The sequence below is a fragment of the Tursiops truncatus genome, chromosome 21 (assembly GCF_011762595.2).
Source record: "Tursiops truncatus isolate mTurTru1 chromosome 21, mTurTru1.mat.Y, whole genome shotgun sequence".
Taxonomy (NCBI): Eukaryota; Metazoa; Chordata; class Mammalia; order Artiodactyla; family Delphinidae; genus Tursiops; species Tursiops truncatus.
Genome location: NC_047054.1, coordinates 2,948,934 through 3,021,022, shown reverse-complemented (window position 1 = coordinate 3,021,022; position 72,089 = coordinate 2,948,934). Strand labels below are relative to the sequence as shown.

General features: G+C 35.1%; 1 long non-coding RNA gene across 1 annotated transcript; it reads left to right on the top strand.

The window, feature by feature from the left end:
• The first annotated feature begins 21,352 nt into the window (after positions 1-21,352).
• On the top strand, positions 21,353-35,956 carry LOC141277481 (uncharacterized). Its single transcript, XR_012328935.1, has 3 exons — positions 21,353-21,496; positions 32,589-32,691; positions 35,819-35,956. It is a non-coding gene; the product is annotated as an uncharacterized lncRNA (long non-coding RNA).
• The last annotated feature ends 36,133 nt before the right edge of the window (positions 35,957-72,089 follow it).

Below are 72,089 nucleotides of genomic sequence, written 5' to 3'. Positions count from 1 at the left end.
GCCTTATGTATTGAGGTGCTCCTATGCTGGGTGCATAAATATTTATATTTGTTATATCGTCTGCTTGGATTGATCCCTTGATCATTATGTAATGTCCTTCTTTGTCTCTTGTAATAGTCTTTATTTTAAAGTCTATTTTGTCTGATACGAGAATTTCTACTCCAGCTTTCTTTTGATTTCCATTTACATGGAATATCTTTTTCCATCCCCTCACTTTCAGTCTGTATATGTCCCTAGGTCTGAAGTGGGTCTCTTATAGTCAGCATATATACGGGTCTTGTTTTGTATCCATTCATCCAGTCTGTGTGTTTTTGTTGGAGCATTACACCATTTATGTTTAAGGTAGTATCGATATGTATGTTCCTATTGCCATTTTATTAATTGTTTTGGGTTTGTTACTGTGGGTCATTTCCTTCTCTTGTGTTTCCGGCCTAGAGAAGTTCCTTTAGCATATATTGTAAAACTGGTTTGGTGGTGCTGAATTCTCTTAGCTTTTGCTTGTCTGTAAAGGTTTTAATTTCTCCATTGAATCTGAATGAGATCCTTTCTGGGTCGAGTAATCTTGGGTGTAGGTTTTTCCCTTTCATCACTCTGAGTATGTCCTGCCATTCCCTTCTGGCTTGCAGAGTTTCTGCTGAACGATCAACTCTTATCCTTATGGGGATTCCCTTATATGTTATTTGTTGCTTTTCCCTTGTTGCTTTTAATAGTTTTTCTTTTTATGTAATTTTTGATACTTTGATTAATATGTGTCTTGGCGTGTTTCTCCTTGAATTTATCCTGCATGGGACTCTCTGTGCTTCCTGGTCTTGATTGACTATTTCCTTTCCATGTTAGGGAAGTTTTCAACTATAATCTCTTCAAATATTTTCTCAGACCCTTTTTTTTCTTCTTCTGGGATCCCTATAATTCGAAGGTTGGTGTGCGTCATGTTGTCCCAGAGGTGTCTGAGACTGTCTTCAATTCTTTTTATTCTTTTTTTTTATTCTTCTCTGCAGTAGTTATTTCCACTATTTTATCTTCCAGGTCACTTATCCTTTATTCTGCCTCAGTTATTCTGCTATGGTTTCCATCTAGAGAATTTTAATTTTATTTATTGTGTTGTTCATTGTTTGTTTGTTTTTAGTTCTTCTAGGTCCTTCTTAAAGGTTTCTTGTATTTTCTGCATTCTATTTCCAAGATTTTGGATCATCTTTAGTATCATTACTCTGAATTCTTTTTCAGGTAGACTGCCTATTTCCTCTTCATTTGTTTGGTCTGCTGGGTTTTTACCTTTCTCCTTCATCTGCTGCATATTTCTCTGTCTTCTCATTGTGTTTAACTTATGGTGTTTGGGGTCTCCTTCTTGCAGGCTGCAGGTTCGTAGTTTCCTTTGTTTTTGGTGTCTGCCCCCAGTGGGTAAGGTTGGTTCAGTGGCTTGTGTAGGCTTCCTGGTGGAGGGGACTGGTGCCTGTGTTCTGGTGGATGTGGCTGGATCTTCTCTTTCTGGTAGGCAGAGCCGCATCCACTGGTATGCTTTGGGGTGACTGTGACTTAGTATGATTTTAGGCAGCTTCTCTGCTAATGGGTGGGGTTGTGTTCCTGTCTTACTAGTTGTTTGGCATGGCGCCTCCAGCTCTGGAGCTTTCTGGCTGTTGGGTTGAGTGGGGTCTTAGCATTGAGATAGATATCTCTGGGAGAACTCTCGCAGATTGATATTTCGTAGGGCTGGGAAGTCTCTGGTGGTCCAATGTCCTGAACTCGGCTCTCCCATCTCAGAGGCTCAGGCCTGACCCCAGGCCAGAGCACCAAGACCCTGGCAGCCACACAGCTCAGAAGAAAAGGGAGAAAAAAAAGAAAGAAAAAAAATTAAAACAATAAAGAAATTTTAAAAATTATTAACAAAAAGAATAATAATAAAGAAAAGAGCAACCAAACCAATAAACAAATCCACCAGTGATAACAAGCGCTAAAAACTAAACTAAGATAAACATAATTATCAGAAACAAATCAGTCGCAGACAGCAAACCCCACGTCTACGTTTCCTCCTAAAGTCTACCACCTTAATTTTGGGACAATTCATTTTCTATTCAGGTATTCCACAGATGCAGGGTATATCAAGTTGATTGTGGGGTTTTCATCCGCTGCTCCCAAGGCTGCATGGAAAGATTTCCCTTTCTCTTCTTTGTTCGCACAGCTCCTGGGGTTCAGCTTTGGATTTGGCCCTGCCTCTGTGTTTAAGCCACCTTCCGGTGTCTGTTCCCCATGCAGACAGGAGATGAAAACAGCAGCTGATTAGGGTGTCTGGCCCACTCAGGCCAAGGGGAGGGAAGGGTACGGTAGTCATAATTGGAATGCGGGGTGAACCTGCAGCGACAGAGGCTGCGTGATGTTGCACCAGCCTGAGGCATGCTGTGTATTCTCCCGGGGAAGTTGTCCCTGGATCACGGGACCCTGGCAGTGGCGGGCTGCACAGGCTCCCCGGAAGGGAGGTGTGGATAGTGACCTGTGCTCGCACACAGGCTTCTTGGTGGCTGCAGCAGCAGCAGCCTTAGCATTTCATGCCCGTCTCTGGTGTCCGCACTGATAGCCGCAGCTCATGCCCGTCTCTGAACATCATTTAGGCCGTGTTCTGGATACCCTCTCCTTGAGCACCCTGAAACAATGGTCTCTTGCCTCTTTGGGAGGTCCGGGCTTTTCCCCAGACTCCCTCCCGGCTAGCTGTGGCGCACTACCCCACTTCAGGCTGTGTTCACGTAGCCAACCCCAGTTCTCTCCCTGGGATCTGACCGCCGAAGCCTGAGCCTCAGCTCCCAGCCCCTCCCACCCCGGCGGTTGAGCAGACAAGCCTCTCGGGCTGGTGAGTGCTGGTCGGCACCAATCCTCTGTGCGGGGATCTCTCCGCTTTGCCCTCTGCACCCCTATTACTGTGCTCTCCTCTGTGGCTCCGAAGCTTCCCCCCCCAACCCCCCGTCTGCCAGTGAAGGGGCTTCCTAGTGCATGGAAACTTTTCCTCCTTCACGGCTCCCTCCCAGAGGTGCAGGTCCCGTCCCTATTCTTTTGTCTCTGTTTATTCTTTTTTCTTTTGCCCTACCGAGTTACGTGGGGGGGTTTCTTGCCTATTGGGAAGTCTGAGGTCTTCTGCCAGCGTTCAGTAGGTGTTCTGTAGGAGTTGTTCCACGTGTAGATGTATTTTGGTGTATTTGTGGGGAGGAAGGTGATCTCCGTGTCTTACTCCTCCGCCATCTTGAAGGTCCCCCTCTAGACCTCCACTGTTGATTGATGCAGTAGGTGGCGTAAGGCCCCAAAGTCTAAAAGCAGTATGTACTATTAATCTGCTTATACATTTAAACGTAAAAGTATGTTGTCCACATGTACAATTCAATTTATGATTATGCTTTTAAAAGCATCATTTGTCATTTGTATTTAATAATTGGTCAAATTGTATTGGAGTAAAAATATTTTTCATGTGTTCATTTATACAGAAAATGTGAATTTGGCAATTATCATGAGATTTAAAATTGCAAAGTGGAAAAATATAGTTCCTAGACCTCAAGTAATGTAAAATTTAATTAAGATGAAAAGCCATACACTAGTGAAATACCACATCACTGAGCCAGACAGGATGTATTAAATGGCCTTGGACAACGAAAACTTTTCTGCTTATTTTTTCTCATCTGTGAAATGAATTTGACTGCGCTTTTCAAGCTGCAAAAGCAGTTGCCAAATTAGTGCTCTTGACATGAGTACTGTGCACCAATAAGGATGGAAGAGAAGTGATTGTTAGCTAAATGTCTGTAAAAAGCTTAGAGTCTTCTACTTAATGTGTTTTTCATTAACTATAAATTATTACTGGTCAACTAGGTAAAGGGATTACCCACCCTAAAATTAATGTATAGACTATATAGAATTAAAGATCTGATGATATCACACTACCCTATTCTGGCCAAGGCACACTTGAATACTGTAACGTCTGTGTTTCATTTAAGAAAAGATAAAATCTTTAATAGTGAAGATGCTCAAAATACTTCAAATAAGAAATGGGCCAAAGAAAATATTTTTTCATGCATTCACTCAAGAAGCATTTAGTTTTGGGTTGCACGGCTGCCCGTATGTATCTGAAAGAGAGGCAGTAAAACATCTTTTTAGCACAGAACACAGTTTTGGTGAGGAAGAATGAAAGGGAAGATGTTTGATAGACAGTGAGCTGTCTGTACCACAGAACTCCACACTTCTTTTGAGGAACTTTCATTAGTTCCATTGGGGGGAAAGGTCAGTCAGTCTGCACCAAACACCACTGGTACGTGAGGAGGAACGAGACCCAATCTAGGCCGTTCTCTCTCTCCCATAAACTTGAATCTTAATGCAGCAGCTACACCTGATTAACCTGCACTGGGGGTCCTGAAGAGCTGGCCTGGATCCTGCTGTAGTTACCAGCTTCTTGATGTCTGCTTCTTCAGTGCCTCCATCGACTCTGGAAGAAACTCCATATCCTTCCAGGATAGTCCTTCTTTTTCTTTTAAATTGAAGTATAGTTGATTTACAGTGTTGTGTTAGCTTCGGGTATAGAGCAAAATGATTCAGTTATACATAAATGTATATTCTTTTTCAAATTATTTTCCATTATAGGTTATTACAAGATATCAAATATAGTTCCCTGTGCTATACAGTGTTTGTTTATCTATTTAATATATAGTAGTGTACATATGTTAATCCCAAACTCCTAATTTATCCCTCTCCCTTCCCTTTCCCATTTGGTAACCATAAGTTTGTGTTCCATGTCTGTGTTCTATGTCTATTTCTGTTTTATAAATACGTTCATTTTCTTAGATTCCACATATAAGTGAAATCATATGATATTCGTCTTTGACTTACTTCACTTACTATGATAATCTCTGTGTCCATCCATTTTGCTGCAAATGACATTACTTCATTCTTTTTCACGAATAATATTCAATTATATATATATATATCTATCTCACATTTTCTTTATTCATCTGTTGAAAGAAAATATTTAAGAATGGGCATAACTTAATTTTTCAATCAGCTGAAGGCTGCCATTGAGAAGTGTGAGTAAACGAAAACTACCTAACCACAAAGAATTTTTTAAAAAGATGAATAAGAGAGGATGTATACCTCATTTTTCAGTCTGATATATCATGGAACTGTCCCATCAGATATTGCTTTTTAAAATGTCCTTATAATCAAGTAATTTTAGAAAACATGTTATATCAGACACTTGGAAATTTCCAACATATTATTAAAGAATCTAGGCAGTCTTGCTAAAATGAAAATTGTTTAATATGTTTAACCCAGAATTTTCCAAGTTTATGAGGCCATGGAATGTTTTTACACTTAGAGAACAACTATGAGCATCCTTTGGAATTAGTATCTCCCAAAATACTTTGTGAAGCACTTGGAAGCATTAAGCAAGTTTCAGGTAAATCTTTATTTCTCACAGTTGGGCCTAGCCAAATGTGCATCAGGAAATTAAATGGCTGCTTTTGTCTCCGTATTTGCTTATCTGGAATCAGAATACCAGATGTTAGGTACTCTCACTTCCTAAAGAAGTGTGCCAGATTGCTGCACAAGTCAGTACCAGATGGACCAAAGTCCATCACCCACCGCCCATTTTTCAATATGTAGAAAAATCAAGAAAATGGGAAGAATAAGAATGAATGATTATTTCTTTAGAAAGTGTTATAAGAGTTCTGGGCATTTTCTCCCTGCAGCCCCTGGTGTAGAGGAATGCTCTTTGTCAGACTAGCATTTCATAAAACTGGTGGAACTTGACATATGTCCCCTTAAGTTCAGAAGACACAGAAAGTGTGCCTGGCTCTCCTGAAAAGGGTGTAAAAGTGAGACTCTGGAGCTTACCTGAGGACAGAAGAAGAAAGTAGGACTCGAGTGGAGGTGGCCCACACTTCTAAGGTTTGGAGGCTGAAGTTAGTAGGTATCTTACATCATCCAGAACTGATCCTGTAAAAAGACATATGCACAAGCCAAGCAGTCTAAAACTCCCAGAATAAAGTGGCTCTGCAGGGCCCCTAAGCGGACATCACCTGCACCAGGAATGGTGGCAATGGAAGGTGCCCATAGATGAGTTTGCCAAATTTCACAAGTTAAAGGCAGAGTCCTTCGCAAGACTGCCCTCACCTCAGACACCAGCTACAAACTCAGGGGTCCTGGGCCACTTTCCCTTCTGACCAGCAGGCCACAAATGTGGGGCTCCCATGTCCACCCTCAGTTTCAGTAATTTACCAGAATGATTCACGGAACTCAGAAAAGCAGTACGTGATTACAGTTTTATTAGAGCAAAAGGATACAAATTGGAATCAGCCAGAGAGAAAGACTCATAAAGGGAGGTGTGGGAGGGTTCTAGGAACCTTCTGTCAGCTTCAGGAATGTGTGAGCTTCCCAGCCTGAACGTTTGACAATACTCAAAAGAGTACTGCCAGTCAGGGAAGTGCACTCAAGCTTCAGTGTCAAGAACTTTACTGAGGCTTCATTGCATAGGACTGATTGATTGAGTCATGTGGGCCCTGTCATTGAACTCAATCTCCAACCTTTGTCCCCTCCCGAGAGGTCAGGCTGGTATCACTTGACTCATAGCCCCAACCCTCTAATCACATGAGTGGTCTTTCTGGCATGGCCAGAGGGGCTCACCATGGATCACCTCATCAGCATAAATTATCAATTGTGGTTTGAGGGGCCCACTGTGAAAAACAGAGACATTCTAATCACTTGGGCTTAGATTCCAGAGGTTTAGAGTTTACCTTCTAGGAACGTGGAACAAATGCCAGCCAAATACTTTATTACACGAGGGTGCACCTCTGAAGAATCGAGAAAACATCCCATAAAAGAAGGAGCCAGTATTTGGATATCAACCAATCAGGGAATTTCAACATCAGACGATAAGGGCAGCATTCAAATGATACATTTTGATGCCCTTGCCCCAAATTGTGCTGCCCGACCCTGGATAGAGGAAGTAGGATTGACGTGGAAGAAGAAAAGAGGAAGAAATTGGAACCACTGCTTTTTTCCACTGCTGATTTCTGAACATTGATTTGTCAGGGAGCTCTGAGGAAGTAGAGACTTTTTAATTGGAACAGTGATGCATATTTCATTTACACTGGGCTAGATTGTTAATTTCTGAAAATGTGATTGAGAGTGACTGGAAAGCTTTGCCTTCTGCCGCATGTTTTCTCCAACACCAGAGACAAGAAATCCAATATAGTAGGCTTGAAAAAGGATGGTGGGAAGAAAAACAAAATTATTTCACAATTTTGCCTTTCATGGTCCATCTAGTTTGAGAAAGTATCCATAAATGTATTTCAGTCCCTTGGGAAATGTAATTTAATTCTCCCAGTCTGTGCTCAAACTTGCAGTTGCATGTCTGCATGAACTTGGTGGGAACAGTTGTAAGGCACCAGGATTGGCTCAATTTGTACTAGATTTTATAGATTCCCTCTAATGCTGAGCTTCTATCCTCAAGTCTAGATGTGAGGGTATCACTGTGATCTCCAGTGTGAGGGGATCCACAGAAGTAGTAACAAGCTCCCTTCACTCTTCTAACCCTAGGCATTGGAGTTTATACTGCCTTTCTACTGAATTTTTTAATTATATGGCTATGATTAACAGCAAACATATATCACCTACCATGTCGGTATATTCCAAATCTCTTTTAAAATATTCATTTAATTCTCACAATAAGCCTATAAGTTGGGTCATTTTATTGTCAGCATTTTACTGTAGAAGAAACTGAGACACAGAAGGGTTAAGTAAATTTTGCAAAGTCACACAGCCAGTAAGTCTTAAAACCAAGCTATTTATTCAAGTATACTCTCTCCAGAGCCTGTACAACTAACCACTGTTATGCTGAATCTCATATAATCAAAATTACGAGTGTAAGACATCTAAAGTCCAGTCTTCCAAATTCCTCAGTATATATGGTTAAAGCACAAAATCAAATAGCAAGTTAATGAAGATGGTGCAGTGTAGCATCCCCAATCTTACTGACTGATTTTACAATGCTCTTAACTATGTGACCATTTCACAAACTTTTGTTTTGTTTTGCTTTAGTTCAAGGGAGCTTTTCTTCACCTGTAGTCTTGTGTGGAATCCACTGTGTAAAACTGATAAAAGTGCCACTAGGCTATTTATCACTAAAGTAGGAAACCAGAGCCTTGCCTGATCCCCACCACAGGTTCTTGTATGGTTGACCTCTCTCTGCCTTTTTGTGCTTCTCTTTTTAGCATTATCTTTTCAACCTGAGCATTTTTAACACTATGTACCTCCAATTCTCACCCTATCCATGTTATTTTTTAACCTTGTTTTGGGGACAGGTACTACTACTCTTCCTCTGCTCACACTTTAAATATGGAGATACAGTAAAGTTTTAGGTGACAGCACTGCATGGATGAGAAATTGAGCAAAGGAGGTGGTATTTGAAAAGAGACTTGTAAGATGAGTAGTAATTTAACAACAAAGAGGAAATGGATGATGGATTACCTCAGGAGAAGGAGGGTGCTTAGTAGGGGTTAATTCAGGTCATGCTGTTGCTGAAGTGACAAGATGAAAGAACACCTATTGTTAGAATTAAATAACATATACCTTTCGTATTAATTGAAATAGTATTTTTACTTTCTTCACTGTCTTTAAAGAGCTATAGCATTCCCAGTGGGACTTAAAGTCATTTTTTAATGAGATTATCACTGAACCTAATTAGCCTATCATTAAGAAAACTAAAGAGATTCAAGAATGTATATCATTTATACTTGGAGCAGAGAGAGAAGCTAGGGAGATATGCTTTACCATTCATCTGTGGGAGTTGGTACAGTATAACTACTAGAACAAACGGCACAGGACTTACACATAGTCCGGTGTCGCTTGACTCTTCTATGCATGTTTGAAGTGGAAGCAATTCAGAACTTAATCTGTGGAGACAGATGTGGAGGATGATGGTCAGCATTTTCTTTCCCTCTGATCTCTGCTTTTTTTTTTTTTTGAATTTTATTTTATTTTTTATACAACAGGTTCTTATTAGTTATCTATTTTATACATATTAGTGTATATATGTCAATCCCAATCTTCCAGTTCATCCCACCCCCCTGCCGCTTTCCCCCCTCGGTGTCCATACGCTTGTTCTCTACATCTGTGTCCCTATTTCTGCACTGCAAACCGGTTCATCTGTACCATTTTCTAGGTTGCACATATATGCGATAATATACGGTATTTGTTTTTGTCTTTCTGACTTACTTCACTCTGTATGACAGTCTCTAGGTCCATCCACGTCTCTACAAATGACCCAATTTCATTCCTTTTTATGGCTGAGTACTATTCCATTGTATATATGTGCCACATCTTCTTTATCCATTCATCTTTCGATGGCCATTTAGGTTGCTTCCATGATCTGGCTATTGTAAATAGCGCTGCAGTGAACATTGGAGTGCATGTGTCTTTTTGAATTATGCTTTTTTCGGGGTATATGCCCAGGAGTGGGATTGCTGGGTCATCTGATCACTTCTTAAGCTGCTCTTAGGAACAGTCAATAACTATGTCCCAGACACAAAGCTAAGGAAAGAATCCTTTTTAATGACTAGATAATAACTAACCGGTGAATTGCCAATTCACTCAAACTGGGTTAAGCGTGTAAGAAACATGAGGTGATACCATGCATTTAAGGATGAAATAGAGCTATGCATACTGGAGTATAAATATGAATTTTCAATTATTAAGCAAATTTAAGATCATATTGAATATATTTATACATACCCAGTTTAGTTTATATTTCTTGGGTATAGGCATATTCTTATATAGTCACGAAATATTCTATAACAGTGAGGACAATTTTCTATATTAACTGTACGTATGTTTACATGTCTTAGGAATTCTTATCAAACATCTGAATATGGACAGTCTCTCGATATAATGACCTACTCCACTAAAAACCATTGGGGCTGTCGATAATTACAAAGTAATTATACATATGTGGGTGTATACACATTCACACATGAAACAACTCAGATATGTGTGTGAATGTGTCACTAGGCATTTGATGCTTTATGACATTTATAAGAATGCTTCAATTATGTAATAGCTTTCTACAAAATAAATATTATTTAAATTTTATTACTACCAGAAAATCGTCTCTTACATTATATCTTAGACAAAGATGGCTCATGAATTCACTAAAGTACAAAGACATTTTTAAAAAAGTCAACACTCTACTTTGAATAGTGAATTTCAATAATGGCAGTATAAGAAAATGTCAGAAAGATGGCAAAATATATATTTTAGCACTGTATCTCTATGTACAAGGTAAGGCACTCTGATCTTAACTGTCAGTATGGATTTTTTGTTTCAATTTATAAAGACCACATTCACATTTTTGAAGTGAGTTACTATTGCATATCTTCATTTAAAGTCAAGCAAAATTTTGGACATGTTAATCAAAGAGAATACTTATTGTCATATCTCACTTCTGACATTTAAGAAAAATTCTTCATGCAAATGAAGGATGTGACTAAACTTTCAAGAGAGTATATCAAATACTTAACACAGAAGTACAATGAACTCCTCTGTATTGACTGCAGTCCTTCATGTGCCTCCTCTCAAGTGCAAATGAGACTTAAATTTCTTCTCTTTGAAGTCGAGTTACCCTTGTCCATGTGCTGTTTGAAGCATACTGATGTCGATCATGAATCAAAATTAAAGTATTACTTTAAAACATGTCCAGGCACAGGATGTTTATTTCTTATAAAAATATATCCAATCCAGAAGGAATGTTAAATTCATCAAGCTATTTTGTGTAACTTACAATTGCCTTTTTAAAAACTTGAAATATCAGTTCATTTTTCCCTAAGATAATTTCCCTCAAATACTTGACTTTGTTACCGCATCTAATTTTTAATGATTTCCTGCCTATTTTGCTCTACTTTACAGTCTATTTACAATACAAATTGTACTTCATCAAATAGGAACCTTAATTGGATGTAATAGGGATGGAGGTGTTCTTAGTCCTATTTTATGAATCTTCAAGACAGGAGATAATAGCAAGTAAGCACTAAAACCTGCAGGGTCATATGCCCTCCTTTCCATGGCAGTGACACTGGCCGGGAGACTGGCAGTCAGGGCTTTCAACCACTCACTCTCACCAGAGTTTACATTGCTAGAGGGGCCACTCTAAATGTTAGAGCCTTTTATGTGTCTAAGGGCCCCTTGGCAGTCATGTGCAGCAGAAAATAGTACCTGTTTAATCAAAGAGTGATTTCCCAAAACCCAGATAAATAAGTACAACCAGAATGCTAAGCAAGATTAGAGTGACAGAGAGAGAGTAGGGCCTGCTTTACTCTGGTTTAGTAAATATCCGTTTAGCTTTTACTAAGGCCCATCACAGTACTGTGCTGTTAACTCAAAAGTGAACAGAACATGGCATTTACTCTTGGAGATCTCCTCAGAGTCTCTTCCTTTTATGTCCAAGATTTATCTTTGATCATCTCATTTATTCCCTCTTACCTTCAAATTTAATCATCCTGTAATGAACTAGAGAGCATCATACAAGTTCAAAGAATAAAATGCTGTTGCTTAGTTCTACAGAGTCATATCATGAACTTGTTACCTAATTCTGATATATTTATCTCCTATTAGGGTCCAATAAACAGAACAATGAAACATCACCTCTTGTTTTACATCTTACCTTAATTTCTACCGAATGCTTTTTTGGATCACAGTTATTTTGGCATCGCAATAACCCTGGCTATTACTGTTTATCCAGTATAAGCCCCTGAAAAGCTTCATATGACACAACCATGTAGGAAACTTCATTACATTTCTGTGAAATGTCATACACATATTGTTGCAGGTCAGTTGCCCCGGGAAACAGACTCTGAGATGGAGATTTGTGTGCTGGAAGTTTAATAGGGAGTGATCTTAGGATGAACTCCCAGGCAAAGAACAGAAAGCAGGATTACTAGGGAGATACTCGGTTGCTGGACGGTGACGACAAATCCCTCAGTTGATCACTTAGGTAGTTCTGGAGCTAGGATGGCTTATAAAATTGTCCCTGGTTACAGCCTGGTAGCTGGATCTCTACACTTCACAACATCCTGTAACAGGACGCAGATGACCACAGAAAAAGGGATATCATCTTCAGCCAGGAAATCCCTTCATCAGTGAACGGTCACCAGAAGAGGCAACGCCGTGGTACAATCGTCAATGGTCCCAGCATCCAGAGGGATGCATGCTTTGATTCTGGAAGGTTGAGGGGAGTGGTATTACAGTAGAACGCCATAGCATCCCTGTGTATCGGGATTGAACAATATTCTTTTTCTCGAATTTTTGGAATTAAGAGGTCAGGACACAATTGTTCACTGAAAATCCAAATGCTTCCCCTTTTGACATCACAGAAATCCTGGGGCCCTGATAGCACCAAGACATGTAATTCATCCAAATAGTACCTTCTGTTTCTTTCTTTTTTCCCCTATCCTCAATTCTTTGTCTGTAATATTATTTGTTCACTTTGCTTAAAGCAAAGTGAGAAGCAACTAGAGAAATGTTCAGTTAGTCTTATGTCTTCTGTTAAAGGAAGGGAAGTGTTTCCGCAAGTCAAAGTGGAGGTAACCGGGCAGACCATGAGTAGCCACTGAAGTCTAGGCAGCAGTGTGATGCAAAAAGAGAACATGCTGGCACCCTTTCTCCATAGACTAGCAGATACAATTCTTTTTTCTTTCCAGTTTATATCCAACTATTGGGGCAGATATACTGGTAAATGGATCAATCTTCTTGGATAAATAAGTTATATTCATTATGACATAGGCAGATGGAATAAAACAGAAAGGAGAATAAATGCTGAAATAATAATTTGAAAACTCAACAATTGGCTTTTAAAATTTTTAATTGACCATATGATAAAATATTGAAAAAGAGTTTGGGAACAAGATAGAAGAAACATAGTGCATTAAATAATTGGATCCTATGGAAATGTTCCTATTCAGTGGAATATCACTGGGTACTCTTCCAGAGAAAGACTTAGGTAGAGCTGTGAACAAAGTCAGATTAGAGACTAGAGCCCAGGACCCTGAATACTGAGTCAGAAGTATAGAATGTAGCATAGGTTCAACCAAAGCATGAAGGATTTGGAAGATCATGGACCAGCAATAAATCGAGATCTCAGAAGAATAAATGGTGCTATTAAGCACAAGGGCATTACAGACTGTGACAACTTGCTTACAATCCAGAAACTCTCCTAGAATCTAAAATATTTAAATGCTGAGCTTTGCCAGTTTTTGTAGGAAAGACCTGACTTCAAACAATGGGGAATGTAGAGGAAAATGTAAGTTGATGTATAAGGAAAGACAGAAAGAAGAAAATGGTTTTTTATAGTGTACCTCTTTACCGGATATTTGCTAAGCACTCTACCTAATTATATCCTTTCATTTGTGTGAGAATGAGATAGATATAATTATGCTCATTCTATATTTGAGGAAACTGGCTTGGTAACTTTAAGTAACTTGCTTAAGTGAACACAGCCAGTGAGTAATAAACCAGATTTCAAATCTTGTACTTACAGAATCTGGGAATATAATTCATGGGGTCCATGAATTACCAGGTGTGGGTTTTCTTTTCTCTCCAGTTTCTTTCCTACTCCTCTGAAAACAAACACATAATATTATAAATGTTTTATTTCACTCCAGACTATAGAATAACTTTTGACACTGTTTACAATCATGTGAGTGGTAGTCATTTTTATAGCAGTATCTGTTAAGTGTCCACTTGAAAAATTTGAAGAAAAATGTACTGACCAGACATTATAACTATGGCATGTCTTTATGTATATATTGGAAAATATAGAAGAAAAGCACCAGAAATCATACTTATTTTTTCCATATTTAGTTGGAACCACAAGCTATGGTACTGTTTGGTGGGGACAGGCATGAAGCTAAAAGCTAACAGAAAAAGTAACTTTTCTGGAAGAAATTGGCCCCATTTGAAGAAGTTGGAATTTTACCCAAAAGGTTTCATGTGAATTATCCTTCAGGGTCACTGGTTGGATGGCAAACCAAAAGAAGTCACTTGATATTGGAGAGAGCATGGCAAATTTATATATCCTGGAAGTGACTTAGCTATTTTGTAATTTAAGTAGGGTAGGAAATGGAAGTAGTATCTCTGCCAAATGATGTCATCACTTCTGAATCACTGGTCTTTCTTCAATATTTTGAAGTAGGTCGTGGTAGATGTCTCAGCTGTGCCACTTCTTCTCAGCAGGTACCTGCACAAAAGTATTGGTACTTCTCAGTAACCCAGTTTCTAAGCCTCCATCTAAGGATATGCTGAATATTAAAGGAGAATTTCTATCATGTGATGCCCTTGTGGAAACAAGAAAGGCAGCCAATAAATTCAAAGTCATGAATCATTTCTTTCTTGAGTAAAACTTTGATTGGAAGGAAAGTCTCCTCACTCTGAGCTCAGATGACAAACTTGTGGCATTGTGTATTACATCTAATGTTGCTACGTGAATGAAGGGAACTGCAGACGGCTTTGTGACTCATTCTTTCTGTGTGAATATCCATTGGCATCATTGCCTCTGCTAGTGAGACCAAAATGTGTTTTTCCTACAGTTGTGAAATCTCAACTTCACAATCGGGGTCATGAGAAAGTCTTGATTAAAGAAATCTCTAAGAAAACTGAAGGACAACATATAATGAATGCTCTTGCCTAGTATGCAGATGGTCAATGTATTTTACAAAATAGAACATGTCTTAAAACTTATCTTTGGGGATAAATATTACTTATTTTGTGAAAAAAAAGATGGTTTAATTTCAGAATAATTCAGGAAGAAGGATTTCTTTTAGCGTTTCTCTGTCTTGGATCTTTTTGGCCACATTTATGAGATCCAGCTTTACATTTTTAAGACCCCGAGGTCACCATTACAGATGCTGTTGAAAGAACTATCTAGTCTTTTCCATGATGCCACTCTGGAAGAGGAGCTACAGAACTCAATTATGCAAACTTTGCAAAGCTGGAAAAAGCACTTCTTCAAGACGGAATTGATAACTACAAAGTCTTGTCAATTTCTCTGTGGACAGAAATCTCCAGATACCTGAAAACAAAAAGCACTTTAAAATATTTCCTTTAGATGACTTTAGAATTGAAACGTAGATTCGTAATACCTTCCTTGCTAATATAGACAGCATTCATAATGCAGCCCCTAACCAAATTGACTTTAGCAATAAGGATATAGGAAAAAGGAAACATTCTGACATTAATTTAGTTCAAAATAGTCATGAAGAATTCTGGCATTTGACACAATTCTACCTTCATCTGAAGAAAAGTAAGTATGAATGTTCCGAGTATATTTGAAGCAACACTCATTTGTGAGTCAGGTTTTGCATTTCCAAGGTCATGAAACATGAAAATATATTAGTTTATGTTCATTGTTATAAGAAGGAGGAGGTCCTTAGTTTCATCAAAATATCCAAGGAAATTGTTACCCGAAGTATTTAACTGTTCAGCATGATGATTTCTCTATTAAAAGTAATAAAGTTTCATGTAATTATAAAAATAATTTGCATTTTAATATCATTTTATGATTCGTAATAATATTCTTGTGAGTTCTGATTTCAGCATTTAAAAAATAAGAAATAAGTAACTGAGGGAGGTTACTTGACTTGTTTAGGGTAACACAACTGGTAAAATGGCAGATCTAGGATTTGAATGAGTGTCTTTTCACTCCAAAGCATGCACTGTGCTGTTCTTTTGAAGGAGTAGTAAAGAAGGGTTCACTTAGCCCTGAGGGAAGGATTAATTCTAACTGGTCCTTTAGAGAACATTTTAAGGGGAGTCAGTGTTTGAACTGGGACTTGAAACAAGAATAGAATTTAATAGGAATGGAAAAGGCATCCACTAACTTGTAAGGACAGACTGAGTCGCCTGATGCAGCTCTTCACATGAGATTTTGAAAAAGTATTATTAGGTTCATCTCCCTTTGGGAAATGAGGAAAGGAAGAGCAGATAGACTGGGGCTGAGGAATTTCCTACAGCATGTTATAATTAACTTAGTTTGGATAAAAGGAGAGATTAGAAGGCATATGGTTAGGTTCTAGACATCTTTGGTTTGTAACGTCCTATAAATCAGAGATAATTTGTAAAAATGAGAAATGTTAAAATTTTGAATGTGATTAAGGTTTGTCAGTTTAATTATGTCGGCTTTAAGTTGATAATTATTAAGCCCTCATTTTCTCTGAATTGTGTCTTTAGAAGTCATGGCTGAGAGGACCCCAATAGCGATTCAGTTGTCCTTGCATGCTGGCAGAACATATGCTCTTTCATTTGCTTTCCTCTGTCGCTGAGATTCAGAGGTTTGTCCTCATTTGGATAAGCCAATCATTTAGGCCTCCTACCTCTTTAGAGTTGTGGGGGTTTTTTGGGTTTTGGGTTTTTTAGGCATAGGTATTTAGTGCAATTTTAACAAAAAAACAACAAAACCACACACAAGAAGAAAAGTGCTACAAACAGGTTGTCACATATCAACCAATATGCTGCTAATGGAAGAACAGGAGGAGAGCAGGAACCTGGGCTGTTAAGGACATGGTCTCACTAAACTAAAGTACTCCTCAAACCACACTGCTTAGTGGTCCTTATTTGGTGAGCTGAAAAATATTCCTTATTGTTTGAGGTAGTTGAATTGGAGTTTTCTATGCCTTACAATGGAAAGCATCCTACCTGATACATATGGCCTTAGTAAAACTAATAATGAGATATAAGCTTTTCCTTCTGAAGAGAATATTAAAGCAGATTGTCATTTATTATCTAGTTAAATCAGAAAGTTTGCAATAGGACCCAAAACATATGACGCATAATAAAATGTATCAACAAATGAAGGAGAAAAGCAAATACTTATGCTAAGAAGGGGGGCTTAGGATGTTAATGAAGGGTTTTCAGTAATGGAATACTCCTCTTGTGTTTTAAGAAGACAATTCTGATGGAATTTCTGTAGAAAAGTAAAAAATTGGAGAAATGTAAGCTATATCAGACATGTTAGATTAAAGATGGCCATAGATTCTCTATGGTCACAGGGTAGACTGCTGGCTGAAGATGGCTGCCCATTTTTGACACTTTCCCCATTGTGAGTATGGGGTCTATTCCCCTCCACCAGAAGCTGAGCTGGCCTATAACTACTTTGACCAAAATAGTGTGGCAGATGCTGTGACGGTGTGGCAGTTCTGAGTCTTTTCTTTAAGAAGGCTGGAGGATTTGCTCCTCCTTGCTCTCTTGGAGGATTTGGAGTTGTCAAGTCAGAAGTCCATTCCGCTAGTGACACCACATGAGGATTCCCTGACATGGCCTTAAAGAGGGAGCATGGACAAGATGAGCCCATTCTTTCAACTGTCCCAAATGTCAGGCATATGAGTAAAGCAATCCTGGACTCTCCAGAATAACTCAATATCTAATCCAATACCACCATGTAATACCAGATGAAGCCACAGGAGCAGAATTTCCCAAATTCCTGATCTACAAAATGGTGAGATAAAATGGTGGTTGTTGGATGACTCTAAATTTTTGGATAATTTTTTTTTGTCTTTTTTTTCTTGTTTGTTAACACATCAATAAATAACTGAAATATATATAGTTGCCAACTTTGAGGTTTTTGTGGTAATTCAGACCCAAATTACAAATGTTCTGAATTAAGGCATTAAGAAGTTAAAATAGGCAATTACTCAAGAGAAAGTGAAAATTGACAGAAATTTGTGATACATTAAATGTGAGAGTCAGGTGTCAGGGATGTCCTAGGTGATCATCTGATGCTATCCTAGAAGGCAGGGTATGTTTTATCAATTGTCTTAACCTATATCTGGAACGGAGTAGAAAGAACACATTTCTAGGAAAGAGGTATACAATAAGTTTCACATTTTCTATCCTGTTTGTGAAAAAAAATTGTAAATTTTAGAGTTTAGAAGATAAAACTGGAAATAACATTTGGAAGTCATAGGTAAGGCAAATTGTTCAAACCATAGGATTAGTTGGTAAGATGAGGGAGTGTAGATTGAAAAGAGGAGGTGCATGTAATTTTAGAGGAAGTTCCATTTCAAGGGAATGTACGAACTTATTATAATCTTTTTTCCTTATTAAGATAAAGTTCTGCCTTTTGTTACCATGACCAGCTCATAATTTATTGCAGGTCTACAATTTTCCTTATAGGGGTTATAAAGGCCAACATTTTTCTAAGGTCTAACAGAGCCTTACAGAAGTCTCTAGACCCTGGAAATTCTGAAATGACTTAAATAACTTTGGTTCCTAGGATGAGTCAAACATATAAGATTAATTATTGAAGAGTTTGTTCAGATGATACCTTCGTAAAACCAGTTGAACTGTTTTATAATAAGAATGAATACAAATATAAATAAGAACAAAACTGGCCATTACTCAACATCTGTTTCCTCTATGTACAAGGATATTACCAAGTTACTGACACCGATGTGTGGAGATAACCATGTTAAATTCTGTTTTAATGCACGTGTAAAGGGATGGTTGGAGAACTTGTTGCTCTAGTTCATTCACATAGAAAGTGTATATTTTATTCTATTTCTATTTTGTTGGGTTCTGTTCAAAATTCCCAGAGAAAAACTTGGTCTTTTTAGGTCAACTTTTTATAGATAAAAGCAGTTTTCTTATTTACCCTGCTGGAAACCAGCTAAAAACAGTGTGGAATTTTGTTGTTTTCTGTGCTTATTTCTCTACCAAAAAGAAAAAAAAAAAACTCGCATCTTTTATATAATAAAAATTCAAGTATGTAACGTGAATTATTTCTAAATTGAACTATACTTGCCTTAGAAACCTGTATCTTTAACTTAGGCTCTGAGTTAAAATATAAAGAGGTGTCAAATCCATAATTTTATATTTTATTCCATTTTCATAATGTGAGGTATTTTCTACAATATTTAAAATTTCCATAAACTTTATCAAAATATAATATAGATTTTAAAATTGGCTGATCCATAGCTTGTTCAAGAATATTTGAATATTTTTCCAAGAATAATTTCAGACAAAAGTTTGATCCTATGATGACTGTTTTTTTGATGGATATAAACCATACCAGTTAGGTAAAGAACTCTCCTATTGAAGTAAGTTATCAGTTCGGGGTGTCCTTGAAGCCTCAGCAATTTGATAGCCATGTCTACGGCTGAGTAAATAAGATTTTACAAATATTTTTGAATATGGTCAAGTCAGTGTGAATGGTGACTCCAACAATAAACACCGTAGGTCCAGAAGGGAAATAATATTGTCATCAGTGGCACCGTCTTATAGCACTAACAAATTGATATTTCTGGGATAAATATCTATGTCACATTTTGTAAGAGTAAAATTACATTTAAAGCTATTATACCAGTTTAAATTTAAGAATTACCTGTTTTTTTCCTGATCACTCATGAATGCCTGTAATTATATTTAAAACTGAGAAGTTTCATCGGAAGTCTTTCTGTATAAGATTTCTGCTATTATTTTTTAATTTTTTTGTCTTCACATACACATGCATGCATACACACATAGTCTAAGGACAAAAGGGTGAGAAGACTCAATAATGTCATTAAAAAATAAATAGATAATAAAATTTTTATATGTATAATAAAATTACATACATATCTAGTTTTACAGAACTTGGATTTTGCTTGAGTCAGCAAAGGGAAATATTTATACATATATTTTGATCAATTCATATATATAGTCATACATATATTTTTTCCCTCAATCATGAACATATATTCATTGTGGATAATCCCCTACAAATGAAATTTTCCATCGTAAAATTTTGGACTATTTACATAAAATAATTTATCTTAAAATAATATGAGATATTTACTTATTTTCTTCCTTCTACCACAAAATTACACTAAAAACAGTTATATACCTACAAAACAGAAAAGAATATAAAAAGTTGAATATGTGATTCAATGTGCAACTTTATATGGCTATCTAGGCCATCTCAAACGCTGGTCTTATCAGCTCTTATTTGGGTTTAGACCAGAAGCTCTCCCCTGTCTTAAACTTGGGCACCATTTGGATTGACTGCTATTAGAGGGCACGACTACACCAAGGGTAAAACAGAAGGGTAGTCGTGATCCGTACATTTCTATGTCAACTCGACTGGGCTAAGAGATGCCCAGATAGCAGGTAAAATATTGTTTCTGAGTTTGTCTGTGAGGTTGGCTCCAGAAGAGATTAGTATCTGAATTAGTAGATGGAGTAAAGAAAATTGCCCCCACCAATGAGGTGGGCATCACCCAATCTGTTGAGGGTCTGACTAGAATAAAAATAATTTGTTCTAACTAGAACAAAAAGGGAGAGGAAGGGCGAATTTGCACTCTCTGCTTGAGCTAAGACATTCACCTCCCGCCCTCTTGGCTCTCACACTTTCAGAATCAGCCTGGGACTTACAGCGTCAGCTCCCCAGTTCTCAGGCCTTCAGACTCAGACTGAATTACACCACTGACTTTCCTGGTTCTACAGCTTAAGGATGGCAGATTGTGGGATTTCTCAGTTTCATAATCATACGAGCCAATCCCTATAGTAAATCTCCTCTTAAGTGCCTTTATATATCCTATTTGTTCTGTTTCTCTGGAGAAATCAGACTAAAACAGTAGTTTCAAAAACTATTCCAAGATTTCAGAGGAGTCGAAGATTACTCTCCAATGATAAATTTGATAGTTCCCAGCACATGCCCTTCAACTACTTGGGAATATTAATATATTAATTAAATATAAACTATATAATATAAACTATATGATGTAGTTTTCCTGGTTTCCCAGTATCAGAGGGGCTTACTGGACAAAGGAGTTTCTGTTCTAAAATGGAGAAAGCACCAAGAAAGCTGGAAGATGTTGATCACCTTAATACAGTATTACACAAGTGTTTAAGAAGAAGTCACAGCTATGAAAAGGGCATGGTTAAAGACGATGTCTGCAAGCTGACCTTCCAGACTTGACTCTGTTTAAGGCCTGAGATAATCAGGTGCTCTCTAAACTACTAAGAGAGCAGTAATCACCGGCCCTCTGGAGTTGAAGAAAATCTTTGGGATTTAGAGTGACAAGAAACATATGGAAGGTGGCTATTGAATGTCATTTGGACTAATACATTAAAGAGAAACAGAGTTCATTATTAATGACCTTGATTAATATTGTTAGTGAGGCGTAGAGATCCTGCAGGGCCAGTGAAAGGTAAGGAATAAAAACTTATGAGAATGATACAATTCTGGTGGGCATTTTCTAATTGTCAGGCATATGCTCAGTGTTTTACATACATTATCCTATTTGATCCTCAGAGCAACCCTATGAGGTAAATACAATATACTTATTTACCGTTACAGATAAGGAAATCTGGTCTCAGAGATTTTAAGTTCCTTGCCTTCCAACACAAAAAGCGGAAAGAGAACGTTAACACAAAGAATCTTTCTCAAGAGTCTACATTTACAACCGTGAGGTGAAAATCCTGGTTCCACTGTTTCCTAATCTTGTAATCTTGGGTAAGTAATTTAACCTCCAGAGCTTCAATTTCTTCTTCTATAAAGGGAAATGAGCATACTAACAAAAAGGGGTTTCATGAGCATTAAGTGCAAGTAGTTCTGAGAATTATATGCAATAAAGGAGGAGGATTATATGCATAAAAAATTTGTGACCCAGAGTCTAGCATATAGTGAACAATTATAAATGTCTTTTATTAATGCATTTTTAACATATATATACATATATATGTATATAGATAGATAGATAGGTTAATAATTTTTCTTTTCCCTTTCTTTTTTTTTTTTTCCTAAAGGATTTTGGCAACTAGACCATCTAATAACAATGCAACTCCAAGGTTTCCGGCAGGAGCTATAAAAGAATCCTAAGTTGCTTACTACCTAGTGACCACTAGGTTCTTTATGATCATACTGACATAGCATAGATCATATTTACAGTCCCTTTGCAAAGTTTCCTATTTCGTGTGAGTTACTAATTCCTTCTATACATATAAAATTATAATTGTTGTCTTTTACAAGATGGCCTGAGAGAAACGGGGCACTTTTAAAAATATGGGCTGTGAAATTGCCCTTGTCCTGGACTTGGGCCTAGAATCATCATTTTTTCAATTAGATAAATTTCAGAGGTAACTGTAGTGATGATGATGTGAAAATATATTTTTTTATCCTGAAAGAATCCTGAGAGTTTGTGGAAGAGGTTATATAATGAAGAAACTGGCAATTCTAAGATAATCCTAAATTTCATTTTTTCAGATCCTATACTTGATTTGCTTGATAGAAGAATAAGCTTAGGTCATAGAACTTAACAGAAATAGAATAAAATTTGTTCTTTAAAAGTTCAATTTATGTAAGCCATCTCCATTTAGGAAAAGGTTTTATTATATGAAAAATACAGAACAGATACAATTTAGTCATACAAACAAAAGCAACATCGGCATTTTTGGGGTATTTTAAATATTTGAATGCATCTGACTTTATAGTAATTCAGATAACTTTTTCCAAATAACTTCTAACTCAGCTGCTTCATAGGACCTGATACTCTGGGCAAATATCCTTGATCACTTTTTAAATGAAAAATAAATCTTAGAGAATAATATTTAAATCAAGGCAACTTGCAGAATTAGGAGCTTTAAAGGAGTAAATCAACATCAGCGTGATCTCGCCTCATTCATGTTTTGCTTGCTGTTCATTATCCAAGCTCTGCCGCCATGGTCGCTATTTATGCTATGAATTATTGTCATACTGTTAAATACAGCTTTGAAAATGACAAGACCAATCTTTTTTATTTGTCATCAACCAATCATCCTGCCTAGAACCAACAAAAGTAAATTATATTTCTGTTAAGCATTTATTGAAAACACTGCATATTATCACTCTGCTTCTTAGAAGAGGGGAACCAAACAAAGTGAATCAAACAGCCAGAATTCCTTTTTCTCAGATACTCTTTAAAATATGTATGAAATGGCCTAAACTTAATATGCCAATAAGAAACAAGAAATGAAGTTTTGATCTTCATCGGCAGAGCTGCCTCTCCCTCAGATATCCTCCTATCAGTTTCTCTTTTACTCCACAACTGAGTTCTTCCTTCAAGTGTATCTAATCTCTGACCACTACTCCCCATCTCTGCTGCTACCACTCTGGGGAGAATCACTGTTGTTTCTATGCAGATTCTTGCAGTAACCCCATAACTCAGTCCCCTCCTTCTGCTTCTGCCAGCCTGACATCTATTCTCAACCTGGCAGGCATGGTGGACACCATTAAAACAAAACCCTTCAGCTCAAAACCCTACAATGACTTCTGAGCTCTCTCAGAGCTCATCAAAAGTCAACCTAAAAGTCTACAAGGTTATGGGATCTCCCCATCCCACTCCCATTGGGGTGGGATAGCCCCACCCCAATACCACTCTGGCCTCATCTCATTAATTCTGCCCCTGGCTTCCTCTGCTCCAATTTCACTGACCTCCTTTCTGTCCCTAGGAAATGCAGTTGCTTTTACTTCAATATTTGGTCTTTCTCCTTCAGAAAACCAGTGTGACTCCCTCGCCTCCTTACACATATGGTTTCCTCTTTTGAAGCCCTCACTACACTCTTTCAGATTTCTTGCATGCGTATGCACACATGCGCACACCATCCCACTGTCTCTAGCCCCTTCATGCCTTATTTTCCCTTGTAGCCCCTTATCACCATCTAGCTTATTATCATTATACTTATTTTCCAAGAACATCTCTCTGTCTCTTACACTGAAATGTAGGCCACTCAAATGCAGGGATTCTTGTCTGTTTTATTCACTACTGAGTGTCCAGCACCTAGACTAGTGCCTGACATGTAAGAGCCACCCCTTACGTGTTGAAATGAATGAATGTGTGGCTGAAAACTTGGGAGGCTCTACCCATGACACTCTAATCAGAGTGACACATGTCCCTTTCTTCCAGGAAGCATACAAACTTAGCTACATCTGGACCCAAACTCCCCTCCTATGTCTGTTATAATTTTTCTCTGTTCAAAAGCAAACCCCTCTACCTTTGCAGTGCCCAGAATGAGTATGTACTTATGTAAATACGAGCTTTAATCTTTTGACTTCTAAACATCTTCCCATTTATTAAAGTCGTGTTAGTATTCCTCCTCCGTATCAAGTTTGGATTACAGGAGCCTATTTTAGCTAACCTTTTGCCTGTTTTAGCTAACCTCTCGGCCTCTCTGTCTTTTCATTACATTCCTTTAGAAAAAAAAAAAAAAAACAACCTAGATTAACCAGTTCTAGAGTAGACTTCCTCCAGGCTTGAATCTGGGCATTATTGGAGAATTTGGATACTCAGTCTTACTGGCAGCTCTGCAACATGACTCAGGTCAATTGTGATCAATTCTGTACTTGATATTTCTATTTGCATGTCTTAAAACACTCAAACATCTAAATGATAGCACAGCAAACATTTAGGGAAGACTTAAGATATTTCTAGTGAAGGTCAGTAAAGGATTCAGAATTAATTAAAAGCAACAATTGAACAGAGTCCAAATCTACCTTAAGGATACCTAGGAAAATAAACTCTAAGGTGTCCCCTGCATGGCATCTTTCAAGGTCTTCTGTAAGAACTTAATTAGTGGTGGAACTGAAATTTCACAGTTGATGCCCTTTAAATATTCAAACAAACAAAACTGGCAAGAAATCTCTAACAAATGCACTTATGATGTAGCTTATGATGCGCCTTAATAAAATGTTAAAACTAAATTTAACTAGTTTATTAGTATCAAATCAGAAAAATCAGAGAATGCATGTTCATTAAATTCCTAGGAACTAACTTATATCTAAAATATTTCTACAGCTGAAGCTGAAGTGTTTCTTCCTTTGTAAGATCTATTATATTTAATAACTCACCAATCTTCCTCAGTGCCAGATCTTAGAGACTTAACCCTCGAACAGAGGCAATCTCATAAAAATTAAAGGCCAAGAGTACATTGCACTCCAATTTTGTGTCACATCCCTCAGGTGCCCAGGGGTTTATTTCTCAAATCCCCTGATCATTTTGCTTTTATTGTTGAATCTCATATGATAAGGGAAAATATATCTAATCAATAAAATCAGTAAAATTTGAGAAAATCCATCACTACTATATAGCAAATGGAAAGAAAAACAAATAACCTTAAACACAAATTTAAAGTTGAATGGAATCTTAGTAATTATATAATACAATCTGATCCATACAATTGAATTATACTAGATATTATCTGATAGAGTAACTAATAGAATAAAAATCTATTGGTCTGCTCCAAACTTAGTCCAATCAATATTTTCCAAACCATGTTAAAATAGCTCAGGCTTTCAGATCTCTGCTACCAAATTAACAATTTGATCAAACCAATAGAGTAAGTTGCCAAAGAGACCAAGCCTTCCATTACCTTTGAACTTTTTTAAATTGTATTTTTGAAACTTCCTAAGGTAGATGATAGAGTAGATTTTTACTAATAATTGTGTATTTTAAAAATATAAAGTAGAATTCATCCAAATAAAGAAGAAAAAGTGTCTAATCTTCTTAGTAAAAATACGGAAAATCATCCTTTTCTCAGTCAATTGAAAAAACCCTCCATTTTATTATACATAAAAAAATTTAAAGACATATTTACATTAAGCATATACCTTTATAGATATAACAGGAAACATTAATTTGTAACTTGACTGTTTTTATTGGTAAGACTATCTAACTTGCACATGTACATGTATTCTTATTATATGTAGCCGTTTCTCCTTACTCTCCTTTCTCTGGCACTAGTCCATTATCTATAAAATATGAGTTTCTTCTACATCTGGTAAATTCTTATCTCTGATCTGACCCAGGTAAGAAATTCACAGGTAGTTCATACCCTAAATACCATAACAAAATTATAATTCTTCCTCAGTCTCCCTTCTCCATCAAGTATGTTCCCTCAAACTACATCAGATATTATCTAATATTAAGACACAAAACCATATATGTATATGATTAGGTGATTCTAAAAACAAAAGATGAAACCTTAACAGAGGATTCAATAATTAGACCTTTAGATAAATTTTTAAATTTTTCCACGAAGTCAGGAATAACTCAATATTGTGTAAAAAGTATAAAGTTAGTTTAAGTACATACTGACTTAATGCCCTATATTGTATAAAAGAATAGGCATTGTATTTTATATCAACAACAAAAAAATTCTTTGGTCTTATCCTAAAACAACTATTTTAGAAAAGTTACGTTTGCATTAAGCTACTTTAAGCTACTTTAAGATTTAATATTGTGGCGTTTCTACCTATAAAAGATTTCCATAGGTTTGAGTGTAAATATCCTACAGAATCATGTTACTCATATTAAATATAATGTTTAAGTGACATCTGTCAGAAGCTCAAAACCAAAACAAAGGCTTAAAATATAATAGCTCTTAACTGTCCTCTGTATGCCTGTTCTGTAAGTTTCCTCATGCTTCCTACAGGTAATCATGGGATGCTTAGTATAATGAATCCCTGATCTCGGGAAGTAAGGAATAACCAGTTGCAGAGTGGTCTCGTGCAAAGCATGAAAACTGGCTACAGCAGAGCACTTAAAACCATCAATTCTGGTAGGGCCCGAATGTGGTGAATTAGCTCACCTGTCAGCCAAGTGCTATGTACTGCAACCACAAGGCTTGGACTCCAGCCTCCAGAATCACCCCATGAGAGGGGCTGTGCTCCCCAGTTACAGGAATGCTGAGGAAGTAGATCAAACATCTGTAACAGAAAGGCTCCCGTCACTCCAGGAAGTGCAATGATGCTCATCCTCCCACGAATGATAAGCTGGCAAAACTGGGCTAGAGACAAGTATTTGCTGTTGAATCCCTGGCTGCAGGTCTACTGCTTCCCCAATCTCATAACTTAAGAAGTCCCTCCTCCCTCTCCCAGACCTGATGTCTGTCCCTGCTGGGTCCCTGTGCACTGAATCAGGATGCGGTAGGTACTAGGAGACCTGCATACCAGTTATGCCCCCTGCTTCTGTGAGTTTATCTTAGTGAACATGCCAGGAGGCCTAATGTGGGAAATAACTTTCATTTTTAGTTATTAAGTGGCAACAGTATGAGGTTCAGAAGATTGTGCATCACTGAGAAATCCTGGGCTTTGATATGTATGAAGTAACTGGATAGACTTTTGGTTGTAACTCTAAGGAAGGGAGGGAAAGTGTTCTAAGTGTGAGAATAAAAGTGGACACAGATTTTTCAGGGCCAGAGGATGGGCTATTATTAGCTGGTCCACCAAATTTTATTTTCACCTTTTCTATTAAGCAGAATAGTAGCCAGGAAGTAGATGCCCATCTAAGACCTCCACATCTTATACCACTATGTAGTTAGGTGTGGCTATGGGACTAATCTTTTCAAGGGGTTATGAGCAAAAGTAATGCATGCTTCTCCCAGGCAAAGGGTTTAAGATTGAAGAGTGGCTGCCCAAGCTATCTTCCCACTTTGCCTCTTGAAAGCATCCAGTAATGAGGTGCTCAAAGATTCATATAAGTGAAGTCTAGGTCACTGAAAGATCACGTAGAGAAGAGCTGCCCCCCTGAACTTTTATGTAAGCAAGTTATGTAAGCAAGAAATAAATGTCTGTGGTGTTGTGCCTTTACATACTGTATTTGTGTTTCAACCTAATTCACCCTAACATATTCAGTACTTTCTTTTTCCCTATACTACATGTTGAATTCATTAATAACCTGTACTCAAAAACCAGAAAGCACTGTGTGGATGTAAGGCTAAGAAAATAAGTGAATCTGAGATCAAGTTAATTGAAAGAAAGTTGGATTGTTTTCTTAAAGGGGCAAATTTTATACTATTTATTGTACTTGCTGGGAGACCAGATGACCCAGATTCGCAGATCTGAGAAGAGCAGCCTTAAATTGGGTAAAGCAGGAAAACACTTGGCATATCCCAAGGATACAGATCATAGGAAAAAAGTTTAAGAGACGGGGTTAGTATTAATGCAAAGAGGAAAGTAATTCTAGAAAGGTAATTCCTATTAACTGATAATCTGATTTTCCGAAACGTTAGCTGGTAACCATGTCTAATGATGAAATAATCTAGCTAATTTCAATATGAGGTGTACTTTAATATGTGAGCCATTATAAGTCACCAGCTCATTAGTTCTCACAAATATGTAGGCTTTGAAGTCTTCAATTAGACTGCAGTCTAGGATAGTTAATATATCTTTTTTTTTCTTTCTTACCCTTTCTTTTTTTTTTTTTTTTGGTAATACTTTCCCTGATTGGGCATTCATGTGAGTATTTGTGTCACATCTGCAACAATTCACACCTCTAAGATCTTGGCACTCCCACCCACATGAATGGTCTGATTTTCTCCCAGGACTCCTCTCTCAGGTTAGTCCTTCTATCAGCCTCCAGCCTCTTGGGAGCAGATCATCTGTATCATCACCATTGGACCCAGCTCTGCAGCTCCTCCACCCCTGAGCATGTAGATTATTCTCAAAAAAACAAGCTACGGTGTCTTTTGATAACTTAAAACAGATGCCCTCATTTCTCTGCTCAAAAATTCCAATGGGTTCCTGTCTCAGATTAAATGCCAGTGCATTCAAAATGTCCTCAAGTGCCTCTACTGCCCCTGAACTGTTTACAGTGTCCATCAGGTAGGCTCTTACCTCTGGGTCTTTGTATTAGCCACTCCCTCTGCCTGATCTATTCCCATCCAGTCCTTACAAATTTATAGGTAGAACATCCAGAGACCCAAGACATATATATCAGAGTAGAAACAACAATCATGCCTGCTCTCCCAGTACAGAAGTCATAGCTCTACCTTTGGACAAGGGAAGTGTAGAGCTTGATTTGCATTTGAAATCAGAAGTTTCAATTGGAATTTACTGAAAAGTTGGAATTTCCTGGAAAAGGACCCTAAAATTGTCAGATCTATGAGTTATATTGTTAAGGGAAAAGGGGTGGGGGGATTTAACAAAACATAGTGAAAAAGTGGGATTAAGAAAAATAGAAACAATTTGTTTTCTCTCTGAGTTGAAACTCCTCAAAAAACCAATGGTTTTATTTCTAGTGTCATAAATGAGGTTGAGTACGATTCTGAGTTTTAGGTTAGTTTAGAAGTGAGATAAAATATAATCTAATTTCTGGATTTCCTCAGATGGACCCAATGGCTGGTTTAAGAGTACTATAAATATTATGTACAGATATTATTCAATGATAATTTAAAGGATGTGTCAAAATCCAAATGCCTCCAGAAAGTAAGCAGATCATTTTTGAATTGGATTTAGTGTAAGAATTAGGGAATATAAGAAGTAAAACTGTTGTTACTAGTAAAACAAATCCTGTCTGAAAGAATCATTGGAGGGCTACCTCTTAGCATGCTTCAATATAGGGAATAGAGAAGTTTGGATATAGAGATATCATTTAGAAGTCTTGATACTTTTCTCAATTACTTAAAAATGTATTTATAGAGATTAAGTAAATAAAATTATATATATACACATACATACATACACATGTAAAAACAAATAGATATGAGAGAAAGAAAGAAAGGGAGGTGGAGAAAATTTACTTCAACACAGAACTAATTAGGAGACACAAACATTTACTAAAAAAATGACTTGTCCATTTAAATTCTATGACCCACTAATAAATGAATAGCAGTTTGTTTCATGATTTGAGAAGTATCTTTTTCTAAAAGAAAATTTTAATACTGGAGCCAGATTTGCCTTCAAATTTGACATAAAATCTCCATATTACAAAAGTATTTGTCTTTAATTATTCATTTATAGCTATAATATAATGTATAGTTATCTGATTGTTGTATACATTTTTTGCTTATAAAATAACCTTGGATTTCATGACTAATGGAAATAAAGTAAAATAAATAACACACTGATACTGGGTACACATAAAGTAATTTGTATTAACTTTCTTACTTAATCCACACTATACTCCATGAGGTTACATATTATTATCACCATTTTACAGAGTAATATCCTTTGATGAAGAAAGTTTATGAAGGTTTGCCAAAGTCACATAGAGAGTAAATGGTAAAGTGGGTGTATGAAACCTAGTTGCCTTACATTTAATCCCATTGTATGTAAATAAAATGTTATGTACTTTAGCTTGCCTTTAGAAAACTTTATACTTCTGAATTTGGAGTTGAATGAACCATTTAAAAACATTTAGTGCAGAATGGATTGTAAAACTGTATTTTGGGAAAAGAAAAGCAAGCTCAATCAAATGAATTGAGCTTACATGTATACTCTAAAAATACACCATTTTATGGACAGAGCACAATATTAGTCATTTTATTTTGCCATTTTAAGTTTATCTAATTTGGGCATTCTACAGTTTATGAGTCACTGTCCAGAGGCAAGAAACAGATGCACACACAAAGCATAATCAAAGAAAGTTCAATTAAGGGAGTGTGTACAAAGTTGGGGCAGGACTGAAGAACTAACCAGGGAGAGTGAAGAACCCAGCAACTATATAAATAGAGAGAAAGCGTTCGTCATCAGTCCTGAGGGGCAAAAAGGAAGAAGCTGTTAGGAGAGCTCAGCACTTACTGCAGCCCTGGGAATGGCCTCCAGACAGCTGTTCTGGCTTTGGTAGAGGAGCACAGGCCTGCCAAACAAAGCTGGAAGAGAGGAAATAGAGGAACGGAGGAAATCAGAGCCCTGCATCTCCTTGCCGCACTCTCTGACCTCCAGTGCCCCCGTTAGCCAAACTCAATGTCTTAGTCAGCTGAAGGCATGGCATACTCATGAGAAATGCATATTTCCTTTCCTATTCAATTAAAGGGCCATTTAACGTCTTTATTTTTTCACCATGACAAAGCACCTCTGTAACAGTAATGAGTAAACTGTTAAGGATTTAATATATATAATTTGTACTTCATTGTTACTATTTCAATCTTGAAAGTATGATTTTCGTTATATTCTTAGAGACAAAAATCTCCAATTTTCAAAATTGAGCAGATTTTGCACATTGGTCATTTGTGGGTAAACCTTTGGCTTTTAAAAAACTGCATTAAATGATTGATTAAACGGAGTACTTAAGCTGGCATCCAGTAGACACAAACTCAACTGTATATACATTTAATGATTTAAAACAAGTTCCTCAAAAATACATATGGAAGAACCATATTTTACCTGATCTGGTTGAAAATCCGATAGAATAATTATTTGTATTGATGATTATTATGTTAGAGTTTGCCAGAGATTTGTAGGGAAAATTATCTTTCATTCTGAACATCTACAACTAAAAATAAGTATATGCCTTAAAACTCATACTTTATTTTTCTTACAGTTTTCAAGTCAAAATATGTAAATAAATGTATTTAAGATATTTCTATACATTTGAAAGTCAGATAAACTTACCTTACAAATTACTGTAGTGTAATTTGTAAATCGTAAGATAAATATTTTTGGCTCTAAAATGCTTGTGAAAGTATTGTAAGCCAACTTAAATAACATGTTTTAAAACTTATTAGAAAAAGAATAACATTTTATATTTCTTAAAAACATAGTTTAAAAACAACCACAATTGTGGAATTCTCTCTTTTTGATTACCTAGAATGTACTATTGTGATGTGGATGAATGTTAGTTTAAAGCTATTTTCTCTCTCTCCAGTTGGAAGTCCAAGGCCTTAAATATATATATATATATATATATATATATATATATATATATATATATGTGGCTGTACTATGCAGTACTGTGTTAGCAATCTCTTCTGAGCACTTGTGAATAAATACCTGGGAGATCTTAACAACACTATCCATGTATATAAATACACACTTAACTTCACACATGATTTTTTCTTAAATGATCTAATAGGACAGTGTTAAAAGTTTAGGAGTTTCTTGAAGAAAAAAAAGAAATCACTTTTGTGATTTTTTCACAATTATGTTGTTTTTGTCCAAAGTTTCCTTAGAGACAAAAGACTGTACAGTGTCTTGAAAATCTTATAAGGCAATAGTCACATCTTTTTTTCTTTTTAATTCCTCTATTTTAGTGGGATCTTACTCCATTCTTACTATTATTGAGTGGATTTTGTTTTTCCTCTGGTTGTTTATATGACTATTAAACAGCTTTACAGAAAATACTTTTTACAAAATAAAATAACTCATTTGTAAATTTACTTGACACTTGATAAATAACTGAAGTTTTGACTGATTTGTCTAGCTATTTAACTAAACTGATTAAATCTGTTTGGTTACATATCAACTTAGTAGATAACTAAATGAAGAAATGGCTATCTGTCTCAGTGACCACACAATTTAAATAAACTAGTTAGATAATTTAATTTTATTTCAATGAAAAATGAGTAAAAGAAAATTGTTTTTGTAATTCAGACCAAAAAAATTAAAAACCAAACTTGTGGGCTGTCATCACATTGATTTAGCATATTTAATAGCTTTAGGATTTATTTTTGATTATTTCTGGGTTTTCTAATATTTACGGAATTAAGAGCTACCTGTCAATAGTAAGTTAATGTATAATTCCTGTACTTTAAATATGAGTATGAAATAATTTTAAATTGTACCAATTACAATGTTTGTCAAGTGTAAATTAACATTAAGACCGTTTCATATATTCCCATTTTTTTTCAAAAAGCAATTATAAGAAGAAAAAAAAAAGAACAGAAGAAAGGTTGGATGACTGTAATGAAGTAATGACAGAGTTGTGTCTTCTAGCTGACTCTTCACATTCTTCAAATGTGAGTGCCACGATTATATAACAAGAAGGAAAAGAAAATGTTTCTTTACAAATAAAACCTTAAAATGAATATCACCTCAATTATAGGAGCATTTTTAACTCAGTTCTTAGAGAATATATAAACCATTGAGGATATATAGTTTTAAGTGGGAGGAAATATGATACTATTAAATATCACATAAATACCTTTTTTACTATATTGCCTTATTTGTAAACCCTTTCTTCATTTTTCATACTCATGGTTCACCTGGGTCAGGAAAAACTACATAATACATAAATTGGACATGCACACAAGAAAAATAAATTGTGCTTTCATTTCTGAATATGAAGAGACAAGTTAAAGTAAAAACATCCTTATTGAAAAATAAAAATAACTTCTACTTAAGAAGTATCTCCTGCCATTGGATCCCTAAGTGTTCTGTATACCCTAATATACACTCATACTACCCTGGAAATATAGAATTGTAGTATAATGACTGTTCATCAGATACATAGAACCCATGTTTCTATATTTTGACATAGATGAGATCAATTCTATTAAAAGTATGTGGAAATAAAAGGAAATTTCTTCAGTTAACCTATGTAAGACTCGTATGGTATAGAGATAGCTAAAGTTTTACACTGATTTTTTTTTAACTTGATATATTCATATTGTTACCTTAGTCTTCCAGTTGATTTTGTTGATAAAGATCAAATGAAATGGAGGTTATATTTGTTTTTTCATTAATTATCATTTCAGTTGTCCATATTTGCAATTTCAAATATTAGGGTGCTCCAGTTTCCTTACAATCCCTGCCCAGGTGGCTAATTGCATCATTTAGTTAATGTACAATGAATTAAAGAGGGGAAAATGTTAGCATAATTATCTTATCACTGTAAAAATTGGTGACATTTTCTTAAAAACAAATTAGGTTTTATGTTAATAAAATAGAAAAGTACATTTTTTTCTTAATCACAGACTATATATTTAACAAGACTAAAACATTTTTTGTGAAACCTAATACTGAGAATTAGTAGACCTTTTAATGGATGCCTTTGGTGGCAACACTCATTTTTTTTTCTAGAAGAGAAGCTGCTCCAAGGAGTCAAAGTTTGGTGGCTGCACATTAAGGAAAAGGCATGGAGAGTCTTAAAGGGAACCAATCCTACCATAAGGAGGAAGGAGAGTCTAGGTTGGAGATTCCTAGAGCATAAACTTGGGGTTCAAGTCTGTAGGACTATTACACTGATCTTAGGGAGAAAATTAATCACAGAAGCCATGGATATCAATCCATCGGAATGCACAAGAACAGTTTTCAATGTATGTAACAGCACCAAAGCAAATGCACCATGAAGAAATTAGGTTCTTCATTTTGCTGTCTTCCTAGAACATGGAAGAACTGAGCTCTTGAGACTAAGAAAACAATTTTTGGACACACAGGAACTGGTGGAGGTGATATTAGTATAACTATTTTTCAGGGTCAGTGGTGCTTAAGTGTTTACTTAGAAAAGTAAATGAGATACAACTGTATTTGAATCCTGTGTTCGTGAAACTCTATATCTATTATAGTCTATTATACAAGGTATTCTGTTACAGTTAGCCCTGATTTAACTCAGCAAATGTTTATTGAACATCTATTATGTATCAGACATTTTAATAATACTCCATAACCTGTAATACATTTCACCAGTCATTTTTCATCGACAAGCCCTGCTTTGTTCAAGTTTAAGCTAATTCATTTCTGAATTGCTTCAACGTGTTTTTTAAGGTCAAAATGACACCTAAATATATTGTCAGTTTCTACTCCCTGTATTATAGACACTTTAAAGTATCCACTTAGCTATGCTCCATTTTTATTGTCCTAATCATGATATTATTCTATCAAACATGGTTTCACCCATTGTTAGAGATGCTTGTATCCTTATAGAAGACATGGTGATTGTGCCCACGTGGCATCAAATCTTTTGGATAAAAAGGAAAATAATTTCAATTATCCAGATGTTGAGTTTATATAATCTTGTGTTGCCAAATAAATTTTTCTTTATTCTGAAAAGCTTTAATTTGAGAGAATGGAGACTTAAATGTCAGACCCCAAATATTTCTTAGCCCCAGTTTAATACACAGGAATTTGTGTTAAGTTGTAAAGAAGTTATTTCAAAGGTGAACTGATGCAGAAAGGCAAAACCTGATACTTCACAACCACAGCCAAAAGAAAATAATCATTCTATTACCATACAAACAAAGGGATTTTCACTTAAACATTCTGTCTTCAAGAATATATTGACAGGTCCTAAATCACCTTTTGTTTACCAACATGTAACAATGCTTTCTTCTTCTTACAAAATAAAAATTAATTAATGAGAGTCACTCCTTATCAAAAATATATTAAAGGACACTTAGCCTGTTTAAAATCTTTTCCTGTTTGCTCTGAAGAAGGATGACCATTGATAAGTAATTCAGGGATCAACTGAATCCATATTGGAACAAAGAGATCCCCTTACGTATATGCATTTAAAAATCTCCTTCTCTCTCTGCTGTGTTCTGGGTGAATTTCTGGAATTATTCTCCAGTTCCCTGCTTCTCTTTGTGTACATCGTAGAGTTTATTGTCTCTATCTAGGTCATTTAACTCACTTTATGAACATTTTTCAATTATTTGCAATTCATTAATTTTTCTTTTTTTTTTAATTTTGGTAAGAACACTTGACAGGAGATCTGCCCTTTTAACAAATCTTTAAGTATAAAATACAGTATTGTTAATTACAGGCACAGTGTTGCACAGCAGATCTATAAACTTATTCATCTTGTATAACTGAAACTTTATACCCGTTGAATTCTAACTCATTATTTTTCATATCCACTTTCCTTGCTTCATTTCTCTTGTCTTTTAAAAATAATTTCTTTTCCTTTTTTATAAATGCTATTTTCACTTACATTTTGAAAATCTTGAGCACGTAGGTTTCACAGTCATTTTTAGATTGCTTAACTCTTCTTTTAGTGAATTTGTCTCTTAATTGTTCATTTTGTTGGCTAATTTTCAAAGGTTTCCTCATAGATTTTGGAATTTTGGTTTGCTTCCTTAAGTGGAGTGAATTTTCTCTCTCTGCCTTTGTAATTTTTGTTTGTTTCTTTCTTTCTTTCCTCCTTAGGACCCCCCTGGGTCCCCAACCCTGGGCCATATTTGCAGTTGTTCTATTAAGTGTGGCAATATTGTGGGCTCAGGAGCTAAGTCAGCTGGCTGGTATTGATGAAGCCTCTAGTCAACTTCCTCCTACATTCCCAGACAAGCGGATTCACAGAAGCCCTGGTTCCAGGTAGGAATCAGGAGGAGAACTTTTCCGCCTCCTTTCGAGGGCAGAGGGATTAATAAGTCTCTAATTCAGGCAGTGCCTCTGGCTCCAGTTCTACATGTCATATTGGCTGATTTAGGTTCTCATAGCCCTTCAGAAGATGAAACCCCAGGCCACCTTTCCTTGCTTCGATTCCCAGAACAAGCCTGCAGATCTAGTTTCATTTATTTTGTTTGCTTGCTTCTGTTCCGTTTCTTGTTCATATACATTTTTATTTTTTGACTGTACATTTTTATTCTATTCATTATTGCTATGTATTTGAAGCAGAGAAAGAACTCAAAGCGTGAACTTGCAATGCCATATAGATTAGGAGTTTCCTTAGCATAGAAATTTTATACAAAAAGGTACCAGTACTAGCTTTGCCTTTGCTCTTTACATAGAAATCATAATAATTACTTAAACAGCTTTTCACAGTGTTTCAGACCCTGCATCTTTATTTCGAAGAGCCTCACCATTTGGAAAGAATGAACATTAAGTTTGTTTCTTACTGCTCATACCTTTTTCTACCACTAAATATTTGTTTTTTTTTATGCAAAAAGAGTGGGATGGTAAAGCCTAGTTATTAGAGAATGACATTCAGGAAAAAATCCAGTAGTTATTAACCTGTTAACCTATTACTTGTTATAGTTCTATTCTAAACATAAAATTCCTGCCAAGGTTTCATAAGTTCTGTATTAGATGTCTTATACTGTTTCATATGTCATTCTTCTTTAACTCAAAAATGTTAAAAGTGACCTTAAAGTGACACCATCTATGTTGCCTGGCTTTGTTTACGTGAATAGCCTCAGGATTTGTGCATGTTGGAGATTCTGACAGCTTTAATTATTCTACACATTTAACTGGTGAGAATTTAATTATTCTAGTGTTCCCAGAGGGCTGATGACATAGGTGAGATATTAAAAAATAAATAAATAAATGAAGGTATGTACAATCTGTGACGCCTTCAGTTTGTGGCCAGGAATATTTTAGAGCCCATAGAATATATCTTTTAAAATCTCCATTTAGCAATTCTTTAATTTTAGTAGTTACCAGATTAGTATCTAAAGGTAACTGAATACAATCTATATATAATATAGATTATTTATTATATATATTATATATTAATATAACATATATAGTTTTTAAATATATGTTTAAAATATTTTAATTTTGAATTAATTTCAGATTTATAGAAGATTCACAAGAACACTTTTTATGTATCCCTCCCTTCACTTAGACTCCTAAGTCTAAATGTCCTAAGTCTTAAATGTACGTTGCTTTTGTGATGTGCTTTTATCTTTAAATATTTCAATGAGAGTTTCCTAAAAATAGGAACAATTTTGTTACTTAACCCGGTACAATGATAAAAATCAAAAAATTAACATTAATAAAAATAGTATTATCTAATCTGCATTCCTCATCTAAATTGTGCTAATTATTCCACTAATAGCCATTATAACAAGTATGGAAAAATAATTTTTTTTCTGGTCCAGAAGTCAACCCACATGTGGCAAATGGCCAATTAACGCCCTTGAATCTGGAACAGCTCCTCAATCTTCGTTGTCTTTCATATCTTTGACTTTTTAAAAAGAGAACAGGCCTGTTGTTTTGTTGAATGTCCTTCATTTGGCTTCCCTGGTGTTTCCTCATGATTGCATTATGCATTTTTGGCAGGAATACACAAAATTAATGTTGCATGGATCCTTCTCAATGCATTATAGCACCAGTCACATAATGCCTAATTTTCCCTTTGTTGGTAAGGTTAACTTTATTTGGTTAAGTTGGTTTCTTCACTTTAAAGTTTCTGCTTTCCCTTTGTAATTAATAATATATTATGGGGAGATATTTTGAGACTATGCAAATATCCCATTACACATATTTCATCCACTCTACTTGCATCCAGATAAGTTTTGCCTGAACCAATGATTACGGTGCTGCTGTCGCTTCAAAAGTAAGATTAAGTAAAAAAAAACCAGAAATTAGATTTTTCATCAGTAAAGTGAGTGCTAATGCCAATTACACCTCATTTTCTGAAACCTCAAAAATGTGTGCATTTCTCTTGATAGGCCCTAAAGCAGAATTGAAAAACATGGAAAGAATTTTTATTTTTGCTTAGAAGGACTCAGCATCATAAAGGTGTCAGCTTTCACAAATTCAGTTATAAGTGTAATGTAATTCCAATAAAAAAGTTGATAATGCAGCGTAATGTAATGTAATCCCAATAAAAAGTTGATAATGAAGTTTATAGGGAAAAATATGCAAAAATAGTCAGGAAATCATGGAAAAAGGAAAGCTGTATGAGAAGGTATTGGCACTACATGTTATTTTAATATATAAATCCTTTTCATTGATGGATTCTGAGGTTGTTTGCGGTTTTTAACTATTTAAATAATATGACTATTCTACTACAGATTTTTGTGAACAGATTTTTTGTCTCTTTTAAATATATATCTAGAAATGGCATTACTAGATAATGGAGCAAGTGAATAAATTTAGTTTATAGGAAATTTCTAAAATATTTCTCAAGTGATGGTATCATTTTAAATTTTCACCAATATTTACGAGAGTTCTGATTACTCCGAATTCCCCCAACATTGACTGGTCAGTCTATTTTATTTTTAGCCCTTCTGGTAGGTGTGGGTATCTCATTGTGGTTTTAATTTACATGTTCATATGATAAATCATCCAAGCAATTTCCATCTGTGTAATGGGCACTTGTGTTAATATATCTTCTATTTTAAAGTATCTGTGTTTTTTTTTCTTTTATTATCTACTTGTAGGAGACAAGTGTAATCTTCTATATGAGTCTTTTGTCAGATATATATTTTATGAATATTTTCTTTTAGGCTATAATTGTCTATGTATTTCTTAAAGATTTCTCTTGAGCAGAATTTTAAATTTTTTAAAGTCTAATCACTTTTCCTTTTATGGTTATAACTTTCTGTGACCAAGAAACCTTTTCTTGCCCTCAAGTCATAGAGTTTCTCTTCTGTTTTTCTTTAAGATTTGTGGTTTTGTCTTTCATATTTAGGAATATAAATATATTTATATATTTGAACTAATCAATTCAGAGCGTGTAAGGTATGAATGGAGGTCATTTTTTTCTGTATGGATATTCAATTATTCTCTCACCGTTGGAAAATCATTATTATACAAATCACATGGCTTTTTTATTTTTGTATAAATCCAATGCTCTTATAAGAGTAGATCTGTTTCTTATTTATTGTTCTCTGTTGCTCTGTTCTCTGATACTTATGCCAAAAAGTAGAGTACTGTTTTGATTATTCTAGATAGTAAGCCACGAACTCAAAGGGCATACATTCTTATTTTTCTTATTCAAGATATTTTACAATTTCAGTGTCCTTGGCATATCCATATATATTTTAGAAATCTTGTCAATTTCTCTTTCTAAAGAAAGTCCCTGGGATTATAGTTAAAATTACTGTGAGTATCTGAATCAACTAGAGAAGAATTGAAATCTTGATAAAATTGAATTGTCTAGTCCATGAATACTGTATATCTCTTCATTTGTTCAAATCTTCTTTCATTTTTCTCAGAAATGTGAGAATGCTTTCCAGAATATAGAACACTATTAAAAGTAATTGGTTATTGGTGTATCAAAGAAATGTCTCTAGTGAGGAAAATAGGAAACTCTTAATATTTTATTATTTATTTATTCATTTTATTTATTTTGCTGATAATATTTTTATCGAAGTACATTTGATTTACAATATTAGTTTCAGGTGTACAACTAATGATTCAATTAATATCATTTAGAAACATTATGAAATGAAAATACTTTTATATTTAACAAATTTGTAAGCTGATGAGACCTGTGCATAGTTAATATTGATACTTGAATTGAGGCTCTGGGTCATCTTGATGCTACACAACTTCACAGCCTTTTGTAAGCCCTTGTATAACTGATCTCGACTCGAGTTTGATTGCCTGATTATTGTTTCACCTGTGTGTGACCTTGTTCTGCGTGATCCAGTGCAAATCACTTGCTCTCTCTATGACTATTTCCTCAACTCTAACATGCTGAGATGGTGAGATTGTCAGCATTTAAAGATACAGTCAAGGTAAAGCCTTGGAATAATGTTTGAATACAGTTGAGCATCAATAAAGATGACTGTTGTCATTATTATTTTCTTTCTTTTTCCTTCAGCCTGCCAAGCCCTTTCCTGGTTTAAAGTGTTCCTCTTCCCTTTGTATTTTCTCTGCTCCTCTCAGGGAAAATTTCTTTTCATCTTTCATTTTACAGCTTGAATGTTCTCTCCTTGGAAAAGCCTCCCAATCATTTCATGTGACAGCGATCTTTCTGTTCTCTATCTCGGTAACTTGTTACCTCCAAAGAAATTAACGTGTTTCTTTAAAACATTTTTATTTTAATTTGTTTCTTTTTACTTTGCCTATTTGTGTATGATACCTAATGAGGACATTAGGCACTGTGCTAAATACTATGGTATGGTGTCTAATGTAGATATTCAGTTAATATTTATCAAATAAATAAATTGTTGATAAGAAATAGGATAGTTCTCATTTTAGAAATGTTGATAATTTGAAAAGATGGGAATTCTACTCAAGAACCATTAAGTGGTAAGTACCATCTGTACATGAGTTTTTATTTTGAGATATTAACCAGAATTTGAGTAAGAAAAATAGAAATATAACTATGTCTAGTCTTCACAATAACCTGCAACTGACATATGACACGAGAGAAGATTTTAAAGGTGCCACTTATTGTCACCATAAGGGTCCTCTTTTCTCCAGAATTAACCCTTAAAACACAGTTCCTACAAAATCATTGTTTTAAACAGATGTGTTTGGAGTCCTCATTTATTCATTCAACAAATGTGTATTGACTTTGTTCTAGGTGTGCTAAGCATATTTTTGAGAGCTTAGAAAACAGAACAGAACAAAACAGAACTCTTTACAGAGAGCTAGAAGGACATAAATTTGGGTTTGTTTTTTTGTTTGTTTGTTTGTTTTTTTGGCTGCGTCAGCATTAGTTGTGGCACGTGGGATCTTTGTTTTGGCATGCAGAATATTGAAAGGCACCTGAGCAGAGACTTGAAGGAGGTGACCTATCTTTTGAAATTCATTTATGCTCTGGCCACATAGGACGACTCAAAGTCCTGATATCTTCTGTATTTTCCGACCTCTATCTTCTTGTTTTCACTTTTTTCCTCCACGCAGAACAGATTTTCCTTCTTTTCCATCTCGGCCACCATCCTGCTTATAGCTACTATTACTTTTTGACTTTTTACCTGGTCTCCTGCAATATCCTCTCCTCACCCTATGCTCCTTTAAGCATTACATACAGATAAGTCAGAACCATATTTATTACTGTACAAGTCACTCATGTACTTAAAATTCTTCAAAAATTCATCTTTGTTCTGATGATAAAAAACAAAATATTAACATGGCTTACCCACCCTGCTCATGTGTCACTGACCACCCCCTGCCCGCTCCTCCCTCATTCTCTGTCTTTTACCAACTTGTTACTACTTTACATTTCAGGTTCTTAACCCACCATGGTCATTCCTGCGTCAGAGCCTTAGCATGTGCTACCCTTCTACCCCAGCTACCCTTCTCTTACCCCATCCAACCCCTGACATAATCCCTACTCATACTGCAGTCTGCTCACTGTTCATTTCCTTAAGAAACTCTTCCCTTACCATCATCCCCTACCTGTCCTTGGGGAACAGGGCTCAAAGCATGTTGAGCTCAAAACGCTCTGAATTTCTCCTTTGTAGCACTGTATTAAATAATTGCTTCATTAGTAATTCAATGTTTGTCTTGCCTTCTATATTAAAGAGGACAAGGATTGTTTTTGTCTTGTTCACTGCTACAATTCCTTTCCTTAGTACAATTTTTTTCATAGAGTAGATATTTAATAAATGTTTATTGAAGAATGACCTATATTTTTATTTATGAAAGTGAATATGTATTTATAAGGAGAAAAGAAAGGCCAGCAGCTTAAATATTTTTAAAAGCTGACAAATAACAAACAACACAAAATACAGAAAAATAATGTAACATTTTTATCAACTGCCTTATGTACCACTATAATACTTCTCTCCTCTACATTTTGTGTACTCTTTGATTGCCTCTTCACATGACAGTTTTGTACTTTTCTATGGATAGAAAAGAAAATTAATATAGTCTTTCATCTAGAATAATGAATTAATTTTAAAAAATTTTAATAACTGGGACACACAAAACATGCAATTTCGCACATAAATGTACTCACTTTTATCAGTGTAGGTCTTTACACTTGGGATTCTGATAAATCCTTCACATAATACTCATCAAAGACATATGGTGGATTTACAGTTATATATGTTACATTATCAAGTATATTTTTGACATGAGAATATTGTACCTTTGACTCTCTTTTCAATTTTACAAGCTAGATAATTGGAAGAATTTTCCACAGACTAGATTCTTGTATTGCATATTTCAAACCTAGCTTCTCTTTGATCCTCAAACTTCTTGTTCTGGATGCCATAGCACGTGACTGTATGGTCATATGTCTCTGGTCCTGCATCTTTGTGTCATAAGGCTGGGGAATAGGCACAGTGGTGGTAGGAGTATTTCGTAAACCCCTTCCTATCCCTAGTTGCTACAGAACTATACACAGAAGTGATCTTGAATCCCATAAATAAATCCCAATAATCCTGAATTAAATCTGTTTTCAGCTCCATTTCCTCTTAGCCAAATCCTTAAAATGGTCTTTATTCCACTGCAATGCTCCTCTGGAGGAAAGGAAGACAGAATAGAAAGAAACAATGCTCCTAATAGATAAACGTTAAAATCTCTCTCTTTACAGAAACATGTAAACACATGGCTGTGTGAACACATTATTAGGACCCCGCACTGACTTTGGAAGAGGCTCACTTTGGCATGAACATTACTGAAACTTAAGCATCTTTAGCTTTATAATAAATCTATGTGAAGTGAATTATTTGGTATATATTTTCCTGCTGTCTCACTCAAACATTAAGAAACTAGCTCAAGATTTTGTTACCTAGAATTTCTTTTTAGGATAGGTAGACTTTATTACTTCAGTTGGTTTCCCTTTTCTTCTGGGGACCCAAATGTAGGGGAAGGATTAGTCACTGAATTATTTTTTATTTATTTGCTTTTCCATAAGTCTTCCTTCTCAACCTCTCCTCATTTTTCTCTGCTTTTCTCTCTTGCTCTTTCCTTTTACCAAGATGAAGAAGATTGTTTACTATCATGGGTGTAGCTACCTCCCCAAGTTACCAGGCCCATCCAGTCTCCTGGATTAGGGATGGGGGTCCCCCACTCTTCCATCATGCGATGTAAAGAAAGTGATGTTTCTAGGGCAAGAGCCTGCAGAAAGCACCTGACAAATTTAAGAAAAAAAATTTCAGGAAAGAAAAGTGACTCTTTTCTTAGGTGAATAGGCTTTATAACGGCTTTCAGAGGGTGTAGCTGCTCTGCTGTCGTATTCCCAGCCTTGGAAGTTGCTAGGATTCCAATAATGGCAATAACAGGAAAACTGTCTCAACTCATGGCTCTCACCATCAGTTTCATAGTGGATTTCTCTCCTTCCATCTTCTTTTCTTTCTTTCTTTAATATATTTTTGTTTTCATTGTTTAGGATTTTTGCATTTATTCTTGTGAGAAACATCATCCTCCTTTTCTTCTACTGTCTTTGCCATGATTTTTATCAGAGTTTTGCTAGCCTGATTTAGCAAGTAAGGAAATGTTCCCTGTTTGTCTAGTATGTGGAATATGAAAGCTGTAGATGGAATATCTGTGTCCTCCCCAAATTCATGTGTTAAATGTTAATGTACCAAGGTGATGGTACCAGAAAGTGGGGCCTTTGGAAGATGATTAGGTCATGAAGGTGAAGCTCTCCTGAATGAGATTAGTGCCCTTATAATAGGGGCTCCAGAGAGCTCCGTTCCACCTTGCGAGAACACGGCAAAAAGAAGGCTTTCTATGAACAAAGAAGGAGGCTCTCACTAGACACCAAATCTGCCAACATCTTGATCTTAGAGTTCCCACTCTCCATAACTGGGAGAAAAAAATTTGTCTTGCTTGGAAGCTACCTATTCTGTGGTATCTTGTTATAGCAGTTCAGACAGACTAAGACAATGAAGGACGGGTTTTTAATAATAAAAAAATTCCTTATATTTTGTGCAAGCGTAATATAGGTGCTCAACAAGTGATTATAGACTTAAATTTTTGCCAAACACCTCAGCTTTTCTTACCCATTTCATCCTCTTCAACTTTGTACCTTACATTAGTGCAATCAACTTATCTCAAATTTCGCAGCTACTAAAATGGACTTCCAGGAAGCAATTTCGTAATTTCTTTGACAATATCATCTAAGTGGATGATACATTTGGCATTTTCTTTTCCATAGGTGTTTGAATTTTATCAGGGACATTGGAATATTGTCCTAATGTATAATTTCAGAAATTATACGTAATCAGTGGGGGAGAATATGAGTGTGTGTGTGCGTGTGTGTTTCTATGTAAGGAAGTGGTTTTTAATTATATACCTCTCTGATACCTACAGTAGAGGTTAGATGATAAATTACACCATTTATTCATGAGCCTGGCCCCATATATTCCCACAAGCATAAACATGGGAAGTAGCCCATGGATAACAGATGTGGAATGAAGCCTGATATAGAAGGGATATAGAAAAGGCTTCCCTTTCTTATAGACTGAACTTTCCTTGAACCTTCGTGAGGCCTCCAGAAGATGCAGCCTGTATTTATAGACAATGTAGGAGGGAAATATATGATTTGCCTTCTATTTCCAAAAAACTCCAGTACTAGTACCATGACAGATGAAGTCAAAACAGAAGTAACCAACAGAAAGATAAAAAGGGACATAAGCAGACGCAGCACTGAGAGCAAAGAGAGTGATTTTATCATTTCTAATGTATGTTTAGAATAGGAACACTTACAAACCAACACGGTATTTTTTTGTGTTAGAAAAGGGTTTTATTAATTAAGCATCTTATAGTATATATTGCCATGAAGAACATGTAAATAAGCAGAAGTAGGCAAACTTACTTCATTATGTAAAAGCACAAATAGATGTTTGGCCAACCTAGTGTTTTTGGAAAAGAATTTTGTCATCTTTCCTTGAGAAAGTTACTTATGAGCACTTTCCATAAATACAGTGAAATGGTGTGTTTATGCTTTTTCTTACATATCATTAATAAAAATTTGATTACTTAAAAACTGATTATATATTTGTGTTTCTTTTATTTTTCGTAATGATGTAGCATGTGTCTTATCCAGATTGTAAATTCTTATAATTACTTTTTATTCATGATGCTATCTATACAGTAAGTACAAAGGAAATAATTGAAAACTTGAGTTGAATCAAATCAGGCAGATTTTTCCCATGCAAAAAATGGAGTTTTACTCTTAGTTACATAATATTTTGACCATGAGCTTTTTATCCACTAAAAACTTCCCAACACTTAAAGGAATAGAAGGCAAAATTCAGGCTCAATTTAAAATAGAGAACAAGGATTGCAAGTGTTTTCTGGTTAGGGCCAGATAATAAATAACTTAAGCTTACTCAGTTCTGCTCTTGTCCCATGAAATCAGCTGTAGACAGTCTCAGCTAGTGGGTGTGGCAGTGTTCCAACCAATTTTATTGACAAAAACAGAAGACAGGCTGAGTCTGGCCACTGTTTGCCAGCTGTTAGGCTGTAAGATTACACACTCTGCTAAATAAATTCAAGCTTAAGCCCGTCCAACTGCAAAAATGCCCCCTTCCTTTTTCCTTTCTTTTTTTCCCCCCAATCAGGGTCAGTTTCCAGTTATGTTTGACTAAATATCACTTGACTGCTTCAGTTATGTGTAATACAGTTATGCATGGAGTTAGGCCTGTTATTCCCATTTTTATATATTCTACACAGGGAACCTATAGAAATGTAGCTCTTATATCCTGATTATAATTAATTTATTATACGTACAAATTTCTTCTTAAACTTTATCGCAGCTTCACAATCTGTGGGATAAAAGTTATTAGCAGTTCTCCTTACAGCATGATGGTTTGCTGTGTTTAAATTTATCGTAAAAAGCATCAATTAATTCAACATCAACTTGTCATTTGCACCTGTTTCTCCCTCTCTCATTCCTGATAGCCACATAATTTATTTTGGAAGGTATCTGCTTTGTTGTTTCTATCTCATTGAACTCTTATTTCCAAGATCCACTGCCATAGGGTACAACTTGTTAATAAAATTTCATTTCAAAAAAGCCACACATAATGAAAAACATTTTTAAAAAATAAAAATAAAGATTCATGTGAATAATTATTGAACTATGTGTAGGCAATCTTTTTACTGAATTGTGTCAATTTTTAAGTTATTCTGAGTTGTGAAACTTGAAATACTATTAAGTATTAAATATAATTTAAAAATATGAACTCTTGGTCATTGCCATTGATAAATCTTGTTACTCAGAATTGTTCAAAACAGAGTTAAATACATGTATATTTGCATATTTCTGGGTTAAATAAAATAGAAAACTGTGATATGGAGGTGTAGGTTTATCTCTTCTTGAATGTCTTCTTCCAAAATCTCTTATTGATTGGGTACCTACTTCCATGGAACTCTTACTTGCATTTTGCATCATATTATGTAATTTTTGCCTCAAACTCAGTAAGATTTCATTATTATATAAATTCTGCAAGCTTCTGATAGAATGTAAAAGACTGTAACACCTTGTTCAGCCTTAAGGGAATATAAGGTAAATAAGATATAGAACACTTAAATGGATTTATTCAGTTATAATAACAGCCTATTTCTGCATAATTCTTTAGACAAGACATATGGATATCCAAGCATATCATTAAGAACATCTAAAATAGTTCTTTCAAATGAATGATATTAAAATATAAGAAAACTAGTTAGGCTAATAAAATCCAGCCTGCCCTCAAATTAATACTGTATAGCTTCAGGATCAGAAATTCTGAGTATTTTTTTTCTGAGCATACATTTTAACATAGATTTTAAATTATGATGTCTATGGTAACTGTTGAAATTTTAGAAGATAAACATTGTATTCTTTCAGAAGTTTGGATCAAAAAAAATAATGAAATCAAAATGTTCTTCAAAGTCATGAGTATTGCTTCAGGTGAAAAAAATTTTGATTAAATATGAGAACCATAAGGGTCAGTTATGAGCTACAAAAATAGGGCTGTCTTCTCTAATATAAACATTTCTTAATTATTTGGGTGTATAAGAATAAATATTTTGATGCTTTTATGTTCATCTTGGAAAATATTCATATTAATACATTTACTGTAGGAATAGCTTTACTTGTTAATTTAGTAGTGTACCTATAGCAATAATTATAGTTTTCTTTAAAGGGATATTTTGATATTACTTTTCTTCAGTTTCTTTCTAAGGTAAATCACTTTATCATTAAACATTTATATCACATTCCTTGAAATGTTCTTTGTTTTGCAAGACGTCAAGTCATCCAGTAAGCAATAACATTAACATTCCTTTTATATATTTTCATTACATTCCATCCAAAGGCTATCTGTTTTACTAAATATTTAATTTTGCTTAAATATATCTTATGAAACTTTTAGTCCTGTTTTATTATAGCCATTTTTTGTTAGTATTAATTAGTATAATTATGGTCATTGCTGGTATTAATAGTAAGAGCTGATTATTAAATTCTATCTCCAGTGAACTCTCCTGTGGTAGTTTCCTAGGCCATGTACTTAGTATTGGTTAATTAGTCTGTTTTTCTCCTCCCGGAACACCAGGTTTGTGTGTTGAATTGTGTTCTCCTGAAAAGGTATGTGGATGTCTTAACCTTAAGTACCTGTGAATTGGACCTTGTTTGGAAATAGGGTCGTTGCTGATATAATCAATTTAAGATGAGGTCATTCTGGATCAGGGTGGGCCCTAGTCCAATCTTTCTGGTGTAAAAAGAGGAGGAGAGACAGTGACAGGTGTACAAGGAGAACATCATGTGACAACAGAGGCATGGAGTTTACAAATGGAGAACACAAAGAAAGAAGTTTTTATAAAGAACTAAGGTACTGAAAGCGACATTAGACAGTCTAAACCATGTATAACTGAAGTCCTTTGGACAGAGGGAAGACAGTGTGGCAGAAAAATAATGTTTACAGGAATAAAGGCAGGAAATTTGCAAATTTGGTGAGACAACGTAAATTGACAGATTCCAGAAGTTCAGAAAATACCTGGCTGGATAAAAAGAAAGAACCCCATGCCTAGGCAAAGCATAGTCAAGCAACTGAAAATCAAAGACAACATTTTCAAAGCATTGAAAGAAGTATGATACTTTAAATAAGGTAAACAACAGTTCAGAAATCCACTGACAGGTCATTGAAATCGTGGAGGCAGTGTAATAGCATCTTTAAATTGCTGCGAGAAAAACAAAAGCCAAAACCTTTGAACCAAGAATTATATCTCCAGCAAGAACATCTGTAAAGAATAATAGTAAAATAAAGACATTTTAGAGTATAAAAATTAAGAATGAAAACTAACAGATTTCATCACCAGCAGACCTGCAATACAGGAAATGCTAAAGGAAGTTCTTTAGGCTGATGAGAAATGACACAGTTGGAGCTGGCCTAAAATGCATATAATACAGCTCAGACAGTGCTGACAGACCAATTTATGGCTTTAAATATTTATATCAGGATAGTATAATAGGTCTAAAATTTTTAAAATGCAAATTTAAAATCTAGCAAAAGATAATAAAAGACAAATATGCGTAGAAAATAATAATAAATATGTGTAAAAACAAACAAAATAAAAAGCAACAATAGAGAAAATTACCAAAGATCAATATTGATTCCTTGAAGTAATCAACAAAATTGATAACCCATCAGCTAGACTAAGAAATTAGGAGAGAGCACAGAGTAACAGTTATCAATATCAGATGTGAGAGGTGTTTTAATTAAAGAGAACATAGACATGAGAAAGGGAATAACATGGGAATGTTATAAACAACTTTATGCCAACAATTTTGTCAACCTAGATGGAAAGGATACATCCCTTAAAAAAATACCATTTACTAAAAATGCTCCTAAAGGGAACAGAAGATATGAAGGTAAATGGAACAAAATAGAGTACTTAGGAATAAATATAACAAAAATATTGAAGACTTTTTGATGGAGAATGTTATATAAATTTATTTCAGTTACTATTAAATAACTTGAGACCTTTTGTTAATAAGAAAAACATGCAAGCACTTCAACATGAAATTTCTTTTTAAACTGATCTTTTGATCCAATAGAGTTTTCAATCATAACCTCGATATGAATGTTTGAAGGTTTAATAAGCTAAGGCTAAATCTGTTATAGAAACGAAAGATACTAAATCTGTGATGTGGTTTTATCATATTTACAAGCTAATAAATTAATTTATCTCTCTTTCATGGCTGCTGGTAGAATATAAAATATTTCTCTGGATTAAAGACAAAGCAACAGTTTCTCTTACCTCCAAGTCTCATGAAAGGGACCAGGAGAGCTTCAGAAGATTTCTGTCCATGTAGAGGATTGCATTACCAGTGAAGAGCACTGAACTTGGGGAATTCATCTCATTTTATAGCAAGCAGCAATTAAGCCCATAATTTGTACTCAAGAGTGAGATCATTTCATCTCTCAAGGATGCTGATCGCAAACACAACCATGGGGAAGGGCTCTGATAAGGAAGGATCTGAGACATGCATTTTTGCAAATAGGGACCTGAGAGACCCACGGAGGATCATGGTTTCCAGTATAAGGGTGAAGATGGAATATTGGCTTGGAGTTAAACTAATTGATCAATGGAACTGAACCGAGTGCCAAAAAGTAGATCGTCACAAGTATGGAAACAAGATATGATGCCAGGTTTGGTATTGCAGATAAAAATTTGGAAAACAGGAATCCAACAAATAGATGGTGCTAGTAAATTGGTTATCTATATAAGGAGAAATGAAATTGGATCTTAACATTATACTGTAAAATCAATTCCAGAGGATGTAGAGTATTTTATATGAAATAAAACTATTCTAAATTTACAAGAAATATCGTACAAAGCTTTTATGATTGAGAAGGATAGAAAAGGATTTCTAAACAAGACGTTTCAGAAAGCAACTTTTGGTAAGCATGACACTATTCAAATGAAGATACTGTGTTAACCAAATGATACAACAAAAATGGAAAGAATCAAAGGATCTTTTCACAAATTAAGAGAATATATTCATAGCACTTTAAACTGGTAAAGAATCAAAGTCTGAAAATATAGTTTAATGATTTGTCATGAACGAAGATGTTTTAAAAAAAAGCTGAAAAGGGAGAGAGAACACAGAGTAAAAGCCATGAAGAGACATACAGGCATTTCACACGGAAAAGAGTACACATTCCGAGATTGGTCATTTGAATTAGACCTCAATTTCCTTAGTAATCAAGGGAAAATAGATTAAAACCACAACAGGCACCTTTGTGTAGTTCCCATACCTCAAAAATGAACAAGTCAGAGACTAAGTGGAAACTTTACGGAATTTTGGGACAGTTTATGCTGTTTTGAACACATTAACTCTATCATTACCTAGCTAATGGAAGATGCACATAGCATACAACATCTTGTATATAAGGGGAAATGCATCTAACTGTGCATGAGATTACATAAAAGTGTTTTCAGCAATACTACTTCTATAGTAAAATATTGGTAGCAATTCAAGTGTCCATTGACAGTAAAACAAATAAATTGTCCATTCACAAAATGGAATAATATGCCACAGTGGAAGCAAGGGAACAATAGTGATACAGCTTAATATGGATTTATCTGGGGAAAAAATGAGTATAAAAAGGTATAGTCACAGAAGAAAATCTACAGTATGATTTTATTTATATCATTTTCAAAAATAGTTACAGTTGACCCTTGAATAACGTGGGGATTAGGGGTGCCCACCCTGGAGCAGTCAGAGATCCATGTACAAGTTTATAGTTAGATGGCCCTTGTATCTGAGGTAACCCATCCACAGATTCAACTAAGGGGGGTGGGCGGGTCTTGTAGAGCTGTAGTATGTATTTACTGGAAAAAAATCCACATATAAGTGGACCCATGTGGTTCAAACCTGTGTTGTTCGAGGGACATCTGTACATCTATTATATATCATGAGACAAAAATTTCAAAGCAAGAAAATAATTAGCACAAAGTTCAAGGCAGTAAAACCTTCAGTGAAAAGAGGGCACTTCAGTGGTATTTGTAGATTTTTTCATTCAGCTTGGTGTTGGTTACATGAGTGTTTCCACTGCAAGCAGTCATAGAAATATCATATCCATGTGTGTTATATATTTTCTCTTTTATGGCTGTAAATAAAAAGGAAGTAAGGAAGGGTTCATTGAATGCTGAGCAGGATGGGTGAATCATTTATAGCCATATTTTTGTGATATTTTTGAATACCAAAGTAGAAAAGTTTTCAGACAGTAGAACAAAATAGACCTAAAAGTAACATGCCACTAAAATGTAATTAAAGTCAGTTAGCCATCCTATACAATGGAAGCTAAGATGACAGTAGAGCAAAATTTTCTATGCACTAGGAAAATTGCCTCAAAGCCTAGAATTCTATGCCAATTAAATATACATTAAGAGGCTGCTTACATCCCATATTCACTTTTTGAGAATTTTTTTGAGAAAATGCTTAAGCAATAAGCAAAATAAAAATGAGTATATTCTTTGCAATAAACATTAGAATTGACCAAGGAATGAAACAAGAGATCAATTTCAGTGTAAGAGCTAAGCTAATGTTTTAGGTATTATTTGACATAAGTTCGAAAAGAACTCATTTGGCCCAAGAAGACTATCTTTAGAAAGAAAAGTGGAATTATTTTTATTTAAAAGGTGGTATAAGCAAAAGCCTGGAAAATCTCAGTGATTGGTAAAGAAGGCATAACAGAGATAAAAAGAAAAGCTGCCTGATGAAGTCGTGATCCAGAATAGAAAAACAACCCCAAATGTGGCATCATTTGAGCAAAGGAGTCTTGTAAGAAATAAGAGGGCCTTAGCCCTGACAACAGGAACAAATCCATGTCACTGTAACAACGTTTTCATCAAGTTATGATGTTGCTCTCAGGATATTGCTTGGGGGGTTGCAGAGAGATTCTACAGTGAGTAATAATTTGCTATATTCTTTGCTAATGTTAAATTATGCCGTTTCACTCTTTCCAAGTCTTGAATATACTAGTTGGGGATGCACAGTAGAATATAAAGCTTTGAATCCTGACAAGAAAAAAATTTACACCAATGGATTGAAATTTTTCAGGTGTAAGAAAGAAAAGAATGAAGCAGGGTAATGCGAACTAGGGTGAACTGGAGAGTTATGAAGATGACAGAATTTGGAAGGTGGTTGGAGAAGTGAGGCTAAGAAAAGAAAACATAATATCCTTATCTTACATATTGAGGAGTTTTAAAAAATTAAGACGTATAAGTGTTATTGACTAAATGTTTGTGTAGCTCTCAGAATTCATATGTTGAAACCCTAACCTCCAGTGGGATGGTATTTGGAGATGGGGCCATGAGAAGGTAATTCCAGGTAGATGTGGGCATGAGGGTGGTGATCTCATGATGGGATTAGTGTCTTATAAGTAGAGACACCAGAAAGTTGGCTCTCTCTCTACACCCTGTGAGGACACAAACAAAAGGTGACCACCTGCAAGCCAGGAAGAGGGCTTCACCAGAAATTGAATGGGCCACATTTTTATCTTGGATTTCCCAGCCTCCAGAACTGTAAGAAATAAATTTCTATTGTTTAAGCCATTCAGTTTATGGTATTTTTGTTATGGCAGCCTGAGCAGATTAAGACAAAAATCTTAAGCATTTTATGTAAAATTACAAATGCAATTATTAGAAAAAGTAAAATTGACAATAAACATGGCTAAATAATAGGGAGAAGTGAAAATTGAATACATTTTTAAAATCCGGTTATCACTGCAGCCTATAAATGGATGATGTTTATAGCTGGTAAACCAAACAGCACTATAACCATGATATTTAGGTAGTCTTTATATATCATGTGATTTTAAAGAGTTGCTGAAGTCTTTATGTATCATCCCTTGTGTGCGTCACTTTGAATCAAAAAAGGAAAATAGAACATGCAGAATGCAGCATTATCAATGGCTTTGTGAGAGAGATTTTGCATAAACATGGATTATAAACCCCTGAATGTACAAGAGCTGCCTTTTGAATCCCCTGCATTTCATCATAATACATAACAGAGTGTTTTGCAAGTGGTGGGGTTTTACAAATGCTGCTGACTTCCAAAGTTTATGTTAATAGGGAGATAGATGCTACAGGATGCCACACAAGAGTTGTGATCTTTGTGGTTTACTTGGTGCAAATGCTTAGGTAAGGACAAAAAATTGATCAGTTTGGAGCCTAGCTCATTAAATAATAATGAAAGCCAGGGATATTGGGACCATAGATTCTGTCATTTCCCTTTATAAATGAGAAAAACAATAAGAATGCTTATGACTTTAGGGGAAGTAAAAAATATTAAAACCTAGACTTGCCTTGTGAAAGTTAACTCATCATGGACATAAAACCTAATCAACTTTTTAATTGTATTTCTTTTTTTTTTTAACATCTTTATTGGAGTATAATTGCTTTACAATGGTGTGTTAGCTTCCACTTTATAACAAAGTGAATCAGCTATACATATACATATCCCCATATCCCCTCCCTCTTGCATCTCCCTCCCACCCTCCCTATCCCACCCCTCTAGGTGGTCACAAAGCACCAAGCTGATCTCCCTGTGCTTTGTGGCTGCTTCCCACTAGCTATCTATTTTACATTTCGTAGTGTATATATGTCCATGCCACTCTCTCACTTTGTCACAGCTTACCCTTCCCCCACCCTGTGTCCTCAAGTCCATTCTATTTCTTCTTAAGTGACTTTAATTGCCAATTCTTGTCAACAAGGACAAACAGACCTTGCATTTTAAATGAAATGATGCAAGCCTATTAAATGCTGCCTTGAAATTCCAAAATATTTCATATGCATGGAGCAATAGTTATAGTGGTCTTGGCTTCTACAGTGAAGCAAAAGAATTACACAACATTCAATATTTCAGATATTCTCAGAAAAACTATACACTGAAAATGCATATTTCATGAAAGAGTTGCTTTTTTTTTAATGAAATCTATCATGAGTTTACATTTAAAAATTAAAGTTGGGCTTCCCTGGTGGCGCAGTGGTTGAGAGTCCACCTGCCGATGCAGGGGACACGAGTTCGTGCCCCGGTCTGGGAGGATCCCACATGCTGCGGAGCGACTGGGCCCGTGAGCCATGGCCGCTGAGCCTGCGCGTCCGGAGCCTGTGCTCTGCAGTGGGAGAGGCCACAGCAGTGAAAGCCCCGTGTACCGCAAAAAAAAAAATTAAAATTATCTTAGCTTCTTTACATTATTTTTGCCTCTACTTAGAGCTATATTAAAAGAGAAGTCTCCTTTTGTCATTCATGTTTGGATAATAATCATCCATTTTCAAGCCAGGTGAAACAAACTCTCTAAGCTACTACCACAGTAGAAAGCCTCTGGGGCTTTGTATACAAATGTGGGACTTAAATTCCTGTTTCTCAGAAAATCATCTAACAGAAATATACTCCTGATTGATTGCTATCACTGTATCTTTCAAACTCCAATGATAATCTCATTGAATGCTTGGCAACCACACTGATCAAAAAGTTGTCCACAAAGAGAAGTAGGAAGCTTTGAATATTTATTCATTGACTCACATAATAGCAGTCAATTACAATCAAGCTGTTATACCAATGCTAACATCAGTTTCTTTCCAGAAAGTTTCTGTTCCTTAGCCAGGAAATCATGAGGGAACAAACAACCTGGTGAAACTAAGCAATTGTTCTTACTGTCCCATCTCAGGCAAACTAATACAGATTCAATTTCATGTGCCCTGTCTAGAAGTTGAGAGTACTTATGTCAGTTTTTGTCTTTTAAGGATTTATTAAATTTAAGTTAAAACATCATCATGCTAGTTCAACACTGTGTGGATAGAGCAAAAATAGATTTTGGTGAGTTGATACATGAACAATATCTTATGTATAGTGATGTAGAGTAGAATGGACATATACTTTGTCACAAAGCTTCTGGCATGTGTTTACCCTTTGTATCATGTCTAATGTTCTATAAATTGATAGGCATATCAATTTTATCTTTAAACATATATGTAATATATAAAAAGAAAGATTAACACTTTCATACTTTATATTTTTAACTAGATCTCTTTACCTAAAGCACTATGCTTCCTTAATGTAGGTGCAGTTTTTTTTTTTTTTTTAATTTGAAGAAAATCTGCCTTTGATTTTACTACTCTTGGTCATAGACAGAGCTCAATTGGAATTGAAGTATTGATATTCTACAGGTAAAAGCCAAACTACATCCAAAGAAACATTCTTCTTTGTGTAAAGCTTAACTAATATCCCTGGTGTTTTTTACTCCTTAGTTCCTTCCATTTTTCATTCATAATCATAAAATAATTGTTGTAAACTCATAAAATTATGTGCTTTGGTGATGACAAACAAATCATGTTTGTTAATTACATGTTACAGCTACAGTTTTTTATTTTATCCTTTGTAAGTGTTTTAGTTGTAACTAGAGAATTATCTTCATAAAAAAGTAAGATTAACAGTGCTTGGATTAATATTATTAATACATAATAATATGTATTAATGTATAATTAATAATACATATCTGTAGGCACTTAGGAGAGAAAATAATAGCCATTAAAGTGTAAAACTTTTTCAGATGGCTAAATATCCAGTCTATGTTTATGACATATTTGACAATCACATTAACCAGAGCACTTTGAAAAAATCTACTCCAATATAGTATTAAGTAAAAAAAAATTAAGACTACCAAATAGTATGGATGGCAAGATTCTGATGTTAAAATACGGTAATAATTGTATCTGTTAAGTACAAATAATGAACAGAATTTTTACCAAAATATTAACTATGATTGTCTCTGGATAATGAGCTTTTGATAAATTTTATCTTTTTAAATGACATCCCTGTTTTTCCTTGAAAATATATTATTGTCATAAAAAATGATCAAAGGAAAATATTCCTCTATTGAATTCTACAAGAATTAACATGTTACAGCTACCTAAAAATGTTGTAGCAGGGACAGAATTTTTATTCTTGAAAACTAAGGATGTCATTTAAAATATTCATATATGTATCGTAGAAGAATAACTTTATCTAGGGTAAGGATTTTACCCTTTGAAAGGACAAATATATTACTTACAAGTTATTGTTATTTTACTTCCTATAACACAATTTTTGTGACGAACTGAAAAAAGGGGCTCCAACAAGTCCTCCTGGGGAAAGGAAATAATGTAGGTCCTGCTGCTGCTATTAAAGATGAATTTCTTTTCTAAGGTCAGGATGAGTAATAAGCAGTTATGCCATTCAGGGTTGAGTTTAAAAATACTTGGTGTTTATGTGACCTTCCATGAGTAGTTTAGTATATTTATAAATATTTGCCATTTGTTTGCCTTTTGTCATTGACTAAGGATTGACCTGTGTCACTTGTCACTGACACCTAACACCAAAATGAATTGAAATTCTGCCTTTAGAAATAGGTTTCCTTGATAACTGTGACATTTATAAATGGACCTTTAAAGACTGCACTTTTTCTTTACACTTTGTTTCAATTTCCTGTCACTCTCAAGTGGAGATTTTTATAATACTAAATATATCACATCTCTCCAAGATCATTTCTCTGGCTCTAAGCGTCTGGCATGCACTTCATCTCTGCAGGAATCTCTATTTACTTTCTCCCCCTTCAACTTACAACAAAGTGTATATAAAAGCACTCTCAGGACAGGATATGACATTCCTTTTTAAAAAACAACTGGAATTATAGTGAACCACTGGTTTTAACATTCAAGTTAATTAGAAGGCTTATCATGATGTAGATTTTGAAGATAAGCCATTTTCAGAAAATGTCAGCCTCAGCCAGTTTTCTTTGTTTTGTGATATGGAAGTTTAGATAGAGGCAACTATTTAATTGGTCTTGTCAGTATTTAAGCTACAGCTTACCTACAGTTCTTTTTTCTCTCCATCCTGTCTAGAATGGCTTTTATCCATCTTATTTTCTCTTTTCCTTTTGTGAAGGAATTTATGGCAACTTTAAGCTTTTCTCTGCTATGTGAATTATGTAGCTTACTGCCGTCATTTTTGCACTCTCTGCTTTTTTTTTTAAACATCTTTGTAATTTTTTATAGTCTAGTATTTTTCATGAATACAGACAACTGAGGTACTCTTCACACAGTTATACAAGCTTAAGAATTTTTTTCTCATGTCACAAATAAGCTTATTATCACAGTCTCCATAACAAGTCAGATTGAGGAATTAAAATATTAAAGAAAGGAAAATCCCAATTTGGGAAATTGGTCACTATTTCATTTTCAAAAACTTGACGTAAGATAAATTTGCATTTTTGTCTCATGTATGTTTCAACGTACTGACACTATTACTGAACAAAAATGCCAGTTTCCAAAATAACTAAACCAATTTAACAGCATACTTCATTCAGAGTTTTAATTATACATTTTAGTCCATTCTTCAGTTTATTACATTCCTTTTAATATGTATAGTACAACACTGCTATCACAAGAAGATAACTTCTGGAACTTAAATGTCCATTGGGCACAACTATCGGCATTTTTCCTCTGCTGAGGTCGTGAACCCAATTAATCCTCATTGCAGAAAGGATAAAGGAAATACCAGTGATCATACACACTAAATGTTATCCAAATCTAATCTGACAGTCATTGCTGATTGAACTTGGGATATACCCTGAAGCCTAAGAAAGGAATCTTAGCAAGCATACAGATTTCTCTGTATTTTACTAATAGCTACTCCAAATGCTCTTGAGAATCAGCAAAAATGGAACTGTAAACATACCCGTGAGATTACTTTTTACTGCATAGAATATACTGAGGATGAATATCTGAAAGTATTTCATGATTTTATAGGAGAAAACACAAAATCTTTACTAAAAGGAAAACTTGCCTGTGTTTCTCTGACATCCTTCATATGGAATTTATAACCCATGGAATAAAATGTTAATAAGTTCATCCTACTAGATGGTTAATATTTTTCCTTTCCATATTTTCAGTAAAGAGGGATCCTAGTGATATGTCTAATTCCAGCTTTTCACATGGTTCTTGGATCATGTTAAACTGTCAATAAATGTTTGCTGAGCTTTATATAATTAGATATTTATATATACATAATAGTTTATATATATATAATATGTGTATATTTATATATACATAATAGTTGCAATTATAATTTATATATAACTATATACCTACTATTTTTGTATATTTCTTCATATTATTATGAATTTTTCATAACCATAATCTCTAGTATGACTGTCAAATCTATGTCTTTTTTTTGTGGTTTTCTTAATCTACAGTCTGTATGTTGGAATATATACTAAAACATATTACACCTAGGATTAAACTATATACTTCATACTTAACCTGTCAAAACTAAACTGAAGTGCTTTCTCACTAGAATTAACTCATCCTACTCTATTTCAGTCTTACTTGTACAGAATCTGCCAGTCGTCCAGAGTGACAATGAAAAAGTCATTTTAGATGCTTCTTTTTTCTTCCCTATTCATATCTAATTATTTACCAGATCTTCTCTGTTCTAATTCCCAAATATTCCTCAAATCTCTCTGCCCCTGCATCACTTACTGAAGGTTAATCACCCCTTTCCTGGATTACTGTACCATCCTCCTAGAACCTTTTCCCATTTACAGCCTAGGCATCCTCAGCTGGTCCTCTTCACAGAAGCTCTGAATTGCTTTCTAAAGTATTATATTAGCCATTACTTCACCACTCCTTAAAAGACAAAAGTAGCTTCTTTTCTTCTAGAGAACAAAATTAGAACTTTATAACACAGCCTACAAGGCCCATCATAACCTGGCTCCTCTCCCTTTCTCTAGTTAATCTATAAGCATCTCAAGGTTTTCATACATCCTCAACAAGCTCCTTATATACTGCCTTTTCTCTGGTGGGCAGTCCTGGATGATGTTAACATATTGTGCAAAGGTCTTGACACTTGTACCATCTCCACTGGGCCTTCTCATCCCCAAATTTCTATTCTAGTCTCCAAATACCTTGCCTTAGTGTTCCTCATCAGTCTTTGATTTTACGCCGTATTGTGTGTAGAGTGAGATTTCAGAAACTCTATCAGAGAGTCAGCACCTGGGAGGCTAAAAGCTGAACAGATATTTCAAAATTTTCTTTGTTGGAGAAATATTAAGACTCTGGTCCAGACAGAATGGAAAGACCTTTAAGAATATTTCAGGTATTCATTTGAAAGACTACATCATAGGAGTGAGTACTATGCCTTAAGAATAAGTTCTCTTCTCTAGGATTAAGATCAAAATCTTAATATAGACATTAAGATATAGACATACCCTAACAAAACCCATATCCAAAGTTTAAGAGGATCAAGGACATCCACTAATAATTTGACTGCCTGCCAAAACAGAATATGGCATTATTTAGAGAAAGTTAAATGTCAGAGAATCTATTGAGGTGCTCACTTCAGCAGCACATATATTAAAATTGGAATGATATAGAGAAGATTAGAAAATCTATTGAGTATCGTTCATAATATATAGTGTAAATTAAAAAATTACTAGACAAGGAAAGAAATAGGAAAAATCAATCAGTAACCTAAAGGTAAGACAGTAAATAACAAGAGATTTAATAGATGATTCAAATATTAAAATGAACAGGCAAAGGTTTTCAAACAACTGTAACTAATATGTAAATAATTTAGAAGATAGGCAATATGGATAAAAAGAAGTATTAACAACAGAATATTAGAATCCATACCATCCAATCCAACAAACCTTTTAGGAGTGCAAAATCCTACTTGAAATGCGGAACACATTAATTTAACACCAAATGCACCTCGCCAAAGGTAAGATTCAAAAATTTGAATGCAGTTAAATTAAGAAAAAAATTTGAACTAAAGCACAGAGAGAAAAACATGAAAATAAGAGAAAAAAGCACTAATATACTGTAGAGAATCAAATTATCTAACATGATGTAAGTGAAGTCTTAGGAAGAGAAGAGAGCAGTAATGAGACAAAAACAATACTTGAGGGAAAGTCTCAAAACCTGGTGAAAGATTCCCCGTCTTCGGCTCACGGCTCACTGATTGAAAAAAGTCGTCAAACTTCAAGCAGAATAAGGATAAATAAAACTTCCCCCAGATATGTTGTAGGAAAGTACTAAAAAAAATTAGACCAACAGCAGGAAGGTCAGGTGACTTCTCAATAGAAATTACAGAAACTAGAAGATAATAAAATGGAATCTTTAAAGTTATGAAAGGGGGGAAAAACAGTCAATAGAATTCTATACCCAGTGAATATATTTTTGAAAACTGAAGCAAAATAAAGATGCTGTGAGAAGCAAAACCTTAGAATTCATCACTAACAGACCCAAAGTATGATAAATACTAAAAATAAGTCTTTTGAAAGCATGGAAATATAGCAAGGAATGAACATCATTAGATACTGTAAGTATATGAGTAAATTTATAAGAGCATAGACTATTTAAAGCAATAATAATAAACACAATAAGAATAATGTGTTGGTTTATAAGTTATTTAGAAGTAAAATATATGAAAGGGGCCAAAAAAGGCAGGGGGATGCTAAATGCAATTAAAACATTTTATCATTTTGTGCAATGTTTGAGATATGGAAAAGTATTAGTTTCACACAGACTAAAGTAAGTTAAACATGATTTTGTAATTCCTATTGTAAACCACCAATAAGGCAACATTAAAAACTATAGCAAAAAGCTAATATAAGCAATTAAAATAATAAAAGTATGACTACTATTCAATGAGATAGAAAAAGAGGCATAAAAGAACTAAGACCACATGGGACCAATAGCAAACCATCAGCAAGATGTCAAGTAGTCCTAGGAAAGGTACTTGTGGCTATTTGTGGAAGCTGGCAATATTATGTTTCTTAACATGGGAGATTCACTATAGATTTCTTTTTGGTTTACAGATTCAAAGAAAGGTAAATAACAAACAGACCATTTAGTGTATCTGGATCCACATTCATCCACAGCCACAATCATCTAGTTCCGAATAGCAAAACCCCCAATTATAGGGGGCATGAACCTCTAAGGTGGTCCATTTCTCAATAGGCCTGCTTCCTATTAATTTATTGCCTAGCTTTTTTTTTTTTTTTTTTTTTTTTTTGCGGTACGCGGGACTCTCACTGTTGTGGCCTCTCCCGTTGCGGAGCACAGGCTCTGGACGCGCAGGCTCAGTGGCCATGGCTCACGGGCATGTGGGATCTTCCCGGACTGGGGCACGAACCCGTGTCCCCTGCATCGGCAGGTGAACTCTCAACCACTGCGCCACCAGGGAAGCCCTATTGCCTATCTTTTATGATAGCTTTTCTGGTCTTTTTCCTAAACCCTCTGCTCCATGAAACTCATAACCCCTGTTTTCTTCTAAACTTCTTCATGAAACCAATTACTAATAAAATGACAGCAGCCATTCCTAGATTTGCCTGCTTCCTCACTTCAGTAGTTGACTTCACTGAGCACTGATGACATGGACAGAGAAACTACATCACCTACTGGTACTAAATGAGGAATAAGTGACTAGTGGTCATTTTTCTAAGCAGTTTTTTTTTTTTTTTTTAATTCAGAGATCTTAAATCCTCACCCAAAGCAGTTGGTGGGCTGGCAGAATCACATACATAAGTCAATATAGTGGTGATGATGATGCTAACAGTTGTTGACTCTTTCACTTGCCCTAGGCCACATATGGTTGGTAGTTGGATAGAAGCAGTACAATTCCTCAGTCCTCCCTGGAGTCCTCTGGGGTGTACTGACATTGCCCCCATTTTATAGATGAGGAAAATAAGACACAAAGAAGTGGAGACTGCGCAGAATGTAAGTGCCTTACTTAATTAAGTAAATGAAATTACATCAGGGTAAAGGCATATAGTCTTTATCAGGGAGCTTTTTACATTGTACATATGCCATCTTAACAATATTTATAAAATAAATGTACTTGTATGAAGCAATGCTATTGAAAAATTTGTTATATTAAAATATAAAATGAAAAGGCATTTTATATATTGAAGAACTAATGTGATTTACATATTTGATTTTCCATATCACATGAGTGATAAAAGGAGGCTAATCGTAACAACAAAAGGTAGAAGCTTGGTGCCTGTGCTTTTATCTGCACATCAGCTTACCTGGATGTGTTGTTTTTCATTGCAGATCCTAGATATTTCTCTATGCAAGAATTTTGGACTTGAGATTCTGTGGCTTTTATAAAATAATTTGATGGCTCAGGGGGGTAAAATGGAGTTTAGACAGAAAGAGAGTTGCAATCTAGACTATATGTCTTCCAAGTTGAATATCGAAAACATTTATTTTAATCATGAAATATCTCCTAGTCAGATTTCCAAAAGGTAATCTTACGATTCATCTGGCTAAGATTTAAAACAAACTATTTGAAATACATATCGGTAACTATACATTTAACCATTTTTGGGCTATCCATATTTTCTAAGAAGACTAAATAGGATGGTATGGAGAGGCTATAACTAAAGTAATAAATATATAACTGACATTTCTACTTTCAACATAGTTTAATTTAGATAAACTTGACCTTATTAGATTGAGAAAAAGAGATTATGGACTCATACTCAGTCTTGCAAAGATTTCAAATTTTAGGGGAAGAAAAAATGATATGGGGAGGATGGAATTATGAAATTAGCATATTCTTACTTCTCTTTTCTCTGAAATATGACAGGAAAGGGCAAGTTGAGTATGAATGTGTGTGTATGGGAGTGGGGAGAACTCCAGATGCCTCATCTGCTTAAAATGTGAGAGGTTAAATGTGAAGTTAGTTATCAAAGTATCAGAAATTCTGGGCCCGAGAGGGGAAGAGAGGACAAAAGTGAATTATTGCTGGTAACTGCTGTGATAGAAACTCAGCCAGGAGTCCCCCCTCACCCCGCCTCACCTCCCAGCTCTAAGTGCCCCTCTGTCTGCAAGTGCACAACCCAAGTATAGCCAAGCTGATCTTTTAGTTAGAAAGTAAAGTCATACCAGGTCTGGGGAAACAGAATCTGACCTCTCCTTCAGGAGAAGAAAATAAAAGACAAATGAAGAAGGGAGAATACAGGCTCAGCACCTCCATCACCACAATCTAATTTTAGAACATTTTCATCCCCCAGAGGAAGTCGTAGTCATTAGCTTCCAGACCCTGGTTGCAGGCAACTTCTAATCTACTTTTTTATCCCTATAGATTTACCAATTGTGGGCAGTTCATGTCAGTGAAATTTTGAAATATATGGTCTTTGAATTGTAAACTTTAAAAGGGAAAACTGTGTAGTAAGTATTTGGATCATATCTTTATGAAACTTTTTTAAAAATAGGGCATGTCATAGGGAAATGGCTAATGTCCGCTCAAAGACAAGCTTGAGGTGTTCTGGCTTCCTCATCTGGGTGACTGGTTTCCCCTGAGATGGTTGGAAGCCCAGGAATTGGGACTCTCAGGAGTGTTCAGGTAGTAGTAGCTTCCTCACCTGAGCGCAATTATCAGTGGGACATGAAAAATGGTAAACTCAGGTATTATCAACTCAAAATAGTTAATAGAAATTAAGTTTCTAGGGATCTTATGAGCCGAAACAACTCAATCATTAAAAATAAATTATGTACCCATCAGGTCCAAACAGAAAATTGAATGCCTCATCATCCTGTTCAGAATTTTATAAAACTATAACTCTCATCTGGGGAGTTTATTAGATTCTATCCACAGATAACTCAAAGAAGTGACCTGTATTTCTTCACTTCAGAGATCCTACTTTCAACACAGAATGATAAATTGGCAGTTGGGAGACTTAGGATGTGAGATGAATATTTTATTACATATAAAAATTTGGATATTTGATCCAACTCTTTGTATTGGTAACTTACTGTGTTCTAAGTTTGTTTTATGTGAAACTAAAAACCTCTGAAAGACAGACAACAAAAGTAAAAAATATTTATAAATGCATTTGGAACATTCTAAAGGAAATGTAAAAATAAGTTTGCAACTAAAATGTTTAAATCAAAATGTAATAGTTTGTTTTATAAATTGGTCCTTACAGAACTTAGACACTGTGGTAAAATTATACGACTACCAAAATTATTCCACTTGAGGATTTCAATCAAGTTTAGAAGTCTCTCATGATTCCTGATATTAATCTGATTACATGTACTGATATTTTAAAATCAGATTTTAACAATCAGGATGACTCAATAGAAAGAAACATTTATATATATTTATATGCATATATATATATATAATTTTTGAGTTTTTTTGAAAATTGGATCCTAACCCTACCAATGGTGGTAAAATATAAATAATGATATTAGTGCCTCTAAAAATAAAGAGTTAAATGAGATTTCTAAGCAAACCTCAAAGGTCTGGTTTTGCCTCTTCGGTTTTATCCATTAAAGCTTTTTGTGGCATATGTAAAACGTTATCTAAGCTATTAAGTGTGTTATGTGTTTTTAAGTGTCTAGTTCCTCCCATTGTGTCTTTTAAGATAAGTAATACTGTGGGCACATTCTAATTGTGACATCATTTGAACCAATTTGCTAGTAATTTAATTCCAAACATTTGGATAAAAACTCAATGTAGGTAATTACTAGTGAGAGTTTAAGTGGAGGACAAGGCCTTATTTTTATCTTCTCCTCTAGTTAAGTCTTTTCACATTAGAAATAAGCATTCCTTTCCCAATTCAAACCTTTGGGTACTTAGCAAATTAATAAGATTGGGCCTCAAATCAGAAAGAAGGATTATGGAGAAATTGCTGATTTTTTGGTTAGCATTTTCGTTTTTGAGGGTTTTTACATTTTTGGTTTGTTTTCCATTGAGATAATGGATGCTGAGTGCTGAGTCACTTCTTGGCCTTCCTTTTATGCATCACCATATTTCCCTTATACTTCATTCTATGTCTCAGCATAGAATGAGCAAATATAGAAGATAATACAGTTTAAGAGCAATTTTGTTATGCTAAATTTTAACACAATCCTCAGGCAACACCTTCCATCAGGGATTGTAAAAAAGTCCAAAATCCTAGGTTCACTAGTACTAAGGAAAAAAAAAACAAACCCTAGAGCAGTGAAGCCCAATGGAAAAATAATGCAAAACACAATCACAAATGTAATTTCAGACATTCAGTAGTCATGTAAAGAAGTCAAAAGAAACAGGTGAAGATAATTTTAAAAATCTATTTAACCCAGGACACGCAAAATATTATCACTTTAAAATGTTGGTATAAAAATTATTGATATTTTACAGTTAATTTTTCATACTAATTCTTTCAAATCAAATTTGGACTAGGCACATTTCAAGCTGGACAAGGCATTTGTTGATTTTTCATCACTAAATGTGCATGGACAAATCTTGCCATGAATGTGTTGTCTTCTTGGGAATCGTATTCTTAGAGTGAATATAGGTTTTTCAGAAAGTGGAATTAGTGGGGATGGAGATTGTTGGGAAACAGCTAAAGTATCTTTGAGTTACTCAGGGTGGTGTTTTCCCTAATTTCTTGCAGTAATAAGGTGCTTTCTCTCTTTCTAGTTGGACTCATCAGTGTGAATAAAAATGGGTATATAATGACCATCTTACCTTTTTCCTCTGGCTGATCCATTCCCCTTTTAGAGTCATTGGTTAAGAAAGTTCTTTTGGGGCTTCCCTGGTGGCGCAGTGGTTGAGAGTCTGCCTGCCGATGCAGGGGACACGGGTTCGTGCCCCAGTCCGGGAAGATCCCACATGCTGCGGAGCGGTTGGGCCCGTGAGCCATGGCCGCTGAGCCTGCACGTCCGGAGCCTGTGCTCCCCAACGGGAGAGGCGACAACAGTGAGAGCCCCGCGTACCACCAAAAAAAAAAAAAGAAATTTCTTTTGTAATTTCACAACCCTCGACCATCATTTAGGATTTGACCATCACAAATCATGTATTATTTGTTAATTTGATTGTTTGAATTACAAAGGGAAGTTAGGGGATCGTGAATCCAGTCTCATTAACTTTTAGCTGCCATGATATATAGATCACTGAAATTTCAAAATCAACAAAAAGGCAGAACCGTGCATTATGGCATCAAAAGCATGAAACATAGCACTGAATTTTTTGTTAAATTAATATATAAATGGAGAAAGGTTTAAAAAGTGAATGTGAGAAAAAAATGGGTTTGTTTTGCTTAGGGAATGGGAGAGGGAGGGATAAATAAATCTGCAGGGACATTTGCTTCCTACAGAAATGTCAGAGTTTTATGAAGGTTAATGATTTCTGCTTTCTTAGTTACAAGAAACATGCAGTTAACTGGAGTTGACTTTTAGAACAGGATCTTCAAACTGGAGTACACCTACCCTTGGAGGTACCCAGGCTTTCAGAACGATAGCCTGGAATGAATAGTTTTAGGGAATTCTGCCAATTCTATTACTGAATTGGTCGACTGGACTTGTGGTGGGCTCCTAGCCCAGGCTGAGACCCCCGTGTCTCGGCCTGGGAGGTTCTTTCTCCAATTGGATTCACACAGCCAATGATGAAATCGATCCTGAGACTGAAAGAGCTCAAGCTTTATTCAATGGCCAAAGAATGGAGAAGTGGGAACCTAGTAAGAAAATCAATTTCTCAACCAAATTTGGGTGGATACACCAAATATATAGGACAGTCTAGGTAAAGTGAGTGGGAGGAATACTCCTGAGTTATCCGAGAGCAGAGGGGTGTTTGGACCCAGAACTGATGCAACACTCCTTTTCGGTTCTTGTATGTGCTCTTCTGGTTGTTGTCATGGCAGTAGTCAACTCTCATGGCGCTGGTGGCTGTGTCACTGAGCATGCTAATGCATGACAGTGAGTATATAATGAGCCTCAAGGTCTATGGGAAGTCAAATCTTCCACCGTCTTGTGCCCAGATGGTTTTAACCAGTCGGTTCCTGGTTTTTTTCTCTTTGCAGCTTCCTCCTGAAACTTAGATAAGATTAATTGGTTACCATTCGAGCGAGGGAGGGGCAGGAGTATAATTCTAGGGCAACAGCCTTGGTAACAATTCCATTTACACAATTTTCTTAAATTGATCTGTTTTAGATCCCACCTGCTCTTTTATAACTCCTCTTTCAAAATTGCCTTACAAGAAAAGCATATATCTCTCAAATGTCTTCAGTATAGTGCATTACCATATGGGGTATAAAATTTCTTTGTATATAGCAGATAATTCAAAATGTTTCCCTTGGGGTTGAAAAAATGAATGACTTTAATAAGCAGGTGATACACCCTTTTGTGAGACAATTGGTTTCCATTTTTTACATTTAAAAAAATTGAAGGAAGATTTAATTGAGTTTTCATCTGGTAGATCATTAAAAATAATTTTTAATTATAAATTACCATGTGATCTTTTGTATATAACTTTGGAAGAATGTAAAGTATTTTATAACATTGTTACAAAAATTCCTTCCATTTTTATCAATTTAGGTGAAAAGAGCTTTTCAGGGTTTTTTTTAATCTTTATATTTTAAAAATTATTTTTTAAAAATGGGAAGAAAACTGATGCTAAATAGTATTTCATTCAAGCAATAAGTTCTACTCATTAATATATATAAGAACTGATTTGAAAATAAATAAAATGAACAAACAAAAAAGAAAATAAAGCAGCCCTTTCCATCCTTTAATAGACACATTTCAAATAAAATTTTCTTTTAAAAATTATTGATTAAATTTGATAATATATTAAATTGTTGATACTAATAAAAATTAGTGGTGGACAGTGGTTTACAATATACTTGGACTACAAAATCAGGAGTGTGCAGCTCAAAAGAGAAACAAAACAGGATGTCAGCACCCAGAACAGCAAGGGAGAAAGTAATTTTTATGCTGAGAAAGTACATTTTAACATTAGAGGAAGTAGAAAAAAGATAACTAAATGAGTAAATGAAACCGTTCAACTCATCGAAGAATAATTGGGTGGAAATGAGGCAAAGGAAAATGAGCTTAAAATTTGAAGTCAGAATTAAAATGAATTCCAGTGTTATTACAAATTAACTGTTCAACTTTGGGCCATTCATAAAGCGTACCTGAGGCTCAATTTTCCCAAATGAAAATGGGGAGTCTCTCTTCATAGCTTATTACAGACTGAATATGGTAATATGGTATCACTTACCCCCCAACATTCGACTTGATGAATATTTATTGAAAGAATGAAAATTCAAGTAATGCTGAACACAATATACTTTTTGTTGTTTCCTACTGGAGACATACATATTTTTTTGTCAGTACCCCAATTAAAGAATCTTAATTAGGAATTGTTTGTACTAGCAAGCATAAATCTATGTGGACTTCACCAAGCATCTGATCATTGGATTAATGCCCAGAAAAAAGACGGAGTATTCATCATTTCGTAGACACGAACACCTTCTCCTTGGGAAGAAAGGAATACATTGATTATGCCAATAGTGTGTTAAATACATGAAGTTATATTGTTAAATGTGCTACAATCCAAATGCTTAAAATACACATTTTTTGCATCTATATGTAAATATTTAAGGTGTATTTATCTGACATTTGATTTGCCATAAGGGGATTTCAATTCTTTCCCTGACCATTAGGGACGTTAGTTAACCAATGACAGAGGGAAACAGGAAACCCATATTTTTGCCAAAGTTATAGTTAATATCGAAGAAGATAGTATGTTTTCCTATGAAACCAAAATACCAAATATGATTAAAATTTTTCTAAGTGTTGCTCAGCAACTAAGGACATGTCTAATCAGAGTTCTGAGCTACACAAGTATATTATTTGAAAAAAAAATTTACCCTACCTATTGTATACTCCAGGCAACAGTAATTTGACTTGAGTCCTTAACAACACTGATACCCAAAATATTGTTATTTCTTCTGCTGAGTTAACAACAAAAACAAAAAGTGTTTATTATCATCGTCTAAGACATGGTAACATGTAATTATATTTATATAACTATTTCAAAATATTAAGCTTTTTTTTTTAACTTTTTGGATTCTGTTGTCCCAAGTAATGCTATTCTATATTACAATGTAATAGACAAATTTGGAAATATTAACTGAATCTCAAATAGCAGTTGTTTTCTTTCCTTCTTTTATTTATTGTATGAGACTTTGACCTGAAACTTATGCTAATGACAAAACCAAGTAATCTTTCTGTTTGCTCAAAGTCATTATCTGTACTGACCTCCAGAAATATGTCAAAGGAGACCATGCTTTTGTCTGACAACTCAAGACCTTTCATGCATTCTTAAGTGAGAGTTAAAGATACAGAGGCAAAAATGTGTTCAATTAGCTAATCAGATCATCAAAACTAGACTTTTCGCTTTATATTTTTCTGAGAAAAAATTTCAGTTCTTTTTACTGTACAAAGTCAGATAGTTCACCAAAAATGACAAAACACTGGTTTACTTTAAATTATTTTTCATAAATACTATAAGAAATTCAGCTTAAATCATGAAGAATTAAAGATAAAATATGGTCAAAATGTTTAGTTTATATTGTGAGAAACAAAAATCAGTGTTCTGTTTATATTTACTTATTCTTCAGGTGACACAAAATACTTCAAAGTAGACTTTTCATGGTGTGACATAAATTTTATTAGTTTTAAACATGAAATTAGAGTTTCATAATAGCCTAATAGTCACAAAAGTCACACCAGCACCCTCATTAGTTTTTATCCTCTTTATAGCTATAGTTCTTACCATCTTTTCCCAACAAAGTACTCAAGTACTTTCAAGTTTTTTTTTCTAAATATTTTCTGTTTATGGACTTATACTCAGTAATAGTTTTTAAAACCAAATAGCCAAAGCAAGCACTAAAAATTCATCTCAAGTGACATATTAATGATTAATGGTGTAAAAGTTAACGTTTTTGGTGTCTTATGTACATATAAATGCTAAAAGTATTTTATTAGCATGTGATAAACACTCAAATATTAAGCAGCTATTGCTAAACTATTATGCAAACTATTAATAATGTATTAGCAGCTAAATACTATTACTTTAAAAAAATTAATTACTGGGACATGGCGTCATATTATAATGGCAATACATTTCTATGTGAGCAGACTCAATTGAATGAGAATTTCCTGATAGATTCAAGCATGCATGAAACTGGATAAGCTAAGAAACTGGGCAAGTAATGAAGCTCCAAATTACTTTTTCAATTTCTAAAGCCAGTTCTAGGCAAACTGCCACTGGCTGGGTAACTCTTGAATGGTGATGCAGGCTAGTTACGCAAAGAATGTCTGATGGCAACTATTGTTCATGTTAGTAGGTATCAATCAGCAGTATCTTGTTAATTTCATTTGCGAGAGAGAATTGATTTCTTGCAAAACTAGCAGAGTTTTTAACTGGCCTTGGTCTTTCTACTGACTGCTCCCCGTTAAGAAACCATGTTGAAGCGATTTTCATGATACACTTTTTCATTCTATGGGGGGGGAAATGAAACCTTTGTATTTCCTTCTGTTTGGGAAAAGGTTGACCAAGGCACTATACTGCTTGGTAAGTTGCTTTATTCAGAGCAATTCACTCTATTCCCCTTTTCTTATCAATAAATAATTTGTGTTGGGCTTCCCTGGTGGCGCAGTGGTTGAGAGTCCGCCTGCCGATGCAGGGGACGCGAGTTCGTGCCCTGGTCCGGGAGGATCCCACATGCCGCGGAGCGGCTGGGCCCGTGAGCCATGGCCGCTGAGTCTGCGCGTCCGGAGCCTGTGCTCCGCAACGGGAGAGGCCACAACAGTGAGAGGCCCGCGTACCGCAAAATAATAATAATAATAATTTGTGTTAAATAACTTTCTTAAAAACTCTCCTTGATTGTTATCAGAGTTTAACATAAAAAAAAACCTCTCTTTTGTGCCATTTTTAAATTTTTTAAAAATTAAATTTTGATCATACAGACATTTTGAAATAATTTTACAGTGTACACCCATCTGTAATAGCAACAGATTCTACCATTAACATACATAGTACACATTTGGTGATTTAGCACATATTAATCCATCCATCTTATTTTTGATGCAATAAAAGTACATTGGAGAAATCAAAACATTTCCAGCAAATACATCAGCATTCATATCACCAGCTCGGATTCAGTATTGTTTAGATCTGTTTCTTTGATGAAAAGTTTTTGTACAATGAAATGCATAAATCTTAAAGTGTGAGTTTGCCTAATTTTGACAAATGCATACATGTTTGTTATCAAAATATAAGACAGTATAATCATCTAAGATAGTTTTGATTTATCCCAGAACATCACCACTGCAATGTGATCAATTAGGACCAATTCTGATAAACTGAAAAATTTAAAGTTGGAGAGATGTCATTCACAATAACAGACAAAATGAGTAGAGATTTAATGACGTTTATTAGCCTCTCAATCCTTGGATTGATCAGAAGAACATTCTCTGTGAAAAACAACAATATACCAGAGACAGTTTTATTCTGCATTACTAATACTCATTTTGCAGTTGATTTCTTTTATATTATGCAAGAAACATAACCATGGGAAGTCATTTCTTAAATGGTAATATTATGCCATCTACCTAAACATATTTGCTACATTATAGTCCATAGACAAATCTTTACAATAGGGTTGAGAACAGATTTTATTGCTGTAGTGAATGGTTTCTGGACCAGAAAACATGTACCTTGCTTTTAAATCTTTTACAATGTTCTCTTTCTTGCTCCTACAGCTAGGGTTTGCTCATATGTTTCTTAAAATGCTGTTCCCTTTATTGACTCAAAGATTACTTTCAGATGTCACCCACACTACTAAACCGTATATCATAATGCCCATTAAACTCTGCGCCTATGAATGCATAGAAATAATACTAAATAATGCTGGGCACAGAGGCTCAGTGCACCCATGCATCAGGACAAGTAATAAAATGCTTTACTCACTAGAGATGTGGTACTTTAACACAGGGTTACAAAAGGTCCCCAGGACTCTCTTTA